Consider the following 72,089-nt stretch of genomic DNA (forward strand, 5'->3'; position numbering starts at 1 on the left):
TGGTGTTCGTACGTGGGTGTCATTCAAGTATGAAAGATTACCCATGTTCTGCCAATCCTGTGGGATATGAGGACATGATTTGAAACACTGTGCTGCACACTTTGCAGCGGTGAAGAATGGCGAAGTGGTGGATTATCAATATGGCAATTTCTTAAGAGCAGCTGGGGGTCGGCCAAGAGCTTCAATGAGTCAAAATACAGGATCAAAGTCCAATGCCGAGGAGGTTACAGGCATTAATCCAAAGCAGAAAATAGTCTAAGTGGTGCAAGGAACGATAACGGGGAATACAGTGGCGAGGGAGATCACTCTGGGAAACCCTAGCAGTCTTAATGATGGTGATCTCGTGATTCCAAGAACGGTTTCTGAAATCCAGCAAATCGATATAATGATTGCCATGCTAACGTGAAGAAGGATACTGCCATAATGGTGGAAATGGGTCTGGAAAATTAGCATAATATAAATGAAAAAATAGAAGTGAATGCAATCATTGATGAGGGTTTATCTCTTCCCAAAACAGACGAGATACAGATTACATCCAAATTAAACATCATTAAAAATAATGTAAACTCCATTGACCCTACTAGCAATACGGATAACTTTGGGCCAATAACTACAAAGCCCAAAACTACTTGGACCCAAATTAACAGGATGGACTTTGGACTAAGTGGAATCTCTAGGGCAATCACGTTACCTACTCTTGGGAAGAGGGATTTAACGTAGGAATCAGATTATTGGTAGAATGAGAAACAGGGAAGTAGGTTGGCCAAACGGGGAAATGTAGAAAATGATGAGGGAAGCAATGATGAGACATCGGCAGGGGTGGAAAGACACCCTTGCCGAGAGCAATGAGGCTTCTAAGCTAGAATTTCCAAGGGCTTGGAAACCCTTAGACAAGTCGGAGCCTTCGCAAGACTATGAGGGAACAAGCTCCCACTGTCTGTTTTCTTATGGAAACAAGATTGGATAAGGAAGGATTTGAAAAATTATAGAGCAATCTGCCTTTTCCGAATAAGGTCATTGTGAAACACCCTGATTCTAGAGGAGGGTTAGCACTACTGTGGAAGAATGATGTAAACTTGGAGGTAATCAATTTTACTACAAACCATATCTTGGCCAAGGTAATGGAGGAAGATAAGTATGAATGGTACTTAACTTGTTTTTATGATTGGCCAGAGGCACAACAAAAGGAGGAATCATGGAGGCTATTGGCACATCTGAAATCATTTGTGGTTGGACCTTGGCTGGCCATAGGTGATTTTAATGCTTTTTTAAATGCCTCAGAGAAGAAAAGCATGAGAGTACCACAAACATCACAGGTTGAAGCGTTCAGGGAGGCCTTAGAATTCTGCCAACTTTAGGACCTAGGATTTAGGGGATATCTGTTTACTTGGAGTAATAAGAGACCCGGTGACGCAAACACGAAGATACGACTTGACCGAGCTGTAGCCAACAAAGAGTGGTTAGAAAAGTTTCAGCTGAGTACAATCACCCATCTGTAATCACATGCCTTGGACCACTTACCTATTGTTCTACAAGCTCAATCTTTTCGCCAACAAAGACACAGGTACGAGAAAGGGCTGAAGTTTGAGGAGTCATGGTTGCTATGGAATGATTGTGAATCTGTGGTATTTGGGGTGATCAAATGAATGGATGAACTTTTACAAAAGTGGGAAATTTATTGGGCATAACGGTCTAGAATTCCATGACTGAAACATAGGGACAAGAATACAAAGTCTTTCCACTCCAAATCAACAAAATGGAGAAGGAGGAATCATAAAAGGGGTATCCAAAATGTACAAGGGCAATGGATGGAGGAATCGGAGGATATCATCAAAGTAGCTTTCGACTACTTTGACAATTTATTTTGTGCAGGTGCATGTGATTGAAGGAGGAGTGCTTGAATGTAGCTCCTAGCAAGGTGACCAATGACATGCAGGAGATTATGTCTAGTGAATTTAGTGCTGAAGAAATCAAGGTGGCTTTATTCCATATGGGTCTAATAAAAGCTCCTGGACCTAATGGTATGAATTCCTTTTTATATAAAAAAAATCCTGGCATATTGTGGGTGATAATGTAGTTACTACTGTGTTGGATTTTTTAAATAATGGTAACATGATACCTAACATAAATCATACAAATATTGTTCTTATCCCTAAAGTGAAAAATTCAGAGAAAGTATCTGACTTTAGACTTATAAGCTTATGTAATGTAATTTATAAAATCATCTCAAAGATTTTGGCAAATAGACTAAAATAGGTGCTTCCCCATATTATCTCACCAACTCAAAGTGCTTTTGTGCCGAGACATCTTATTACAGACAATGCATTGGTGGCTTATGAGACACTACACACTATGCACTCCAGAAAAAAGGGCAAGAAGGGGTCTTTGGCACTGAAGCTATACATCAGCAGGGCCTATGACTAACACCTTTGTGTCTGGCTATGTATATGGATGTGCATAAAGAAGGGACGGGTCCCTCGCATCTCGATCACTTTTACTTTTTTGTTATTTTGTAATCCCCAGGGTATGATACCTTATAGCTTCACAGTGACAAGTCATTTTCTCATTACTTTGGGTCTTTCATTTTCTATTTTTATTGGCATTACTATAGTGGGATTTCAAAGAAATGGGCTTCATTTTTTAAGCTTCTCATTACCCGCAGGAGTCCCACTGTCATTAGCACCTTTTTTAGTACTCCTTGAGCTAATCCCTCATTGTTTTCGCGCATTAAGCTTAGGAATACATTTATTTGCTAAAAGTGCTTAGTTTCATTGGAAAAACCAACGCAAATATCATATTGACTTTCTCTCACCCTACTTCTAAAGATAGATAGAAATGGTTGGAGAGAGTGACTTTCTGAAATTCTCTCCTTTCTAAAGCTGTTGAATGGCTATTCTTGATAGGCCAGAAATGTATTGACCCCTTTTGATGAATTAACTAATTAATTAGTCAAGTTAATTAATTAATTCAATTAGCATGCAATAAGCGTGGTAGCACAAACAAATCACCAAATAACTAAAAGTGCAGCAGAAAATAAATTAACATGGTGATTTGTTTACGAATGGGGAAAACCTACACATCAAAAACCCTTCATCAAGTGATTTTAAGGTCACCACTCCTAAGAATCCACTATTATCACAACAAGTAGTTACAAGTAAAGGAATCGCAGTACCTTATACCAACCTACAATTGACTCCTTACCCCAATACCCAATTGGACTTGTTATGTAGTGATAATATCTCCTTTCAATGCACGGCTCTCAGTACGTGACTAACCAATTTGATGTGCAAATCCTAGTACCCAGCTTACTCACCAACTTGATAAAGAGGTTGGTTGCAAAGTTCTTTAGTTCATCAACATGATGAAGATCGCGAAGCTCCTTAGTCACAAAACCTTACGGTGTACAAACACAGCAGCTTCTTGAATAGAAAGATGAACCAGGGCATATGTCTCTAGTTCACAATATGCTTGTGAAGAACTTTTGCATTGAGGTGCATTAGCTGTGACGACCCTTAAAAAAATCCTTATATATGTTTAGGGTTGTGAGAAAAGAAAACTCAAACATCTATTCATGAATTTGAGTGAAATCAGATCTGAAAAACTAATTTTCATAAACCTTTATAGATACCCTATCTGTCAAGAAGCTATCGAGCATCGGGCTTCAGCAACCTTTAAACCTCAATAGATACTAGCTGTCGAGTTTTAAAATCCAGCACTTCTTCACTTGATTCTTGGACAGACTTACATGGCTTTAACACTTGAACTTGAAACCTTGTTCCTTGAAGCATTAAACACATCCTAGATCTAGCCAATTACAAGTAAAGTGTATTTTGTTAAAGGATTAGCCAATTCTATATTGACATATGTTCCTAACATGATTCACATATGTCTTAACAGTTCCTACAGGAAATTATGGAAAAGATGGGCTTCCTAGCTTTATGGATAGAAAGGGTGATGAATTATGTTACCACACCACCCTTCTCTATTCTTGTAAATGGAAAACTATATGGTGTGATTCATCCATCTAGAGGACTTCGTCAAGGAGATCCTTTGTCACCATACATGTTTCTGTTATGTGCAGAAGGTTTTATTGCTCTTTTGGCAAAAGTAGAATTTGAAGGGAGAATCAAGGAGGTGTTAATTTGTAGAGGAGCACCCAAAGTCATTAACCTACTATTTGCAGATGATTCTTTGTTGTTTTGCTAGGAAACTCAGACTGAAGGGGAGGCCATTGCTGAGATTCTTCAAACCTATGCAAAAGTGTTAGGTTCTAAAAGTTTAGAACAATTGGAAAATCGTGAACACAAACTTGTCTAGATATAGATCCTAAGGTCTATAAGTATTATTAGACAATGCTCAAGGTGATTCAAGTCAAGATTCAAGAACAAGCAAGCTGTAGAAAGAAGAATTCAGAATCTGTCTGGTTTGACCGATCGAGAGATAGGCTCGATCGATCGAAAGTCATAGCTGCAAAATTTTAATTAAGCCAGAATAGTAGTTCAAGCCCAAAAAGGATTAGAGTTTCAGATCTATTTCTTCTAGTATATAAAGGAAACCCTAAGCACGTTTTTAATAAGGATTTTCAGAGAGAGAAGAGTATGCCTCCTTTGTATCTAGGGCTTTGTACCCAAAAAAACTCTCTCATGTCTTCTATCGGTGTTATTCCTTGAAGAATCTCAAGATCTGGTGTTGTAGAAGTTACTGCCTTCTCTAGTCATCAAATGTGCTAACGATCTAAACCTTCAAGGGTGGTCTTGGAGTCACAAATAGGAGAGTTTGTATTGATAAACCTTTGAGTGGGATCTCAAAGTTGTAAGTGTGGGTGCTTGTGTTGCAAAGATCAAAGAAAGAAGTAGTTCATGGATTCGGAGCTTGCACGTGGTCGTGTTAGTAAGTTCTACATGTGGTAGCAATAGGATGTTAGTGGTCTAAGTCTTATTGTAAACTTCAATTCTTTCTAGTGGATTTGCTTTTTACCTTGAAGATAGCTAGGTTAAATCCTCCCCAGGTTTTTTACCAGTTTGGTTTTCCTAGGTAATCATATCATTGTGTTCTTTATTTTCCATTGCATTACATGATATGAGTTTATTGTTGTTAAGGACATAATTTATGTAATTGATTAATCCTTTGACAAAACGAACTTTACTTGTATTTGGGTAGATCTAGGATGTATTTAATACTTCAAAAAATAAGAGTTCAAGTCTAGTATTGAAGCCATACAAATCTTTCCAAGAAACAAGTGCAAAATTACTGATTCATTAAAGCTCAACAGATAGCTATCTATCGAGGATCGACAGATACTATCTATCGAGGTATCTATCGAGAATTACAAAATTCAGATTTCTAGATTTAATTTTTGGCCCATGCTTATGTATTTGTGTAGGGTTACTTTTCTCATAACCCTAGACATATATAAGGGTTATTTTAAAGGCCATCACATAAGAGAATACAAGGAGAACACATGAAAAAATGACTGATACCTTATTTTCTAAAAAAAGAAGCTACTGCGTCTTTGTGCTTTAGGGTTTTGTAACCAAGTGCTTCTTGATCTTCATTGTTGATGAAGTGAAGAACTTTGTAGCCAACATTCTTCTTCCTCTAGTTGGTGAGTGAGTCACGTACTGGGATCCATGCATCAAAGGGTGACATTCATATATTAAAAAGTTTAGAGGTTCTGAAGCGGTAGAACGTTTCTACTATAAGTTTATCTACAGGGATTGTAGAGTCTAGGGAATTGCTATAGTGAAACTTCTCCTTACTAGAGTCTAGGGAATTGCTAGAACTGAAACTTCTCTTTACTAGAGTCTAGGGAATTGCTAGAACTGAAACTTCTCTTTATTATAGTGAATTGCTTTTCGGGAAGGTTTCCTCTCCCAGGTTTTTTACTGTGAAACTAGTTTGTTTCATTTGTTTTCCTAGGTCATAATATCTTGTCTTATTTAATTTTTCCGCTGTATGATATTGACATGATATTGATATTAGTTTGTGTTAAGTTTTGATTTACAACTGTTTTGTATTAGCTTTAATTCCATGCCAAATTTGATTATAATTTTGTTTAATCTTTTATACCCTGTACTTTATATGGGATTTTATTGTAAGGGTTGTGTGATAGAGAGAGAGAGAGTGTGTGTGTGTGTGTGAAGACTTAAGCATGTGAAAACAAAAGATTTCTCGCGGGTAGCTCACGACTAAGCATCCCGTGAAGTGATGCATGTGCCTTGCACATGACTGGAATGCGAAGAGTCATGACAGATGGTGATAGCTAGTTTTCTCGAGTGTCTCGCGGCTAAGGCCTTCCCGTGAGATAGCCACGAAACAGTCTATTCTGCTATTTTGTCCTAATTGCTCCACTACATTCTCATACACACTATATATACCATCATTACCCACATATTGAGTAGAGAGTTTTTCAGAAGAGAAAATCATAGCCTCAACCCTTGAGAGTGTGAGATTGTCAGACCAACAATTCTACACACCATCCATTGTGGTTTTCCTTTACTCCTACCTCTCCATTTCTATATCTTTAAGAGGTTGATAGCCCAAACACTTACCACACCCATATTGAGTGTCCAGTGAGTTTTTGGTGTTGCTGGGAAGCATTGGAAGAAGCCAAGTTTTGGCGGATGCAATTGGGTGCATTATAGGATCCGGAAAGCTAGACAAGACACAATTCTGAGAAGCCTTGTTGGAGTAGGACCTTGGAGGGCTTAGGTGCACTGGGTAGACTAGGCTTGGAGGGTCTTTTGCTATTCGTGTATCCCAACTTATTGTCTAGTGGATCAATTTACCGCTTGGAGGGCGGCGAAGAGGTTTTTTGCCGAGTTCTTCGGTTTCTTCTTCGATAACACATCGGCGTGTTATCTTATGTTTGCATCTCTCTTTCCTACTCTTTTAGCTTTCATTTTACTGCTGTGATTTGTTGAATATGGCTTAGAGTAGTTTTATTATTTGTTCGTGTTAGGACATATGTCGTTCTTTTATGTAATTGGCTAATCCTTTGACAAAACACACTTTACTTGTATTTGGGTAGACCTAGGATGTATTTAATGCTTCAAGAAACCTTGTTTCAAGATCAAGTGTTAAAGTCATGCAAGTCTGTCCAAGAAACAAGTTAAAGAAGTGTCTGTCATTAATGCTCGACAGCTGGCTCGACAACTAGCATCTATCGAGCTTAAGAAGCCGTTCTAGCCCTGAGGCTCGACAGCTGCCCCACAACATCTTGACACCTCTAGCTGTCAAGGTTTAAGAAAAATAGACTTTTAGATCTGTTTTGATTTCAATCCGTGGATATGTCTTTGTGCTTTCTTTTCTCGTAACCCTAGACATATAAAATGATTATTTTAAGGGTTGTATCTGGTTACACAGTTAAGACACAAGTTACACAAGCATTGAGTAAAGTCTATTCAAGCAATTTGTGACTGGAGACAAATCTTGCCCTAGTTCATCTCTCTGTGAAGAAGCTGCTGTGTTTGTGCACCATAGGGTTTTGTAACCAAGCATCTTCTTATTCTTCATTGTAAGGATGAACTGAAGAACTTTGCAGCCAACATCTTTCTCAAGTTGGTGATTGAAGTCGCATACTGAGATTCGCACAATTAGTTAGTCACATACTAGGAATCGTGCATCAAAAGGAGAGATTGTCACTACAGAACAAGTCCAATTAGGTATTGGGGTAATGGTTCAGCTGTAGGTTGGTATAAGGTACTGGAATTCCTTTACTTGTAATCGCTTGTTTTGATAATAGTGGATTCTCGGAAGTGGTGACCTTAAAATCACCCGGTGGGGTTTTTGCCTTGGAGGTTTTCTCCATTCGTAAACAGATCACCATGTCAATTTATTTTCCGTTGCACTTTAGTTATTTGGTGATTTGTTTGTACTATCACACGTTTGCATGTTATATTGGTTAATTAATTAAATTTGACTAATTAATTAATTAATCCATCACAAGGGGTCAATACGATTTTGGCCTATCAAGGCTCGCATTTACTCTTGTTTCCACACTTAGATAAGTTAGAGTAAAATCAACTGAGTCATAATTTTTAATTTGGGGTCTAAACAAGCTCTTGTGTTTTTAACACAAATCCAAGCTTTCAATTTGTTTTAACAAGTTTTATTTATAATAAATCTAATTAACAACTTAGGTTTAAAATTTGTTAATTCTACCAACTAGGGTTTAAATTTGCCAACAATTTTTTTTTAACCTAGATTTGAATAATAAACGAAAGTATTCACTTGGTTAATTAATTAGGTTAAACAATCTAGGGATCTAAAAACCTAACAAAAAGCTTCAGGGCAAAGCATAAATTTGGAGAAGTCTATAGTGTACTTTAGCCGCAACATAACAGGTAGCCAAAAACAAGAGATACTACAAACTTTGGGGGAAAAGGAGGTTGATAGATTTGAATCTTATCTAGGGCTACCAACCTTGATTGGGAGGGCTAAATACCACACTTTCTCTTACTTGAAGGACTGATTCAAAGCACTGATTCCTTGCTATATAATTGCTTCAAAGCAAGGTATTTTTTCCACGCTCTTCCTTTCTTGATGCTATAGAATCACTAAATTGCTTATTTGTTTAGAGAAGCTTAATGGCAGCACTACCTATCCTGAAATTTGGCCATTGTTGGAAAGTGGGGAATGGATCATCAATTAGTGTCCAATGGGATAGATGGATCCCTAACCACCCAACAAATAAAATACTCCATCCGGTCAATGAAGATATTGATGATTGGGTGGTTTTAGACCTAATCAATCTGGAACTGCATGTGTGGAGAAGTGATGTGGTGATGTCCATCTTCCATAGGGAGGATGTCGAAGTAGTATGTAGGATTCCATTGAGCCGGAGAAATGAGTCTGACTCCATAATCTAGCTCCACAACAGAAATAGAATGTTTAATGTCAAGTCGGCTTATAAGGTAGCAAGAAAAATTCAAAAGGGTGGTGATTGGGCAGAAAATTCTCATGGTTGTGTTAGGAAAGATGTGTGGGCTGTGTTATGGAAGCTTCGGATCCTAAACAAAATCAAAGTGTTCAGATGGAGAGCATGTCATGATATCTTGCCTACTCGTTTGAACCTGACAAAGAGGAGGACTCTCAATGATAATGGTTGCCTGATTTGCACCAGAGTTTTTGAATCAGCCATACATGCTTTGTGGGATTGTACCACTACTCAAGACATCCGGGCTGGGGTATTAAAAAGCTACAGGGAGGGTGTCAGGGGTAATTTGATATGCTTCATCTCATGGAGTATCTAATGAAGCAGTTAACTATGGAGGAGATGAAACTGTTCTGGATTCAAGCCTGGTTTATCTAGAATCAGTGTAATAGGGTGGTGCATGCTACGTGACCCGATCAGTCTAAACAAGAGAGCAACGTACTACCTTGATGAGTATAGACAATCACAAGCACCACTGGCAGCAACCCCGGTCTTGTAACCTAGTAGGGAGGTTTGGCAACCGCCTCCACAATTTGCCTTTAAACTTAATTTTGATGTAGCAGTTTTTTCTGAATTGAACATGTTTGGGTTTGGAGCGATAGTCTGCAACGACAAGGGAGTGATTATGGCTACAATAACTACCAATGGGCCGAAGGTAGGTAATAGTGATGAAGCCAAAATGCTTGCTTGTTGAAGAGCTTTTGAATTCACTGTAGACGCTAGTTTCTCAAGGCTAGTTATTGAAGGCGACAACATTAATGCCATACAAGCCATTTCATCACCATTGGTTAACCTTTCATTGTTAGGGAATGTGGTGGATGGTATTCGTCATTTGATCCGTGGACTACATTGGGTGAGTATTAGCTGTGTAAGGAGAGGTGGAAATAAGGTTGCACATGTACTTGCACAACATGCTAGAAGTAGCTTAGATGATTTGTATTGGATGGGGGGACTCTCCTCCACCTGCTATGGAAGTCGTGTACCAAGATACTATCTTATTAAGAATTAATGAATGTTTTGTTTTCAAAAAAAAGAAAAAGAAAAAGAAACACGTACATTAAAGCATGCTACTCTATTGAATATATAGTGATGAAATTATAAATAAATAAATGTGAGTACCACTAGCCATGTATATGATGACTCTATCCAAAAGATAATTGAGCTTAAGCTAATGAAGAAGCAAATAGCTTATATATGTTTATGTTGTTATATATATATATATATGAATTTATCTTATATCTTATATTAGCACTTTTTTATTATAATACTGTTATATAAAATAAAGTGTTGTTTCTCTTAACTTTACCTATTATTTATTATTATTATTATTATTATTATTATTATTATTATTATTATTATTATTATAGATTGGTTGAATTTGTGCATTTTTTATGTTACCGTTGGCATTGATATATTATGATTCAATATAATTACTTTTCACTATCTATTTTAAGGATAATTATAACAGCAATAAAGAAAATTCAAAACCCAAATAAACATGATCTTTATTGTACAATTTCTTCAGCCAATATGAATATGCAGCTAACATGTCTGGTTTGTTGATGTGAGAAAATCAATTTTCTTATGGACACTATTTTCATGTAAAAAGAAAACTCCCAACACATTTGTTGAGTAAAAATTCTAGTTTCATGAAAATAATATGTCCTTATATATATATATATATATTATGTTCAGTTCTAAGACTTTAAGATCTAAATGTATTAGAATTTCAATGTGTAATATTTTCAAACCATGATCAAAACTGAGAGTCTATATTTAGGTTGCTCAAAGTGTGTTTATTTGTAAAGTTGGAATTAAGTGTACTGCAGTATTTATTGGACTAAATCTGCAAGGCTCAACTGATTGAAAATTAGACTCAATCAATCAAAGCATGTGCAAATTATTTTTCTGTAGAATTTTTCAACTCAGCCCAAGCCCGTTTAACGTGTAGAGTTTTATGTTTTATGTCTCATATAAACAAAAAAACCCTAGCCATGTTTTTGAGGTTAGTGATGTCCTGTAAGTGTGAATCTCTTGTGAGATCTAGAGGTGTTTACCTTCATACATACTTCGGGTTATCAAGATTAAGATTGATGTTGAGAGCTTGGTGATCGATTCAGTTGTTGTTTCAAGAGCTTAAAGAGAAACACAAGTTGATGTACTTGTGGATGTTGTGGATCTGAGAAAAAGTAGTCTGTGGACTCGGAGCTGTCATGTGGTCCTAGTAGTAAGTTTTCTACTCGAGGTAGCAATAAGATATTAGTGATCTAAGTCGCTATTGTAAACTTCAATTCTTTCATAGTGGATCCTATTTTACCTTGAGGATAGCAAGATTAAATTCTCTCCAGGTTTTTTACCAGTTTGATTTTCTTGGGTTATCATATCATTTTGTTCTTTACTTTCCGCATTGTTTACTTGATATGATTTACTTATGTTAACCTAGATTTGAATAATTTACCTAAGTAATCACTTGGTTAAATAACTAGGTTAAACAACTGGTGTTTTAAGGGGTCTAAAAACATACAAGTGGTATCAAAACTGGTTAGCTCTAGTGTTTAGATCTTTTGATCTAAGAGTTGATCCTTAACCCCTGTTATCATGGATTCTTTGAAATTCTTATTGCTGAAACTCCAACTTGTCTACTTTTGGTTTGTGTCACTTGTTGCATGTGTTAAGTCTTTTCTTGAATATCTTGGTATAATTACATGTGATGATAATTATGTGTGTTATACTGCTTTAACAGCCTTAAAGGCATGTGATTCTTGTCTTTGGTATTTGGATAGTAGTTGTTCCAGGAATATGATAGGAAATAAAGCTTTATTCAAGACACTATTTGAAGGAAAGATTGGGAAAGTCACGTTTGGAGATGGAAGCAAATCTGTGATCAAAGGCATAAGAACTGTGGACATTTCAAGGTTGCCGATATTTGAAGATGTCTGGTATGTTGATAGGCTGAAGGCTAACTTACTCAGCATCAGTCAGATTTGTGACTATGGACTGAATTTTCTCTTTACCAAGTATGAGTGTGAGATACTTGAAGGAGGAGGTGACTATAAATGTGTTGGTACTAGGACTGCTGACAACTGTTATGGTATAACCCCAAGTATAAGCAACAAGTTTTTCAGTGCAAAGATCAACCAAGTAGACTTATGGAATCAATGGTTGGGACACGCAAGTCACTAGCAATTAGAGAAGATTTCCAAGTGTGTTGCAGTGATTGGGTTGCCCAAGTTTAAGAAGATAGAAAATTGCATATGTGGACCATGTCAGATGGGTAAACAAGTGAAGTCCAAGCATCCTTTTATAACAGAAGTTCAAACTTCAAGACCTTTAGAGTTGTTGCACATTGATCTCATGGGTCCTGCCAAAGTTTAAAGTTTAGGTGGAAAGAAATATATTCTAGTTGTTGTGGATGATTTTACTAGATATACGTGGGTTGTGCTTTTAAAAGATAAGGTTAAGGCTTCTGAAAAGATGATACACTTGTGCAAGAAATTGCAAGTTAAGAAAGGTATTGTGATAGCCAAAATTAGAAGTGATCATGGAAGAGAATTTGAAAATACAAAATTGACTACCTTCTGCAATGATCAAGGCACACATCAAGAGTTCTCTTCACCCAAGACACCACAACAGAATGGAATAGTGGAACAGAAGAATTGGGTTGCTCAAGAGATGGCTCGTGTCATGCTACATAACAAGAAGATACCCGAGTCCTTCTGGGGAGAAGCAGTTAACACTGCTTGCCATACACTCAATCGGGTGTATTTCAGACCTGATTCCAAGAAAACTCCTTATGAACTATGGGGAGAGGAAAGAAGCCTGTTGTCAAATATTTCAGGATATTTGGCAGTGACTGTTATATTCAGCATGATAGGGAGAACCTAGAAAAGTTTAATGCAAAGAGCGACAATGGATACTTTCTGGGCTACTCTTCTACTAGTAAAGCATACAGAGTATACAATATGAGAACTAAAACAGTCATGGAATCTTCAAATGTGGTGATCGATGATGAACTATGTTCAGAAACTCATTTAGAAAACACTTTTTCTGTTTAAGAAAAGACTATGGAGGTTGATGACTCTATTCCCGATGATTATGTTGGGAAGCATGGTGATGAAGAGCTACTATTGTTGAATGATGCTGTTTCAATACCATTATGTTTAGAACCAACCACACCAGTTTGAGAAACTCAACAAGAACAAAGTGAGCCTAGTTCTTCAACTGAACGAAAAGGTAACTCCACATCTTTGGTCAAAGGGCCTTCCTCTAGAGTGAAGCTAAATCACCCTGTCATAAACATATTGGGTGGTTTGAATGATAACATGAGATTGAGATCCACCCTTGAATGTAATTACTCACTCATGCTATCTATCCCTATTTTAACCGAAAAAGGTGGATGAAGCACTACAAGATGCTGATTGGGTTAATTCTATGCATGAAGAACTTCATTAATTTTTTTGGAATAATGTGTGGGAATTAGTTCCTAGACCAAAGGGAGTAAATGTGATTGGAACTAGGATGATTTTTAAGAACAAGTTGGATGAAAATGGTACAGTCATTAGAAATAAATCAAGATTTGTTGCTCAAGGTTACACACAAGTGGAAGGGATTGATTTTGATGAGACTTTTGCACCGGTAGCAAGATTGGAATCCATTAGGATACTCTTGGCCATAGCAAGTCATTTGAATTTCAAGTTGCATCAAATGGATGTCAAGAGTTCATTCTTGAATGGGATGTTGCAAGAAGAGGTATATGTTGAACAACCAAAGGGTTTTATTAATCCTCACAAACCGGATGATATCTACAAACTGAAAAGAGCCCTCTATGGTTTGAAACAAGCTCCTAGGGCATGGTATGATAGGTTAACTATATATCTCACTGAGCATGGATTCAAAAGAGGATTTGTAGATACTACTCTCTTCATATGAAAGGATAAGAATTATTTTGTAGTAGCTTAAATTTATGTTGATGATATTGTTTTTGGTGCTGCTAATGATTTTCTTGCTCAATCTTTTGTAGGTGAAATGAAGAAGATGTTTGAAATGAGTATGGTTGGTGAACTAACTTATTTCTTGGGATTGCAGGTGAAGCAAACGGATTTGGGAATTTACATCAACCAAGCAAAGTATGCCAAAAATCTTGTCAAGAGATTTGGACTTGAAAAGGCTGCACATGCTATAACACCAATGACTGCTAATGCAAAGCTAACTAATGATCCTTTAGGCGAGTCTATTGATGTTACATTATATAGAAGCATGATTGGTTGTCTTTTGTATTTAATTGCAAGTCGTCCTGATATTGCTTTTAGTGTTAGTGTATGTTATAGGTTTCAATCTAATCCTAAAGTTTCACATTTGAATGTTGTTAAAAGAATCATAAAATATGTTAGTGAAACTTGTGATTATGGATTGTTTTATAGCAAAGAGTCAAATTTGTCTCTTGCTGGATACTCAAATTTAGATTGGGCCGGCAATGCGGATGATAGAAAAAGCACCACTGATGGGTGTTTTTATGTAGGGGCCAATCTTGTTGCTTGGATGAGTAAAAAGAAAAATTATGTCTCTCTGTCTACTGCAGAAGCAAAATACATTGCTACTGGAAGTTGCTATTCACAGCTTCTTTGGATGAAAAAGCTTTTGAGTGATTATGGGATATCATAAGACACCATGGTTGTCTATTGTGATAATTCTAGTGCTATTGATATCTTTAAGAACCTTGTTCAACACTCTAAGACTAAGCACATAGAGATTAGATATCACTTTATTAGGGATCTGGTTGAAAGAAAGATTGTGGCTCTTGAATATATCCCTACTGAATGTCAGAATGCTGATATCTTCACCAAACCCCTTGATAGAAGTAAGTTTGAGACGCTTCGTCAAGTAATTGGTGTAATTTTGTGCCCCTAGTCATCCTTAGCTTACATGGTCCTTGGTGTAATTTTGTGACCATTCTTCTTTTCTTGTTTTGGTTTCTTTTTGCTTTTAGGATTTTCATTACATAACATTCATACATTTCATGTTAGGTTGTTTTTGTTTTTTTTTTTTTCAAAATAAAAAAGGGGGGAGGGGGGAAGGAAGGAAAAATGTGTTTTGCATCATTGTTCTTGGACTTCAGATCAAGGCTGGCCATATTATTGTTTACATAACATGTTTATGTCTTTGTTTAGCTTGGATTAACTTATTTTATTGCACTTTATTGGTTTTGGCTATGTTGTACATGTTGTGTGGGAGTTGTTCATAACTTTTGATCACATAATCTTAATTTTGAAGTCACATGCTTTGGATTGTTAGGACTAAAAAATTCTAAGAGAAAGGCATAAATAACCATCTCACTATTTTTTACTAGCCAATCATGAACACCTTAGTGCATATCATATGATTTTGTGCTCGAAAAAGTGTAGTACATGCACAAAAAGAACATAAGGTGTAGCCTTGGTTATAATGAATTCAAATGTAATAAAATTAGTGTGTACATTATTGGGCTATAATAAATTCAAATTGAAATAAAAAATTAGTGTGTATATTATGAGGCAAATAAAGAAACTTACATGAATGCAAGCTTATTTTCTAGGAGATGTGGTAGTTATATGATGTAACTCTTTAGGTGATAGTCACTTTCAAATTCATGTGATGGATTCTATAGAAAATGTGATTGATTTCTATTTACTTATCACTTCACATGTATCTTATACTTTTACTAGTTGCACACACTACATAATTTACTCTTTACTAAACTTAGTACATAATATTGTGTGTGATCTTGTTGTGGCCATCCTAAATTAAATGTGTCTGGATTCTAATGCAAAATAGGTTTTAATGTTCATGTTTTGAAGATAAATTGATTGAAAATATTGTTTTTGGAAGATTTGGGCTGAATTCAAGGGTTTTTGAAAAACTTTCCATCTCATACTCATACATTTCATACATAAAACAATGTGTTTTGAGGAGTTTCTGCATTCCAATGTGCTATTTTTCAAAAAAATGATTTTTCAAGATTTTCAATCGATCGGACTTGTTGCTTGACCAATCGAAAATGCGATAAAAATTTTGGTTAGAATCTGCCTGGCTCAATCGGTACTCGATTGGTCTTGGATCAATCAAGGATGTTCTTCGATCGATCGAACCTATTTTTTCAAACGATCAAAAATCAGTCAAAGAGTTTTTTAAATCAAGCTTTTCTCACATGTTCTTCACTTTATTCAAACTTTTCAAAAAGCTTTTTGCTCTCTCTCTTCAACCAATCCACTTCAAGTCAGATTTTTGTCATTTTCTTCCAAATTTTTCTCAAGGTTTTTGTCTTCTAGTGCCAGTAAGACCTTATTACCCTTTCATTTTCATTTTATTTACATTTTTCATGCATTTTAGGTGGGATTTTCGAACCTATAGGAATTTTGGGTTTTTGATTTTTGAGTTGTTTTCTTTCAAAATTAATCATTGGGTTTTTGTTCTTAGATGTTATAGACATGTTTCCCATGCATTAATTTGATAAATTTGATGGTATGAGAACAATTTGAAATTCTAGGGCTTGAAACTACATGAAATTGGGAATTTAGTTCAATTGGGCTGTAATTGGTAAAATTGACTTGTGAAATTGATTGATTAATTCATTATATGATGTTTCTTAACTAGTATGATGGTTAATTACTCAATTTGGGTTTCTTTTTGAAATTAGGTTCTTTAAAATTTGGGGTTTTTGTAATAAAATTCTAGGTTCAAGTCAATTGTTGGTTTCTAAAGTATATTTGAACTATTTTCAATGCATTAGAGCATGCATCATTTGTTCATTCAGTCCATGCGTCATATAGAATGATATTTTCTATTATTTGTTTCTCTCTAACCACATTGAATGCAGTCTGCCTTTGGTTTTCTTTGTTCTTCTTTCTTTGGTTTTTGTTTTTATTCTTTCTTTTCCTTCCCTTAGCATCATGGTTAGGAAGACTAGAGCCAATAAAAAAAACTACCTCCTCTTCTACCCCTAATTTCCAGAGTGATAGATTCCTTAGCTCGAAAAATTAGGAAACCTTTGAGAAGTTAAATGTATATAGGATGGCGTGGGCTGAGAGGAAAGTGATTTTAGATGAGGTTGATCCTTAGATTCATAGGAGTTTTGATCGTAGGGGTTGGTTACCTCTCTTAGATGTAGATCATCCTCCTCTGGCTGCTTTGATCAAAGAGTTCTATTCGAACCTCTTTGCTTACTCCACTTCATCCAACATTCAGTTTGTGAAGAGTTAGATAAAGGGAGAAAGGTATGTCATTACTCCTAAGGTAGTGGCCTCTGCTCTTGGTGTACCTTTGGTACAACAGCCTGCTTATCTTTATGATGAGTCCCCTTTTCTGGACGACATCATGTCCCTCGTCACTGGTACTACCATTCAGTGGGGTTCTCATCCTTGTATGACCTCACATAAGCTTACTGAGATTCATTACTTGTTTTTCCGGATTTCTTGTCATTCTATCTGGCCTATCTCTCACTTGCACACCATTCCTCTTGAGCGTTGTGCATTTTTGTATGCCCTTGTGACTAATGCTCCAATTTGTTTTTCGTCTCTTTTCATTCGATCCTTGGTTGAGGTTCATAGGAGTAGTTTTAGGTCTCATGCTCTTTTCTTTCTAGTTTTCATTCATAGGATTTTGTTAGATTTGGGCTTAGAGGATTTTCCTACATCCGAGCTTGTTCATATTATCGCTACCATAAGGTGCCACCTTTCTTAGGCAAAGAGCGGCTCAGATGAAAGTTAACTCTAAACGCCCTTGTGTAGAGTCTTATACACGTATTGCATCTCGGCCTCCATCTGGTGATCCATCTGCTGAGGAGTTTGTTGATCCCACCACTGCAGTTAATCCTCCACCTATTACTTCAGATAATTCATCCATTAGGAGTGTGTTATATACTATCGTGACCTATCAGGCGGCGCATGGACAGCTTTTGGTGAACGTGCTCATGGAGCTTTAGGCTTTACATGCAGATTTGGCGAGTCTTTGGCGATCTACTCCACCACCTTGATGAGCCTTGATTGTCCTTTGGAAATTCGTCACAAAAAAGGGGGAGTTCATTTTGATGGAGATTGGGGGAGATTTTGGTGTTTTGATTGTCTTGAGTTTTAGAGCCTTAGATTGTATTTAGGAGATTCATGATGTATTTTTGTTTTTGGCTCATGATATGGGATGTATATGTTAGGGGGAGACATTGTTTTGTATCTCTTTTATTGTTTCTTGTTTCACACGCACTACATTGATTATTGATTTATGTTATGAGGTTATTCATGATATATGTCTTTTATTTTCTGTTTTGTGAAATCAAGAATTTATTTTGTTTTTACTTGTATTTTCCACACATGCGTTTATGTGTTTGTTAAGTGTTACAGGAATATATAGGTTGATTCAGTCATGCTATTGTCTACATTGACAACTGATAGATAGTAGTTAGGTTGAATTGTTTTTGGGTATTTTGTAATGGGCTGTTTTGTAACTTTGAGCATTTTTGTTTTGGTATGTGTTTTGTCATAGATTGCCAAATGAGGAGTTTGTTAGGTTCTAAGACTTTAGGATCTAAATGTATTAGTACTTCAATATGTAATGTTGGCAAACCATGATCAAAACTTAGAATCTGTATTTACGTTGCTCAAAGTGTGTTTATTTGTAAAGTTGGAATTAAGTATATTGCAGGATTTATTGATCTAAATCTGTAGGGCTCGATCGACCGAAAATTAAACTCGATCGATCAAAGCTCGTGCAGATTGTTTTTTTGTAGAATTTTCCAACACAGCCCAAGCCCATTTTACGTGTAGGATTTTATGTTTTATGTCTCATATAAATAGAAAAACCCTAACCATGTTTTTGAGATTGGTGATATACTGTGTGTGTGTGTGTGTGTGTGTGTGTGAATCTCTTGTAAGATCTAGAGGTATTTACCTTCATACATACTTAGGGTTATCAAAATCAAGATTGATGTCGAGAGCTTGGTGATCGCTTCAATTGATATTTCAAGAGCTTAAAGAGAAATACAAGTTAATGTACTTGTGGATGCTATGGATCTGAGAAAGAAGTAGTCTGTGGACTCAGAGCTGTCACGTGATCGTGGTAGTGAGTTTTCTACTCGAGGTAGCAATAGGATGTTAATGGTCTAAGTCGCTATTGTAAAATTTCAATTCTTTCATAGTGGATCCTATTTTACCTTGAGGATAGCTAGGTTAAATCCTCCTTAGGTTTTTTATCGGTTTGGTTTTCCTAGGTTATCATATCGTTGTGTTCTTTATTTTCCACATTGTTTACTTGATATGATTTACTTGTGTTAACCTAGATTTGAATAATTTACCTAAGTAATTACTTGGATAAATAACTAAGTTAAACAACTGGTGTTTTAAGATATCTAAAAACGCACATATTATATTTTTGGGTAAAAGAAAGTACTATTGAGAGCTTCCTATCCTACAAGTAGTGTAGGCTTGTAAGGATAATCAGCGAGGGTAGCTAGGTTGTTGTATCCTAGGAGCAGCATACATAATGTTTTAGTCTACTACACTAGAAACCTCGTAGGCGTGTGTATCATCTCAAAACAGTGACACCACAACTCAACCCCACCCTCTAAAAACATTCATGAATTGACAATAATTTGCTTTTGATGTTATATGACTACTTTGAAGCATCATTGAGATAATATCTCTTCATTGTTCTCTAATTATATGGTATATTCTAATTTATGTGAATTTAATCATTTATATGATATGTTGAATGTAATGAAATTCAATTTATTTATCGATTATTGTTCTTAAGAACAACATAAGGATGAGAATAAGAAGAAGCAAACATAGAGGAAGATAAAGGGATAGAGAAAGAGTGATATTAAGGTAGATAGTAGTGGGGTGATGAATAGGTAAAAGGTAGGAGAAATGTTGGAAAAAGTACGTGTACCAATAATTTGGGGATTAATAAGTTGAAAAGAGTTAAAAGAGAGAGAGAGAGAGAGAGAGAGAGAGAGAGAGAGAGAGAGAGAGAGAGAGAGAGAGAGAGATGGAGAGAGGTGGATGATGTGGCTGCTGATATGGCTCAACAAGAGCGTAACAACAATATGCTACACTTCAGCTTTTAGATATATATAGATAAATTGAGTAAATTAATGCATCTAATATATATAATTAATCATACATCCTTCAACATTATTGTAAACACAAATTGCTTTGAGCTACTCTACTCCAACAAGTTTTTTAGGGGAGTAGCATAACTTACAAAATATAATTAGTGATATGAACAAAAAGGAAAAACTATAGTCAAAATTCTCAGTTGTCATTCTTCTCAACATCCTTTAGAAACTTCAATTTGATATTTTTGAGTGTTCTTACGACATCTCTCATGTTTGACCTCTCTTCAGGTGCCTCTGTTGAACAAGCCATAGCCAATTGCATAATGGACAACATACAATCCAGCTTAGCATTAAAATTCTCTTCACCTCTCTTCAGCAAATTAGAATCTATAACTTCAGTTACTGAATGGGGTAGTGATTGTCTTACCCAACCTTTTAGGTTCATTTCTCCGGCAAACATTTCATCTGTGGGATTCTTTCTTGTGAATGTTTCCATTAACAAAATGCCATAACTATACACGTCACCACGTGTGGAAATAATCCCTTGTGATCCATACTCTACAAGTTTGATTGAAATTTATTGTCAAAATGTATTAAATATCTATAATTGATGGTGAAAAGAAAAATGCTCAATGTGTTTCTAAGAAAGCTTTGTGTGTGTGTGTGTGTGTGTGTGTGTGTGTGTGTGTAAAAGTAAAATTGAATTGGAAATTAGAAACATCACCTGGTGCCATGTAACCAATAGTGGCCAATGTCATGGTTTGTGTCATAGAGTCCTCATTGCCTAAGAATTTTGAAATGCCAAAGTCACTTACAAGTGCTACTGTATCTTTGTTTAGGAGAATATTGCTTGGCTTCAAATCACAATGAACAATAGGTAAAGGACAGCCATGATGGAGATACTCCAATGATGATGCAACATCTATCATCATGCTCAATCTTTCTAGCATATCCAAGAAGTAGTTATGAGAATACAACCATTTCTGAAGGCTCCCCTTGGGCATGTACTCTAGTACCAAGGCTTTAAAATCATTGCTACTACAACTACTAATGATTTTCACAAGATTTCGGTGGCGAATACTGCACAATACATCACATTCAGCTTCAAAACTCTTAAACCCTCCTTCTATATTCAAATTAAAAACCTTTATTGCAACAGTAGTCCCATCTGAAAGTGTACCTTTATACACTAAGCCAAAACTCCCTTTCCCAACTAAGTTAGTTTCGCTGAATCCATTTGTTGCTTGTTCAAGTTCTAGCTTTGTTATTCTTCTCCATGTTGCTAGAGGTAACAAATCTCCTTGACCTTTTCGTTTTGCATCCCTCTTTTGCCCTCTCATTAAAACAAATATAAGGAATAATGCAAGTATTGCTCCTATCATTGCTGGGAGAATATACCTTACTATAACTGCAGTGGTTGTCTTTGAACTTCTTTTACATGGTGGAACTTGCAGTTGGGGTGGACCACATAATGCTTGATTTCCCATGAATGATGATGCTGAGAATTGATTAAAAACACCTCTAGAAGGAATTTCACCTTGCAATCTATTGAAAGACACATTGAAATACTTGAGGCATTTGAGTCCTATTAGAGACTTGGGAATTTCTCCTGAAAAGTAGTTATCAGATAGATCCAAGCGTTCCATGCTTATCAAATTACCAAATGATTGAGGAATAGGACCCTGGAAATTGTTATGCGCTAAAGAGAGGTTAACCAAAGAACATAGGCCTTTAATAGCAGGAATTTCACCTGATAGTTTATTCCATGATAAGTCCATTTGTGTTACATGCTCTAGTTTCCCAACATCTAATGGTAGATAACCATTTAAAGAATTGGATGACAAGTTTATTCGTAGTATGTCTCTAAGACTCCAAAACGATGAGGGTATGGAAGTCAGTTGGTTGGAATCCAAATACAGATTTTGAAGTGAAGAAAGATTTCCCCAACATGTTGGAATTGATCCAAAGAGCTCATTTTGATTTAAATGTAAATCAACCAATTTCCTCAAATGACAAATATCATTTGGGATTGACCCATGGATTCTATTGTTTTGAAGAAACAAACCTTGGAGATTTCCCAGATTTCCAACTATAGTTGGAATAGGTCCAGTCAATTCATTGGCTTCTAGGTGTAGGGCCATCAAATTGCTTAAATTACCAATTTCTATTGGAATTATGCCCTTAATGTTGCAATTAGATGCTACAAATTCTTCAAGAGAAGTAGAAAAATTGCCTTTGAGATTTGGAAGGGTTCCATTCAGTGGGTTATCTGCTACCACTATACTTTTCAAATTTACGCAATTTGTCAAAGATGAAAGAAAACTCAATTCTAGAGTTGATGATTCTCTAGTAAAAAAATTGTTGACTAAGTTGAGTCTCTCCAATTGCCTTAAATTTCCCAGGGTATTAGGAATAGAGCCATAGAAATAATTTGCACCCAACTCAAGTTCGGTGAGCATAGAAGCATTTGAGATAGAATTGGGGATTATTCCTTCTAGTCTATTACCCCATAAGTAAAGCACCCTAAGATTCGGAAGCCTGTGACCTATGCTTGATGGAAGATTTCCTGAGAGCTGGTTCATGTATAGACTAATGACTTCAATTTTTGAACTGTTGAAGGTTGCATTTGGGATGTGACCAGTTAAGCTGTTATTGGCCAAGGTTACTTCTGTTAGATTTGTAAGAGTCACAATCTCCTGTGGTATTTCACCTGCCACAATAACTCGAAACAGATTCAAAACTCATTAACCACCAAAATACCTCAAAGATTTTGGATTCTCTTCAAAAAATTCATCCTAAATACTTGAGAAAAATTTATTACAATTACCATATAAAAAGGCTGCATCTAGCATAACACTCTAAAAGTAAGTGTGTTTGACAAGTTAAAAAAAAAAGCCAGCTTTTTGCCATTCTCTCTCTCTCTCTCACGCACACACACACACACACAAAAGCCCTTTCTATATAATAAGCAAATCAACAGAGTTCATCCAAATCACTCTAAGTAGATAATGAGAGAATAATCATTTTTTAACCAGGGTGTAAAACCTGCCCTTTATACATTTCCTTTTAAGTGTATTACTTTTAGTGTTTTCTACTTGCTCTATATTAGTAATCAGTTTAGGCTTGTTAAGCCTTTATTCTATTCGTTGTGCAAGCTTAATTCTCCACTTGTATGTTTATCTATAGGAATCACCATAAACAAATACATCAGTCTGTAAGAAATATGTAGCAAGATACTAAGACTTGTAAAGTTGTAATATGTATGGTACACTGGATACACCAATAACTTCTCTAATTACTGCGGTCTTTATCAACCCACCACAACATGTGTATACAACATTCACCACCCTATTTAGATGAGAAAGTATTCCATAATTATCCGGTGTATTAAAAATTTTTCTTACATAAAAGTGAATCTCATGTACATGATCTATGGATTAGACTTTTTTTTTTTGTGAGAGAATATAAAACACCATATACACTAAATAATTTCTAGCAAAAAAAAAAAACTACACACTAAATAACTGCACTTGATAGACCTTATAAGTTTATAAAATTTTGAACAATCTTGGAGAGGAGAGGGAAGTAATATTTAAATTGAAGTGGTTACGATCTTACCTGTAAAGTCGTTATCGTCCAAGTGAATTATCTCTAGGGAAGTACAGTTTCCCAAACTTTTTGGAATCCTTCCTACAAAATTTCATAATGTATACAATAGATCAAGGGCTAGTAGGCTTAATTTAACTACTGATAGATCACGAGCTTTTATTTGGAAATTAAAATAATCAATTTTGAAGAAGGGTTAGTGACATATAGAAATGCGTCCTAATTACTCATAAGGAGCAAAACCAAAAAGAGGAAAAAAAATGAAGAAGAGAAGAAGAGAGTAAAGGAAGAAAAGAAAGTAATACTTCCTTTGATGCATTCATTCGCTTAAAGCTCATATATATCTCCGTGCTTTCTTAATGAAGATACCTGTTTTGTGTGGAAATCACGGGAACCTTTATACTTTGAATTTTCAAATAATTTGTATTAGTGTCACATTTTTGTTTTCTACATTAAGTTGGGTCCATGGGCATCACCATTGGGACAGAGGAGATGCTAAACGAACCAATAAATAATTGATTTGTAGTTATGTCACGTAGGATTGAATTTTCTTTGAACTTTTATTGTTCAAATGATTTGTACTCATGTTGTGAATTTTTTTTTTCTTGGATAATTAATAAGATAAAATACATTCCAATTTTTAAAAATTAATATTCCATACCCAAAACTTGAAATAAATATTAACTCTCCTAATGTGGCCAAGAAAAAAAAAATTACTTAACATGGTATATTATAACAATATTTCTCCTAATCTACTTGGCGAATTATATATGTCATTTAAAAAAAAAATTCTTTTACACTGCTATATAGTTTTTGAAAATTTTCTCAATTTTCTTGCTTTTTAATAATTCGAAATGAATCTAAGATATAAAAAACAAAAAATGATACTTTATAGTTAATTCAAACGAAAAACATCATACATCATCTTAAAAAAATCAAGGAGGCATACATAGAATATTTAAAATATTTTGAGTATATGATTATTAATATTTGTAAGTTAACTTATATTTTCATTTTACTTTTAATTATTCAAATGATTTTTTTAATATCTTATATTTATATTAATTTTTTAAGTTCAAATATTGATTGATTGATTTATTTTACTGTTTTGATCAATATATATATTTATATTCAAATTAAATTATGAAGTGGTTTAAATAAATAAAAATGATTATAATATACTAGGCTTAAAAAAAATGGTGAAAGCCAAACATGAAAAAAAAATAAGGAAAAAAGAAGCTTACATCATCATTATATTATATGAGAAGGAATACATTATTATTCTACCTCTATTGTATTGTATAATTACTCAAAACAATTGCTGTAAATATTATGGCCTTATCATTAAGTAGTCTCTATTGAATCTCAACAATAAAAAAGGGGGGAAAAAAAGAAGAAGGTTCGCTCCATTTTATGTGGATAAGGCCAGTGAAAAGCGGAAGCTTAAAGAACTAAAGAAGGTCAGGGATGTTGCTGATTGTGATTTATTTGTGATGTTAGTGAACACAGAAAATGATGGAACTGCTTTTTCCACCCAGAAAAGAGTGGGTACGTAGTGCGCACTAGTGATTAAATTATGAAAGGTGTAGGGTGTACCAGAAGGAGACCAATAATTTTTCGTATCTATTAAATTAAAATACACATCTTTCTTTTGAAGTGTTTGAATCTCATGACTGTAACATTTACACGCTGTGAAAAGACAGTTAAAATATATGCATGAGATATGTTCTCGAGATAAAAGTAAAAGGACAAAATGTTGGGTATGCTGGGACACACTGAAATTGACACAATTTTGTGTCGCAACTCATTAATAAAGGTGTGTTTTGATCATTCCTCCAAAATAATTTAAGACAAAACGTTGTAGATAATGGAGGGTATCCAACCTGAAAGATTGTTTTCGCTGAGATGAAGTACTTTCAGTGACGATATGTTGCCTAGAGATTCTGGAATAGTACCATTAAAACTGTTCGCATAAGCATACAACACTTCAAGTTTAGATAAGAACCCAAGCCATGATGGTAACATTCCAGAAAAGTTGTTCAATCCAAAGCTGACAACTTCCAACCGACGCAAAGAAGCTAACTCGTTGGGCAGAGAACCATGAAAATTGTTGTTTCTGAAGGATAAATGAGACAAGAATGTTAGTTTTCCCACTTGTGGTGCAATGGTTCCTGAAAGACCCATGTGAGAAAGATTCAAGGCAGTGACTCTAAGGTGTTTGGAACCACAAGTGATCCCAATCCAGTTGCAAACAGAGGTAGAGGTAGAGGTAGACCAATTGCTTGCCAAGGTTTTGTGAGGGTCATCAGTGATATGGGCTTTGAGAGCAAGGAGAGCTGATTGGTCTGTGGTGATGTTGGTCCTTACTGCCACAATTGTTATATGGTATCTTACATATATGGTAACCATTGGTAAGTAAAGTTTTTAGTGTACTGCTTCAATGATTGAGCTTTTACATATATAGAATTTTAGTTGAAAAGATATTTTTATGTTTTGAGTGTTTGTTAGATTGTAATGGATAGTATTTTAAAGTTCTAAATTAATTGATAACATATGTGATGATGTCAAAGATCACCAGTTGAGTTCCTGATCTAGACTATTTGAAAGACCAAATAAAACATGAGTTTCAGTTAGCTCAATTAGTAAAGTCTCTAATGGTTGAATAAGAGATCTGGAGTTCAATCTCCGCTTATACAAAAAACTGATTGGTGTCTTAGTTTAATGATAATAGGCTATTATTAAAAGCAGACGCTATAAATTAAAACTATTTCCAAAAAAAAGAAAAATGAAACCTTCGATAAGACAAAGAACTCTAGTGTAATGATATCGGAGTGGTACCAGCGTAGGCCTGTCTTTGGAAGGAAAAACTTCTACATGCAACAGATGCATGTAATAACTTCTCCTTTGGAAGCTGGTTTATATAGTCTTTCTACAAGTTAGCCATTTGAACCTTAATTGCTGTGCCATTATAATAGTTGTAACGCTCTTGGTAATTAATGGTCATACACGACCTTACCAACCATCGTTTGTACGTTTTCCTCCGTTGGTTACAAAAAAAGTTATTGATAGTTTGATGCTCTTAAATGTTGTGCTCATTGTCCATTACTATTGGACGCCAATTGTTATTTTATTAGAGAAATGATATGTCCACAACCTTTTCACAACATTTTTACAACAAATCCTAAGTGGCAAGTTGTTATTGGTTATTATTGTTGGGCAAAAAAGTAATCTTAGTGTTAGATTCAAATTTGAACCTATAATAACTAACCACCTATGATTTGTTGTAAAATTGTTGTAAAAATGTTGTAGACGTAGCACCTCTTATTTTATTAATCAGTATGAATAAAGTGTTTTAATTTTTTTATATTGCATTAAGTGCTCAATTTCTTCTTCTTTTTTTAAGATATTATATAATTTAAATATATGATGTTAATTTTTATCATCACACTAAAACACTAATTGGTTTTTATTGTAGGCAAGGTTTAAACCCTAAATGTTTTATTTGACCATAAAAAGTTTACCAATCAAGCTAATTGAAACCCACAAGAACTAATTTCAAATTGTTAGTATTTTAACTTTGCTGGGTTTTGCTAACAAATTCCCCTTAGAGAATTTGTTAATTAACCATTTTCAGAAATTTTTTTATACAACTTTAATAAGAAATATAAATAGCTATCAAAAAAATCAATTACATTTTTCTTTTCTCATAAAACTTTTCTTAAAAAAAAAAATCCTAAACCAATACCCTTAGGGGGGCATTCTTTAACTTTTCCTTTTAACTTTTTAATCTTTTTGAGAGAGAGAGAGAGAGAGAGAGAGAGAGAGAGAGAGAGAGAGAGAGAGAGAACAGTTGAACCTATATCATAGAAAAAAACCCCAAATTCAGTTTCATAAATTACAAGGAAAATATTTAAATTTTTATTTTATTTTAAATTTGGCCTATAAACTTGGTTGTAATCTTAGGCTACTTTCAATAATAAGAAGATCATTAGCATGTATTCTTGTCATGTGCAATGTAATATATGACTCATCAAACCACAATTAATTGATTGTATACAATCATTTTAAGTGAGTCATGTACATTGCATATGATAGAAACGCATGTCATTCTCCTATTGTTTGTAGGCTAAAGCTACAACCAAATATGTAGCTAAACTTTATTCATTTGTTTATAACAAATTAAAGCAATAAACAACTATCCCACAAGTTCTCATGTGTGTGTGTGTGTGAAAGAGAGAGAGAGAGAGGACAAAATCTACTATTTAATTTTTGTAATTTATTAATTTTGGTATTTTTAATTAATTTTTATTATTTTAGGTTTAGGGCATTTACTTCATTGTTTTTGTTTCTGGGGGCTTTTAATGTTGTTTAGTCAAATTAAAGTTTTGTGTGTTTTCCTAGAGGCCATAGGCTTTCTTTTTACTATTTAAATGTATTGTAGCTTTTAAAGGCAATTCAATATTTAGATTAAGAAAATTTAAACTTTGTCTATTTTTTTCTCTAGCATATTCCAAAAAATTATCTTGTAGATTCAATGGACTCGTCGTGGATTTGAGGTTTACTACTATAAATTAATAGTTTAGTTTCTATTTCATCTAAGAAAGCATTGTGTGTGCTTTTTTTAAGCTTTCATGATATCAATGTGTGTATTAAAAACTAAAAATTTTAAACATAATTATTTTATATATATACTTTAATTAAATTTAAATTTTATTCTATATTTAAACCATTGTACTATTAATGAATGTTAAGTCCTTATTTTTATTAGATTAGTTCTGTGACAAAGTTTTTCTTCTATATATTTTAGTGTGTATTTTTTGGCTAAAATGTATTTGAGTATAAAGTATTTGAGCATAGTCAAACTGTGGTTAAAGTTGTTCATGTGACCTTGCAACCTTCATGCCCACTAGTGACACGGGACATATTAGCATGAGGGCTACCAAAGAAAGGTTGTTGCGACCTCCTCACAACCTACCAGGTCGCGACTAGCATACAAACATAATGATTTTTTTTTTTTTTTCTGAACATCTTTTTCAACCTTTACACATAATCCATGACTCACACCTTGTGCATGCTGGACGTGGTTAGAGATTAGTAATCTCATCCAAAGCACGGACTAAAAATTCTATGAAAAAGAAAAATATATTTTAAAAAAACTATAATACAGTTTGTTGTTTGTAGATTTCATTATCAAAATGCAAATTATATTAATTTTCAATTAAATTTAAATTTCTCAAAACTTAGCTAATTGAAGTTCGCCCCACCTAAACTATAGTTGAAGTAGAATTTCAATTTTCTTTAAACTTAACTATTAGATTTTTATCTAAAGTAAACATCCTAATTAATAATAATTTGACCAATTGTCACAAAGAGAAAATAGCTGTTTGATGCAACCACAACTTTTAATTTTTAAACCCAACTTTTGTTGTGTATTATATGTTTTCGTGAAATTCTAAGACCACTTGTCTAGATTCATAGAGCGATATATGTTGGCTATAACTAAACTTTTTAAAATTTTCTTTTTCCTTGGTGGAAAATAACCACATATTACTTTCCAGTTTAGATAGTCTCCGACAAGTCATGCTTTTCTTTTTCTTTTAATCAAACGTCCATGTGCATGGGTTTACTTCGTCAAAAGAAAGAATATGATAAAGCTAACTTGTGTTTATATGATAGAACTTTATCGTAGTCTCCTACCAATTGAACAATCTAAAATAGAGTACTATAGCCCCCAGATGGCAAACGGACGTGATTTTCCAATTCAAGAGGAAAAGTTGGATGCTTTTCCTCTCCTTGACTTCTTCTACATGCAAAGTTTCGGTTCAATAAAGCTAGTTCCATGCGATTCACGAAGCCTTGGACCAAAAAATACCGACCTCAAATCTAGAATTCTCTGGAAAATCAAGTGGAAAAGTGCCCCAAATGGAAACAATTGCTCACTAGAAAAAGGAAAATAATTAATTTACATTGCATTATCAATGTAAAATTTACATTATAGACTAAATAAATGTGTACAAAGTTGTACACTTTAATGTAAGTGTGTACAATATTATACACTTTCTGCAATATTGTAGACATTTGTTTTGTTTACCATGTAAATCTTATTTTAATGTCTACAATGTAAATCTTTGACAGTATAATGTGAATAAATAATTGTCCCTACAAAAATTTAACAATCAATGTTATTGTTATCAATCAACGCAACAATCAATGGTGCCAATCAATGCAATAATCATGGTTGTTGACAATGCATATTGACATGTGTTGACACGGCCTCAGGTGATGACAAGTCATATTGATGTGGTATAGCATTATCATGGTAGCATGATGGAAATTTATTGGATGCTATGGGAGTATACTTTTTCTTTTTCACATAAAAGTAGGTCTCATAGTGTCAATCAATGCAATAATCATTGTTGTTGACAATGCATATTGACATGTGTTGACACAACCTAAGATGACGACAAGTCACTATTGATGTGGCATAGTGTTATCATGGTAGCATGACGGAAATTTATTGGACGCTACGGGATATACTCCCTCTCTCTCACATAAGGTTGAGCCCCATGGTGGATGGGATCCATTTCTTTGTGAGAGAGAGGGAGTATACTCCTAGAGTACTCAATAACAACCTTTGGGTGGAATCCATTTATATGTGATAGAGCTTGGTTGTGACATGTGGCATGGAATGCATTTAATTGCTGGCTAGTATGTATGTAGGAATTTATCCCAAAAAAAAAAAAAATGTATGTATGTAGGCAACCCGTGAGCACATAATGCCAAACATCAACATGTGTTTAAGAGATTATGAAACTAACAATCTTTAAAAAAAAATTTGTTGTTACTGATGATTTTCACAAAGCCATAAAACGTCTAGAATATTACTTATGCAACAACCATAGTTAGTGAACCATCTAAATCAGTTCTTTTCATAACGTACATATTAGGTAAATAATTGAATCCGAATTCTTAATCATAAAGTATAGTGTGCTTTTTATAAAGTACCTATTTTGTTTCTTTGCTTTATTTTCTTTTTTAGATGAATATCTTATTCTTTTTATAAAGTATATATCGGATAAATAATTGAACCAAATTATTTTAAATTTTATGTATTGAATTTGAGAGAGAAACATAATCACGGATTAAAATATCATTAAAACATAAAAAGGCTGTAAATCAACTATCAACTTATCACATATTGTGTTTCAAATGGAGACATATAAGATTTTATTATATCCTTATTTCATGTAATAATAATAATAATAATAATAATAATAATAATAATAATCGTTTAAACACCAGTAGCAATAATCAAGTTATTCTATCTTGGTTTTGTTAATTAAAAACAAATCTAATATCATAAAATATGGTTCAGAATTGAGACACATATTGGGAATATATTGTATTTAAAGTAAAATATGAAAAAAAAAATACCTGAAATTTATCAAAAAGAATGTGCAAATAAAAAAAATTAAAACTTAAAATGTATCAAAAATTTGAAAATCGAGTTTTTTTTTTAAATTAAAAAAACTAAAAACTTTTTTTTTTTTTTTTTTTATCATCCTAATTACTTGTGTTCTTGTTGTTGTCCCTTGTTTGACGTTCCAAAGTAGAAAAGTTTCATGGTCAAGTCGTATTATATATGAACACATTCTAATTCTCAATTCAAAATAATTCAAGATGCCAGAGGCACAAAGATTATTGTCGAGTTTTAGATTTAGCAGAAGGAGACCCGGTCTACCCACGTGTTGCTTGCCTCTAGTTGTCTTTTCATTTGGAAAGCAAAAGAAAAAAAAAAAAAAAATTTACCCAAAAGACACGTAAACATGTTCACACATGTGAGCCCAAGAGGCCAAACACCAACTCGTGGCATTTTAATCCTTGTGATTCTATCACTTTTCCAAGGTTAATTCCTTTCGAATTTTCTATCCAATAAGATTTCATCATTTAAGTTTCTTTATTTATTTATTATTATTATTATTATTAGAAACAAACACACGAGACAAAAAAAAGGATTTTCATCATTTAAGTCGATGACTTGAACACATTATTAATAACAATTTTTTTTTTTTTGGAGACACCATATGTATGCTGTTATAGAAAGATAGTACATTGCAATTCAAAAAGTGCTTGGAGTTTTAAGGTAGTGAAGTTCAAGTTGTATGGTATATACACACACACTAGCTTCATCACACGCGCTTTCCACGTACAATAAAACCTTTTTTTTTTTAATAGGTTTGTTTTAAAGACATAGATTAGTAGGAAAATGTTCTATTGTGTAGACATTTTAAGTGGAGTTAGAAATATATTTTTACTACGTTATCCTCAAGTTTTTTCCCTTTATTTTTAGGATAAGCAGTAGAAGTTTTTTCCTTGCAATTAAACCTAAAGTTTAGAAGTATTTTTAAACCACATAAAAGTCTAGTTTAAAAAGGAGAATCCTCTTATAAATATTATATATATATATATATATATATATATATATATATATATATATCTAAAAATACATTAATACTAATGATTTTTACAAAACTAGAATCTTACTTTTGCAACAACCATAGTTAGTTCTAAATTTGTTCTTTTCATTATGTACATAGTGGGTAAATATTAAATAAGAACGAGAATTCTTAATCATAAAATTCATTTTTTTAATGAAGTTTTTATCTTTTTGAGAACCATAAAGTGCCTATTTTGTTCCTCTACTTTATTTTCTTTTTTAGATCATTATTTTAATTCTTAAATAAAGTACATATTGGGTAAATAATTGTACCAATCTTTACGTATTAAATGTTTAGTATGTACTCATATTCAAGGGGAGAGAGAGAGACCCAATAATGGCTGAAAATATCATTAAAAGTATTAGTGTTTTCATCGGAGTTGTTCATGATTCAAAATCACCAACTCTATGTTATAAGTTGTATATTGTAACTATAAAATTTATCACACAAACAATTGTCAAAACATACCACAATCAAGATATCAGTCTTGTTATTGTTAATTAAAAACAAATACAATATCTTAGAATATAGTTCAAACTTTAAAGTTAAAAAACATATTTGCAATATATTATTTTTGAAGTAAAATATGATAAAATATTGAAATACCAGAAATATAGCAAAATGTATGTTTAAATTAAAAAAAAAAAAAAGAAAAAAAAAAGAAGAAGATGAGGAGCTGAAAATGGATAGGAAAATATAGGAGTCTTTTGGCTAATAATTGCAAAAAACGAAGTTTATTATTGTTATAGGTACTGTTCAAAGTTATTTGGCAAAATGAAGAGAGAGACTGAATTTTGGAAACTGTATTGCCGAAATTGCAAGAAAAAGTAGAATGTGTCAGGGGAGAGAGAAAATTGAGTTTCGGTAATGACATTACCGAAATTCTTGTCCTGCCCTGCCTGCCCGTGAAGTGCCCAAAATACTGAAATGGAAAACCAATTGTAGCAATGGCATTGCCGAAAATGGGAGGAAAAAAAAAAATTGTGGCAACTAAGTTGCCGAAAATGGAGGGAAAAAAAAAAAAAAATGCTACGTCCACAATATTTTTCATAATAAATTATAGGTAGTTAGTTGTTATTGGTTCAAATTTGAACCTAACACTAAGATAACTTTTTTGCCCCAATAATAACAATAAGTAACAACTTGCTATTTATGATTTGTTGTAAAAATATTATGAAAATGTTGTGGATGTATTATTTCAAAAAAAATCGTGGAGCCGAAATAGAAGGAAAAGAAAAAAAAAAAAAAAAAGTGGCAATGTGGCAATGCCATTGCCGAAATAGAGGGGGAAAAAAATTCCCTCTATTTCGGCAATGGCATTGCCACATTGCCACTTTTTTTTTTTTTTCTTTTCCTTCTATTTCAGCTCCACAATTTTTTTTAGAAATGATACGTTCACAATATTTTTACAAAAAATCATAAATGATAAGTTGTTACTTATTGTTATTATTGGAGCAAAAAGTTATCTTAGTGTTAGGTTTAAATTTGAACCAATAACAACTAACCACCTGTAATTTGTTGTGAAAAATGTTGTGGATGTAGAATTGTATTTCCCCCCTCCATTTTTTGCAACTTGGTTGCCACAATTCTTTTTTTTTTTTTTCCTCCCATTTTCGGCAATGCCATTGCCACAATTGGTTTTTCATTTCAGCATTTTGGGCACTTCACGGGCAGGCTCGCAAGTAAGGGCAGGACAAGAATTTCGGTAATCTCATTACTGAAATTCAATTTTCCTCTCTCCCCTTACACATTCTACTTTTTCTTGTAATTTCGGCAATATCATTGCCGAAATTCAATCTTTCTCCTTATTTTGCTAAATAACTTTGAACAGTACTTATAACAATAATAAACTCCGTTTTTTACAATTTTTAGCCAAAATACTCAAAATATAGGGTACTTGTCAGAAAATATTGTATTTTTTTATTGCAAAGATATTGGATTATTAAAACACAATTAAATATGCATCACTAAAAAGCTTTAGAACAAAGTACTAAAGTTTCCTGGTCAAGTCAAGCCGTATTATATATAAACAGTGATGTAGGCCCATATTCTAAATCTCACTTTAAAATGCCAGATGCCAAAGATCTTTGTCGAATTTTAGTTTAGCAAAAGGGGACCCGTCTATTCTAATTTCTTCAAGGAGACCCTGTCTATTCACACGTTGCTTTGCTCTGGTTGTTATACTCCTAAAGTCCTATCCTTTCGAAAAAAAAAGAAAGAAAAATCAACACACGTTTTGCTTTATTGAACAACTTCGTGTCTCCAACAACAAAAAAAGAAATAATGAATAGTATCGTTCAATAAACTAAGGACAAATATGAAAAAAGAAAATATAATTTAACGGTAAATTTGGGTAAGGGTTGAAATTTACCTCAAATACTTTGAGATTTTTCTATTTTTTAAATACAGGTTAATTTAGAACATTTATTATAATTTGAGATTACCATATTTTTTAAAATTAAAGATTAATTAGTATTTTTATCGGAGTTATTCATGATTCAAAATCATCACCTCTCTGTTATAAATTGTAAATTGTAACTATCAAATTTATCACACAAAAAATTGTCAAAACATACCACAATCAAGATATCAGTCTTGTTATTGTTAATTAAAAACAAATACAATATCTTAGAATATAGTTCAAACTTTAAAGTTAAAAAAACATATTTTCAATATATTATTTTTGAAGTAAAATATGATAAAATATTGAAATACCTGAAATATAGCAAAAAGTATGTTTAAATTTTTTAAAAAAAATTAAAAAAAAAAGATGAGAAGCTGAAAAAGGATAGGAAAATATAGGGTACTTGTCAGAAAATATTGGATTTTTTTATTGAAAAAATATTGGGTTATTAAAACACAATTAAATATGGATCACTAAAAAGCTTTGGAACAAAGTACTAAAGTTTCCCGGTCAAGTCAAGCCGTATTATAAACAGTGATGTAGGCCCATATTCTAAATCTCACTTTATAATGCCTGATGCCGAAGATCTTTGTCGAATTTTAGTTTAGCAAAAGGAGACCCCGTCTATTCTAATTTCTTCAAGGAGACCCCGTCTATTCACACGTTGCTTTGCTCTGGTTGCTATACTCCTAAGAGCATTCACACCAGTTCCTTCATTTTACACATTCACTTTTACACTAAAAACTCATTTTTTTCTATTTTACACATCTAATTTTACAAAACTTTCACATCAGTTCATCTATCCTACCACATTTTTTAATTAAATAATTAATTTTCTTTAATATTTTATTATTTTCCCCCAACTACCTCTTAAATTACCGCTCTCTCTCTCTCCCAACTTATTTCTCACTTTTGCTCTCTCTCTCTAAACCCATCCCTCAGACTCTCCCTCTCCCTCTCTCTCTCCATCAACTCCCTCTCCGATCACCAGCTCAAATCACCATTCGCGAGTCCGATCGGCGAGCTCAGATCGCCATCCGTGAGCTCCAATCGGCGATCTGCGAGCTCCGATCGCCATTCGCAAGCTGCGATCGGCGATCTGCGAGCTGCGATCGCGATCCGCGAGCTGCGATCGCCGATCTGCGAGCTCCGATCTCCGATTCGCGAGCTCCGATCGCCGATCTGCCAGCTCCGATCGCCGATCCGCCAGCTTCGATCCAGCGTCCGCGAGCTCCGATCCAGCATCCGCGAGCTCCGATCCACGGCAAGACCCACGAGCTTCGACCAGTCAAGCATCGATCCGTGTTTGTTTATGTATGTCTGTGTTTTTTTTTTTTTTTAGCAAAGTATATCTCTGTATATTTTGTGTTGAGAAAAAGATGAGAGAATGAGTCTGTTGAAAACGGATCAGAGAGAGAAAAAAAGGAGCGAATGAGAAATGATAAAATATTGTATAAACGAGCTACAGTAACCGTGTAAATATACACGGTACTGTAGCTCGGGGATGGTTTTACACTATTTTACCCAGTTTTAGCTCCACTGATGTAACTCAAAATGTGTAAAATTGAAAAAATTTTGTATTATACATGATTATCCACCAACTGATGTGGATGCTCTAAGTCCTATCCTTTAGGGAAAAAAAAAAAAAAAAAACGTAAACATCTCCACATGTTTTGCTTTATTGAACAACTTCGTGTCTCCAACAAAAAAGAAATAATGAATAGTATCGTTCAATAAGCTAAGGACAAAGTATGAAAAAAGAAAATATAAACCAATGGTAAATTTTGGGTAAGGGTTAAAATTCACCTTTAAGTGTTCAGAGACTTTTCTATTTTTTGAGTAAAAGTTAATTTAGAACATTTATTATAATTTGAGATTACTATATTTTTCAATCACAAAAAAAAAAAAAAAAAAAAAAAAAAAAAAACTTAGGGGTGTAATGAGTATTATGTGTAGTAAAATAATTTTTCATAACACCCAAAGTTTTTTTTTTTTTTTTTATTGAAAAATGTAGTAATCTCAAATTATAATAAATGCTCTAAATTAACCCTTAGAAAAAAAAAAATAGAAGAGCCTCACACGTGTACTCAGAGGCTAGTTTATTAATATTGCCAAGGGGAGGACTCGAATCACAGTAGGATAGCTGAAGCCCAGTAGGATGACGCCGTTTCATGTGCTTGGGCTTGGTCTTGGGCTTGGGCTTAGAAAGAATGTGATATGGTTTTATTGCAAATAGATATAAGATCAGGATAATTTTAGACGGTTGGGTTCAAGTCGAGTCAACAAAGGGTTTAGGTAAAAACGGGATCATTTTGAATAGATTGTGAGTGAATTAGATCAATTGCATTTTGAATCAAGTTAATTTGTATATTGTCACTATGTTATTTTTTAGCTTATATAATCGTAGCATGTTTGGTTTAAGATGTTGCCTTACTATTGTATATCATCCAATATAATCTTAGCATCTTTGGTTTAGAAAATGTTTATTTTATTTCCCAAACTCGTTTTTAGTTAAATTAGATTAACATTCACATTAGAAGCAAAACAAAATTTGGATGATATTTATAGAATAGGAGCGCATGTGATGATACTCTTTTTTATTTTTTTATTTTAATGTTATAATTTTCTTTTTATCCCTAGTTGAAGTTAAATTTACATGTTTGTCCACTAATACTACACATTTGCAAGCGACTAATATAACTAGAAATGTCACAAGGGTAGCTACAAAAAATCAACACCAAAATTGCATTGAAATTTTGAAATTATATGTTTGTGTGTGAATGTGTTCATTTTTTGTGGCTAGAGTCATGACATTTTTGGTTGTATCGGTCATTCACAAATGTGTAATATTAATGGACAAACATGTAAACTTCAACTGGGGATAAATAGAAAATTATAACATTAAAACCAAAAAATAAAAAAGAGTCTCTTCACACGCGTTCCTATTCTACAATTATCATCCAAATTTTGTGTTGCTTCTAATGTGAATGTTAATATCTAAATTTTGGAAACCTTAATATAATTAGAATTAGAAAGTGTAGAAGATTGTTCAAACTAGGTTTGTGATTGAAAAATATAAAGCAACAGTTCAATATTGTCATCTACTTCATTTTTAGATCTCTCTATTAATGTGGCCCAACTTCCTAACAAAAATTACCCTGTAACATATAGAGAATCCTGAAGAATGAGGGGTCCTAGTTAACTTGTTAAAGAACATCAGTAGCATAAAACCTTTTTTTTATAATTAAAAAAAAAATCACCCACCATACATATGCAAAAGTCAAAATTTCCAAAATAAACATGCAAAGGTAAACAGAAGCATAGATATAAGATTAAGAATTGACAAATAAATAATTTCCCTCTTTGTTTCAAAAATAAAATAAAAGGGATAATTATATTTTACCCACCTGTGGTTTGCCTCTAATTTGATGTGCCTACCCATGGTTTAAATTTTAACACTTTGCTCACTTGTGATTACCACCGTTAGTCTTCTGTTATCCACTTCTGTTAAAAAGAAGGGTAAATTTGTATATTTGCACTATTTTTATGTCTCTCTCCTCCCAAAACATTAAAAATATATATATATATAAAAATTCAAGAGAAACAAGATTAAAATGTGCTATTGGTAAAAAAAAATTACGCAATTTCTTAGAACTTCAACTTTTATTTGAACCTATCATCTCAACCACAAGCAAATAACTAATTATAAGTCTGGAAGCATGATAAAACCGTATGAGAAAAGAAAAATAACAACTTAATATAAATCCAAATTTAGATCCAATTTTTACAGAGCAATGAACTATTCAGATAAAATTGCTCTAGCGAAAATATGAAAAAAAAGAAAAAAAAAAAAAGTCAGTGATAGTTATGGACTCCCCAAGAGTGTATTAATTCCAGGAGAGACCCACAAAAAAGATTCAATGATACTCTTTTTTGTTCCTTTCTAGTACACTCTTGGAGTTTTAAAACTCCTAATCTAACTCAACAACATTCAAATAAATCAAATCAAATCTCCTACTCCTCGTGTCCCTGCCAACAAAAGTTAAAAACCCAAAAAAGTTCAAAAACTAAAAACTCAGAAAAGTTCAAAAAATCCGAGAAAAATTAACAAACCCCAGTCTTGCCGTAAAAATTAAAAAAAAAAAAAAAAACTAATCTTGTTTTGGAGTCCATTGCAATCAAAAAACCCAAATAAAACCAACACAATTTTCAAACCCACTCACTTTCTTCCACCTCAAACCAAAACCAATAAAAGAAAAAAATCAACAACAATCACAACACCCATTCTTCTTCATATTCCTTTGTCACACCATCGCCCATACCCACCACCATCTGACCGCAACTTAGCCAACCCAACAATGGAATCGACCACAATCAACATTTACCAAACCAAATCATATCAAAATCCAATCAAAACTCCCAAAATCTAAAATAAATCTCAAAACGCCAAAGAAAAAATATACAAAAATTGCTTGCCTTTGATCCAAGTCATTGTTGAGCTTGGAGAAGAGCCTCACTATCAAGACATCTTAGCTGTTCTCGTGGGTCTCTCTATTGCTCCGACATGCATAATATGGGCTGGTTTCAAACTTGAACTCTCAAGACCCACAAAACTATGCCTCAGGTTATCAGCAATTTTCAATCTAATGGCTTTTTGATCCAAGAAAGGGTGGCTTGTTGCTTAGGTGTTGCAACAAGTGTAGAGAGAAAGAGAGATAGAGAAATTTGTTTGAGTAGAGTTGTAAATATAAGTCATTTTTAATCTTGTGTTAGTTTTCTCATTGAAACTCTTAAAGCCTTCAAATATTTTTACAAAAATCACTTTTTGATCTTTTTTTTTTTCCTAATTTTGTTATATTTTTGTATTTGTAACGGTTTAAGTGATGGGGTAGGTAACGACAGACTAACGATAGTAATCACAGGTGGGCAAAGTGTTAAGTTTTAAACCACGGGTAAGCACATCAAATTAGAGGCAAACCACAGGTGGGTAATTTGTAATTTCCCTAAAATAAAGTAAAAATGATAAGGAAGGGAACACCATAAGTACAGTGTAATTACACATTCAAAAAATAATTTAATTATTTAATTGTTGCTTTCCATGATTCAAATGTAATTACAAATTCAAAATTAAGTGGCTCAAATGTGAAACATGAGTAAGAAAAGGAAATGTAAAAGTGTGGTAACTTCTTCATAAAATCTAGGGGTTCATGCAATCTTAACACTTTCGTTTGGCTAAAATCCTAAATTGGCATCAATCATCGATCTATCAAGGTCGCTTTATAGTGCTTTCGACTGAAACACATATCTGCAAACCACAATGTGAATGGAATAAGGATGTTACTGCCTTTCTCAAGAGTTTTTGATCCAAACAAAGTAAGAGAAAAATTTTGACAGAAAATTTGAATAGATTAAACAGGGCAAACATACCTTTTAGTACATGTTTCCCAATAGTGCTAATGCCCATTCATCCTCATCCACCAATTTGAAACCAAAATCCTTTCATTCAAAATGGCATGCAAAACGTATTAGATCAAATTAGACTCCATAAAACTATTTCATATAAGTAGAAGGAACAAAAGAAAATATCATAGGAAATAGGAATGAGATCAAACTTGCCAACACTCTCGAAAGCATAAGAGATTTCTTAAATTGGCAGAGGAAATGATGATCATAAGGGTTACAAAATCACAGCTTAAACTCTTGAAATCAACATCATAAACAATTTAAACGATGCAATTAGAATGGAGATGCTAATGAAAGTAAAAAAAATGAAAAATGAAAAAAAAAAAAGAACGTGGAAATGTGAAACATGGGAAATAGAGGAAGTTTAAATAATAGACTCTTTTTTTTTAAAGGTAATTGATTTTTTTTTTTGCAATAATGGCAAATGTGTGTGTGTGTGTGTGTTTTATTTTTTATTTTTATCAATTATCATGGCAGATATATTCACAAACAAACATGTGTTTGTTTTATTTATTTATTTATTTTATAAATGAATAAAGCAATTTGAAAACCATCAAGAGAGTGGTCCTATTTTGTAGGCAATGTTTTAATGCAAGTTAGACATGTATTTTTACCTGAGTATCCTTTACTTTTGTCTCTACTTAAACCTAACAGTGTAGGGAAATTTTGAAACAAAAAAAATTCGGTCCAAACAGGGGAAGCCCCTTAAATAGTAGTATAGATTAAGTAAGATTGTTGCTTAAGGTCACAACTTTACTCAATATCATTCACATTACTATATATTTTGAAAATCTAACCGTTGAATTGCATGTTCCTTATGTTCTTAATACACATCAAATTTTGTGCTAATTGGATATTATTTACTATATGATCTATAAGTTTACATTTTATGCATAATTTTAAACTACAAAAACTTACAATTTAAACAATTTATTGATGACATATTTACTGATCTCTAATTTTATAGAAATTTTGCAAGTATGGAGGATACAATAAGAAAATGTAATCTAACGGTGGATTTGTTAAAATTTACCTCCAATAAAAAGATATTAAGGTTGTAGCCTTAAATTACAACTAATTTTGTAGCTAAACTTTGTCCATAAATTAAAGAAATTTCTTATAAAAAAATTAACAAAATAATTTTTTTCAAATAACTACTTACAACATAGATTAATTTTATAAAATTGCAATTAAAATTGTGAATTTTTTTTAAGGCATTTTAATTTGATATTATCATTTATTTTTCTTTGATGTTGGTTGCTAAAACTCCAAGATAGCTATTTTAGGAAACTAAGCATCAAAAAAGCTTCTACATCTTATGTGCTTATAAAAAATTGGTTATGTGCTAAATTAAACTGCTACTAGCAGTAGTAATTCACTACAGCACACTCCTACTTTCATTTTATTATTTTCAATTCTCTCCTCTTTCTCCTTGATTCGCATTCTCTATCTCTTGTTTTCCAGTACTGCTCTCTTTTATCCCTCTCATGCTGTTCAGAAGCTAGCTGGATCAGGTCGGCATCAAATTGTATAGCTGAGTTGTAGTGTTGTAGTGTATAGGTACACTGGTGTAGATCATGACACATGCTGAGATTGTATTTAGACATGTGATTAATTGTAAGCATGCTTGTTGTAATAAGCATGTGTTAAATGCAGAAAGCATGTGCTGATGAGTTGGCAGTAGGTAGTTAGGCAGTTAGTCTGTTATTTGGGCAGTTAGAGATTGGTATGAGAGTATAAAAGAAGGTTGTAAGGTGAGGCAGAGGGACATGTGAAATATGATACTTCTTTGCTCTTAATCATTCCTAATCTTTACCTTTCTTCTTGTAGAGGTCCGGTTGTCCTTGAAATCAACCAGAAACATATATTCAATTGCCTAAGATCACTTGATATGTTGAAGAGTTTTAAAACATGCATTGGTCTCTCTTGTAATCTCTCTCAAACCTTGCCATTGATGCCTCTAAGGTGCAGATCAATGTAAGAAGTGGCTATGGGTTGTGGAGATTGGCAAGGCCTTCAACCACGTCGTTTTCATCTCCTATATTGCGCTACCACTGGACATTAACCAAGAAGTTGAGATCTCACCGATATATATATATATATATATATATAAACCCAAATCCACTGAGAACCCAAACCAAAATATGAAAGTTCATTGTTTTCATTGTGGGTATGTGGCTAGGTTTGTTTGGGTTGTGATTGTGTGGTGGTTGTGCGTCATGGGTCTTGGTTGAGTTAGTGGGTTATCGAGTTTGGATTTTTTTTTTTCCAGTGGTTATAAGTTTTAAAAAAAAAATTTATTTTACGGTAGTTGTTGTGGTTGGTGGTGGTGGTGGCTGGTAACTATGGTTTTTTTGGTGGTTGCGTTATATTATTTTACTAGGTTGCTTTATATTATTTTATGTGTTGTAGCTATAATAGAAGATGAGATTTAGGGCCTTAAGTGAAATGTTAAAGTAGATAAATACTCAAAATAGCTTTTTGAAGTGTTAAATACTAAATTTTTTAGCTCATAGGACGTGATTGCTTGAAAGCACTTAAACACAAGAAAAGGTAAAACAACATCGTTAAGTGCTTAGAGCATTCCCATCCGATGCTCTATTTTGTGTTTTTAGCTATTTTGAATTTACCTATAGCATTTAATGCTTAAGAAAATAAATGAAAAAGGCACATCTATTGTGGCAACACTATCATTGGTTATTTTTGTCATTAGCTACAGTCTACAAAGTACAATGGTGTTCACCAATAATTTTTTGAGTTACAAGGAAGGTGGAAATTTCAGTTTCATTTCATGGAAATAAGTGGCCTAGATGGCATCTTAATGCTTTGTTTGGTTGGAGAATAGAAAAGTGGGGGACAAAAAATGGTTGGGGATGAAAAAGTGGGTGATAGAAGAGATTTACGCTCCGGTTGTTTTGAATGAAAATATTTTCAAATATAAAATATTTTACAATTAGAACATTTTCAAGTGTTTGGTATGATGAGCAAATTTTTTTAAGCAAATCACAAAAATCAATGGCTCAACACAAAAGCCATTGGTGCCGAAAGTCTAGTAATTGGACCGCTAGAATCAGCAATCAGAGTAGTGGCTTCAGCAACTGGACTGCCAACATTTACTGTTAGAGTGGTATCTCTAGTGACCAGACCACCAACATCGGTCGACAAAAGGATGTCTTTAGTTACCGAACCTCCGGCATCGGTTATGGCATGGCGTCTCTAGCCACCAGACCGTTGACACCAATTGTTGGTGCAATGTCTCCAACCATCGAATTGCTGGCATTGATCATCACCAGACCACCAACATAAGTTGCCAAAGCTAAGTCTCCAAACACCTGGTCACCGAAGCGATGTCTTCGGCCACAGGACCAATGGCCGAAGACAATTTATATAGTATTTTACAGTCAACAAAAAATATTTTACAAGTTTGATTATATTTTACTTGCAAACAAACACCTGAAAATGAGAACATTTCCCTGAAAAATATTTTACATAAAAAAAAATGGATTGTTACTTTCTTTTTAAGAGTGTTTTGTTGTAGGATGGAAAAGTGAATGTGGTAAATATTTTTGATTGATTCAGAAGAAATATGAGAAAAAAGTAAGGGCACATTTGGTAGACGGTAACGGTAACGGTAATTACATAGAAATAGGAAAATGTATTATAAGGCATATAATATGCTGTAATGTAATACTTATTACTATTCATTTGCTTGGTAACAACATAATAATAGAACCTTGAAGACAATGGAATGAAAACATTTTAACTTAAACTTTAGATTTATTTTAGGAAATATTTTAGTCATACAATTATATCTCTTTAAAATTTGTTATTTTTTAAGATTAAGAGGTATGTGTTATTTTTTATGGTTTTTTATTTTTATAATTGTTAGATGTAAATGAAAAGTTTATTTATTTGGAAATATATTAAAATTTGAAATTATTGCACTTATTAAGGAATAGCTAATACAACCCTGTTAAAGAAAAATAGTTATTCCTTATTTTGAAGAATAACTATTCATAAAAGATGATTATTCCTTGTAATAAAATCATAACCAAACTAAAAAAATAGCTAAACCATAAGAATAATTATTACATTACATATCCAAAAAAAATAAGTATTACATTACAGTATCTATTACAAACATACCCTAAATGTAAATTATATAAAATTACTCTCATGCCCCTATTACATTAAAAAAATTAATACTTTATAAAAAAAAAAACTAAAATTCTAAGGAAAAAAGAAACTAGATATTTAACATTTGAAAAAGAAAAAAAAATGAGAAAAAAAGAAGAAGAAGAAAGAAGCATTAGGAGAGAGGGCAGGGCACATGGGTAAATTCCCATCAAACCTCTATTCCTCCCCACCATTTTTCTAATTCTAGAAGAACATTTGAATCCAAATGATGGGCCTTGAGAGAAAACACTTGACTTCACCAAAATACTCCCTCCTCCCCTCTCCAACCAAACGCACAAATCCCTATATTTTCTCCTCCCCACAAATTACACCAACCAAACACTACTTAATTAAAATTGCTTGTTGCATGGGAGCAAAGATGCTATTTTTTTGTCTAAGATGTATAAATTTCACAACACTATTCAGACTAAGTAGCAATAAAATGACAAGAAGTACAAGATACAGTTTGGCTGGAAGAACCCCAGCTACTCTTTCAAAAAATTTTCCTTCTAGTTAAGTTTTTGCTTTAAAAATAAAAAAATAAGGCTTGTCCTTCAAGGACCAGGATTAGGAAAGACCCAAATTGGTGGTGGCCAAACCAAGTTTGTGTCACTTGCATATCCACGTTATCTCCTATGTTCTTTACCTCCTTCCATTTCAAGTCTCTTTGATCGAATTTATACACCTCAATGGCAACCGTTTTGTAGAATGAAGACAACACGGGGTGAGTAAATTTATCCCATTGGTGAATCTTTCCAACCATAAAAAATTCACCAGATATCATCCTCACCAAGTTGAATCGTAGGGGGAAATTCCTTGGAAGAGATGGTGCAAACCGTGCCATCTTTGGCGGGGAAGTATGGTCACCAGCCCAAATTTCTCCATCAGTATATGAAACGTAGAATTTTCCCTCATGGGAAATAATATCTTGTTCGACGTTCCGTATCAATAAGAGTCCATTTCTTGTCTCCATATTTATAGAAAGCTAGTTCTGAAAACTCACCAAAGATGGCCGTGGCCATGCATTGGAAGTAGGGCTCGACGACAACACAACCTTCCGTATGAAAATATATCGTACATATTCAGTGCTTGTGGCCTCTATTTTCGGAGGTTCACGTTGGTGTGATCTTACACGAAAAATCAAATATTCTTCACCATTCACATTTGGACGATATTTTAATACACCAGGAAAGGTGTCAATTGGTGGTAACTGAATTTGAGCCCTAGTGAGTGGATTAATTTGATTCAATTCTTGAGATCCATCAACCATGAGTACCCAACCATATGAGGATCCTCGTAACAACTTTCCTCTCAATTCTGGAATTTCCAAGTTTTACATGGAACTTGGAATCATTAACCATGGAACTTGGCTAAGTTGGTGGCTAGGCAGCTTTGGCAGCATGGATTGCAAAGACTTACAAGTTGAGCGGAATCAGACATAATCAGCATTATGAGCCGCTGCCCAATTTCACATATCAGATCGTCTGGAAGCCTTGTCAACAAACATCCAATTTCATTTTCATCTGAAGCATAGGAGGAATTTTTTTTTTTTAATATCATGACCTTTGTAATCTATACTAAACCACAATGATGGTGCAGATCATTCAACTATCAAAATCTAAATAGCTTACATAAATATAAAGGAATCTGCAGGAAAGAATTCTGACATTTAAGACATCAATAGATTGAAATGGGTATATATAGTAGAAAGAGTCGACAATGGAATGATATAACAGAGCCATTGGAAAAAAAAAATTGATAAGTACTTTTGGACAAATTAAAGTAACCTCTTGTACGGAATATATCATATGGATCTATATACACATTAGAAGCACCTAAGGGGGCATACAAAGGGAAGCATATATAAATTCACTTCAAAAAATTTGAATTCCTTTTATTATGCATTTAAAATTTTCATGCCAAAATAAAGAATCCTAGAAACAAAATGAAATTGTGATGTCCTTAGCATTTAGCCATTTAACTAATTTAATGCTTCCGTTTCACCTCAACAACTTCTGTTTTCTCTGAAATTTATTAATTACCAGCAAGTCATGCAACCTTATACATAGAAAGAAAAAGAACTAAAACCCTCAAAACATTACGCGAAAGAAGATCACAAATTGAAGAAATTAACGAAGAACTATACGCCTCCACCAAAATTGGTAGAGTACCAAGGCCACCTAAAGAATCCCTTTTGGTATGGTTGAGAACACAAAAGAAATATGTGAGAAATTATAGGAAAGTAATTCTTTATAATCAAACTAATATCATCATATACCACGGGTGAGAGCTATCATGAATGGCTGTGTATGTACATATAAATTGCACTACAAACTATGTTCTTTATTTAAAGCAAATTTTACTGACTGTACAAGGAAATTCTACCTAATAAGGGTGTTTTCAAAGGGAAATAAACTCATTGCTACAAAGAAGCTGACAAGTCCATTGAGCCTGTTAGCTTCATATACGTTTGAAATGGTATGAATTTGACAACGCCATAAACCGACGACATCACCTCAATACTCGACGGCATCTACAAGAGATGATGGGAACCCTAGGTTGACGAGAAGAGAGGCCGACGGGAGTAAAAAAGGCTGACAAGGGTAAAGAAACCAATTGGATGAAGAGCATGACGAATCTAGTGTGGCCTTGCTTAACCTCCACGAATATCTATACAAGAAAATATCTTGTACCCCACGATTAAACCTAATAAAGGGAATCCTTATAAGCAAAGGATCCCACAATATATGCGTATTAATGAGGATCTTCCCTACAAAGAAAGAACCTCCTCGCCAAGAAACGAATGTCAGCTTTACGCTACTATAAAAACCCTCAAACCCTCACAAACCAAGGTACGCATAATTCACCTTAACTCTTGCACTCTAGAGTTATGAAAGTTCTCTAACTTGACCTTTGGAAGGTATTAGGTCAGTATCACATCGATACTCTCTGTAAGGTCTTCCTCTTTTTGTGTTGCACAAGTTTTTGTCTAGAGTACGTGAGCGCTGTGCAACTTATTGTCGATTTTCGGCATCATTAGTTGGCTTCATCTATGGGAAACTTGTAATTCATACTACCACTTCTCAGACAAAGAGTTGCATGCTACTTACTCACTCAATGGCAACCACTAATAATAATCAAAGAGAAGAACCACATACCACCACCCTCGAGAGACAAGTTCAGACTCTCGTCGCGGCCATAGAATGCCTCACCAAGCAAAACCATGATCTAGAGGAGCAGTTGTGCCAAAAGAACACAGAGCTTAACATTTAGGAGGAGGACCAAGAAGGCACCAGTGTTGAGAGAAAGGACCAAGAAGGGCCAGAGGACAGCAACGCCCCAACCAGACAAGAGCGACGGGATACAAGCCGTCCATCCGCTGCAGATGTGGCTCCACCATACATGGTCGCGGAGATGCAGATGGTCAAGGAATGGATGGACTTCATGATGAACACCCTCAAAGGACAGTTGTCTAGCGACCTTGATGAGTTGGTCCATTGAACTAATTTACCATTCACTGCATCCGTCACTTCGTTTCCCCTTCCACCGAAGTTTCGCATGCCACAGGTAGAGGCCTATGACGGATCTAAGGATCCCTTAGATTACTTGGAGTCTTTCAAAACCTTGATGCACCTGCAAGGCGTGGTGAATGAGATCATGTGATGGGCCTTTCCTACTACACTGAAGGGCCTCGCAAGGGTTTGGTTCAACAGGTTGACACCAAACTCCATTAGTACCTTTAAGGAGTTGAACACCTAGTTTGCTTCGCACTTTATCAGAGGGCATAGGTATAAGAAGTCCACTACATGCCTGTTAAACATCAAGTGACGGGAGGACGAAATGCTGAGGTCTTATATTACTCGCTTTAACAAAGAGGCCCTCTCAATTGATGAAGCTGACAACAAGATATTTGTGGCTGCATTCACGAATGGGTTACAAAAGGGAAAGTTTTTGTTTTCCTAATACAAAAATGACTCGAAGACTATGTCGGATGTGCTTTACAAGGCCACTAAGTACATGAACGCGGAAGACATGCTACTTACCCGAGAAGAGAAGCCCAAGAAGAAGGAAAGATAAGAAGAGGCATGGTAGGATAAGGGATGGAAGACAACTAGGACTGGAGACAGATGGGAGGATAGGCACTCCAAACCCCCCACTGGGATGTTCGCAAGCTTCACCTCACTCAATGCCCCGATCGATCAAGTCTTAATGCAAATTAAGGACGAAGGAGCTTGGACATTTCCTAGCAAGATAAAGGGAGACCCCAGTAAGAGGTCTAGAGACAAGTACTGTTGTTTCCACTGTGATCACAGTCATGATATATCCAACTGCTACAACTTGAAGCAGCAAATAGAAGCTCTTATCAGGCAAGGGAAGTTATAGAGGTTCGTCAGCAAGGAAAGGACAGAGGTGCCACAAGAACAGGTTGCCCGAATGGAGAACGAGCGTCCTAAGCAACCTCTAGGAGACATAATAATGATTATGGGGGAATTACAGCTTCTGGCTCATCTAAAAAGGCACGTTAGACTTACCTAAGGATGGTTCAGAACGTTCAGCTTACGAGCTTCGTCCTAAAGATGGCACGGGTAGACAACCCCATCATTGGATTCTTAGAGGAAGATGCTCGACGTCTCCACCACGCGTAAGATGATGCGCTTGTTGTTAGCATATGGGTAGGGGACTACAACACACACCGGGTCCTAGTTGACAACGGAAGCTCTGCTGACATCCTCTACTACCCAACGTTCCAGCAGATGAGGATCGAAAAAGAACGGCTGGTTCCAACCAATGCCCCGCTTGTTGGGTTTGGAGGAATAAAAGTATATCCCTTCGGTGCAGTCACATTGCCCGTAATGGTTAGTGATTACCCTCAGTAGATCACTAAGGATGTAAAATTCCTTGTGGTCGACTGCTCATTTGCCTACACCGCCATACTAGGACGACCTACCCTTAGCTCATGGAAGGCCGTGACTTTAACTTATCACCTGATGATTAAGTTCTCCACCGAGTATGGAGTTGGAGAAGTGCGTAGGGATCAAGTGGCGGCACACGAGTGGTACATAGCAATGTTGGAGATGGACGAACATCTATAGACCATGAGCATAAAAAAGCAGTGGACGGTTGCAGAACCCGTCGCGGGATTGGAAGAGATACCCCTCAACAACTCCAAGCCTGAGCGGACGACCAGGATCGACACCTTCTCCAGTCCATCGATCTAACAAGCACTCACGACGTTCCTAAAAGAAAATCAGGATGTCTTTGCTTGGAGCCATGAAGACATGTTTGAGATCGACCCTTCAATCATGGTGCATAAGTTGAATGCGTCACCCTCTTTTCCCCCCTATTTGACAAAAGAAGCGAGTGTTTGCCCAAGAATGAGACCAAGTTATAGCGGAAGAATTCCGCAAGTTGCAAGATGCAGACTTCATTAGAGAAGTATACTACCCCGACTGGCTGGCCAACGTGGTGATGGTTAAGAAAGTCAACGGAAAGTGGAGGATACGTGTAGACTTTACGAACTTGAACAAGGCGTGCCCCAAGGATAGCTACCCCCTCCCGCGGGTTGACGTCCTAGTAGACTCTATAGCCCGACACCATTTATTGAGCTTCATGGATGCTTTTTCCGACTACAACCAGATTAAACTAGATGAAGCTAATCAGGAGAAGACTTCATTTGTCACCAGTCAAGGCCTCTTCTACTACAAAGTAATATCATTCCGCCTCAAGAACGTGGGCGCATCTAAGTCTACGTTGACAACATATTGGTAAAAAGTTGAAAGGAGGACAGCCATTTGGGCGATCTCAAGGAGACCTTCGACACCCTCCTCTCTTACAATATGAAGCTCAATCCGAGCAAGTGTGCATTCGGGGTAATGGCTGGAAAGTTCTTGGGGTTCATGGTATCTCAGAGAGGTATTGAAGTCAACCTAGACAAGATCTGGGCTATAATGGAGATGTCACCACCAAGGAAAGTGAAAGAAGTACAAAGCCTCAAGGGCAATGGACAAGTGCCTACCTTTCTTCTGTATGCTAAAGAAGTATTTTGAGTGGACGGCCAAATGTCAACAAGCATTTGAGGATCTGAAGGCCTACCTCTCTTCACCGTCATAGCTAAGTCCCTCTAAACCAGGGGAAAAACTATTCCTCTACTTGGTTGTATCCCCAACTGCCGACAACGCAACCTTAGTCAAGGAAGAAGACAGGGTACAAAAGCCCGTATTCTACACTAGCCGAACACTCCGAGGCACAAAGGAAAGATACCCACCAATGGAAAATCTCGCCTTCGCTTTAGTTACTGCGACCCATAAGCTTAAGCCATACTTTTAGGCCCACATTGTGGTCGTCCTGACTGACAAGCCCCTACAACGAGCAATGAGTAATCCTGAAGCCGCCGAACGGATGGCACTATGGGTGATAGAATGAGTGAATTTGACGTACAATACCACTCACGTACTGCCATAAAGGGACAAGTAGTCACCAACTTCATTGCAAAATTCACCAATATGGAAGGTTAGGGGGCAGAAGAACATCATCAGTGGAGCGTCCACACGAATTGATCGTCTAACAAGCAGACTGGTGAAGCCGGTGTAGTGCTCCATTCACTAGAAGGGGACAAGGTCAAATGTATGGTTTGTCTCGACTTCCCAACAACCAACAACGAAGCAGAGTACGAGGCCTTAGTGGCGAGGCTAGATCTCGCGAAAGCCACAGGGGCTACAAGGGTGATTGTATATTATGACTCTCTGGTGGTCACCAGTTAGGTGAACGATGACTACGAATGCAAAGGGGAAAAGATGAAGGAGTATCTAGAGTAGGTGCAGAGACAAGTAGGCAAGTTGAAAGCCAAGTTCGTCCAAGTCCCCAAAGAAGAGAACGAACAAGCAGATCGCCTTGTCAAAGCTACCTCAGCGGAACACATGTTTATCCCCAATAAGGTATTCTCTTTTGTTTAGCTCTCACCTTTGATAGATGACGTCGGTGTGCAAGAAATAGACTCTGGAAGCAATTGGACTACACAGATAGTTTCTTATTTGAAAGTTGGCACACTACCTAACGGTAAGGAGGACGCGAGAAAGCTGAAGGTCCAAGCAGCACAATTCGTTCTGATAAAGGACATCTTGTATAAGAGAGGCTTCTCTCGCCTGTACCTAAGATGATTAAGCCCTGAAGAAGCGGACTATGTCATGAGAGAAGTCCATGAAGAGGTTTACGGGAACCACTCAGGGTCACGGTCTTTGGTGCATAAACTGATTCAGGCTAGATGCTACTGACTTACTATGTAAAAAGATGCCCAGGCTTATGTCAAAGCTTACGAAAAATGTCAAAGGTTAAGCAACGTCATTCGACAGCCAACAGAAAAGCTCACCCCAATGACGGGCCTATAGCATTTTGCTCAATGGGGATTAGACATCACGGGCCCATTCCCAATAACAATGAGACAGTTGAGGTTCCTAGTGGTCGGCATAGACTATTTCACCAAATGAGTAGAAGCCGAAGCTTTGGCCACCATCACAGAGAAAAACGTACAAAGCTTCGTCTAGAGAAACATCATCTGTAGGTATGAGATCCCTATAGTTTTAGTCTCAGATAACGGGAAGCAGTTTGACAATGACTCCTTCAGGGACTTTTGCTTACAATTAGGGATCAAGAACTGCTACTCCTCCCTCGCCCACCCTTAGGCCAATGGATCAGCTGAGGTCATAAACTGATCCTTGTTCAAAATCATCAAAACTCGACTCGAGGGGGTAAAGGGCATATGGCCAGAAAAGTTGCCAAGTGTACTATGGGTATATAGGACAATAGCCAAAACGCTTATAGGAGAGACGCTATTTTGGCTAGCGTACGGAAGCGAGGAAGTTGTACCAGCTGAGGTCGGACTCATAAGCTATAGGGTGGACAACCATGATGAGAGAAGGAATGACGAGGCCATGCATCTACAGCTTAACCTAGTGGACGAAGTCAGGGTGATAGCTGAACAAAGACTAGCATGATACCAAGACCTCATGGTCAAGCACTACATCTCTAGAGTCAGACACAAAGACTTCTAAGTTAGGGATCTTGTCTTGAGGAAGGTAACGAGTGCCACAAGAGATCCCTCCCAGAGAAAGCTCGAACCTAATTGGGAAAGACCCTATAAAGTCACGTCATGGCAGAGGAAAGACACCTACCACTTGGAGACATTAGACGGGTAGAAGTTGCACTACCCATGGAATGCCGAGCATCTCAGGAAATACTACCAGTAGATGACAGCATGAAGGGCACCACTCTTCATTTCCAATTTATTTCTTAGTTAATTTTTATCTACAAGACTTTCTAAGCCCAAAGGGCAAGTTTTTATTAAGAAAAATTGCTTACTTATGCATGTATTTATCACAATAAGAGGAGTTATTCAGATATAACATGTGTATCTATACGTTTCTACAAAACTACGTCCAAAAGTGGACAGATCATCCCAAGGGATGCTTAAAAATCTTCAAGTCCACAAGTGGACGGATTCATTATTACGACCAAAAGTGGACATATCATCCCAAGGGATGCTTAGAAAACATTAAGTCCACAAATGGATGAATTTGCTATCCATATATGGAACAAGATCATTACTATAAATGGATGAATTCATTAAGTCCACAAGTGGACGAGTTCATTACTACGTCCACAAATGGATGGACCATCCCAAGGGATGCTTAGAAATCATTAAGTCCAAGGGGATGAGTTCACCACTGCACCCAAAAGTGGACGAAGATGCTAAGTCTACAAATAGACGAGCTCAATAAGTCCATAAGTGGACGGAGATATTAAGTCTACAAGCTCATTACTAAATCCATAAGTGGATAAAGACCTAAGTCTACAAATAGACAAGTTCATTAAGTCCATAAGTGGACGCAGATATTAAGTCTACCTGCTGACGAATCCTATGCTAGATCCTAAGGGTACCCAAAATACACTAAGGCCCTGAAAGACGAGCACACCCAAATAGACGAGCATAACCTAACATGTGGACGGGCATACGCAAATCTCAAAATAAGAAATTAACAAAAGGATACTCAAAGTGACGGATGTAAAATATTAAACAGACACCGTAAAATAAAAAAAAAGTGTTTACAACAAAAGCCTAAAAACAAAAGGGCACTTAACATCGTCTGAAAATAACATACAAGAAAGTTGAATTTTTAAAAGAAAACTAGGATGAAGGATTCTGGACGTCCTGAGCAGGGGGGTCCTCGTCATCTTTGGCAAGAGAATTCTGGGCGTCCTAGGCAAAAAGGTTCTCGGTATCTTTTAAAGGAGGATCTTCAGCAAACGGGATCACGGGATTGACGTTCTCTCCAAAGCAGGTTGAGCAACCACCACCCCGTTGTCCTTCAAACCCTGCTCAGCATGAGTAGAGTTGTTAGTCTCCTCATTGATGGTATCGCCGCCAGCTGGGGTTGTCAGTAGTGGATCATCTATGGTGACCTTGGATAGGTCAAGATTTAGGTAGACGGACCCGACCTGCTTCAAGCAGTCGTCAAACCCATCACCTTAATAGACCACACAAATGTCAATGAAGGGTTGGAAAGCCTTGAACTCCGCTATGTCATCAACCTTGGTCATCTCTACTTGCTTAACCAGAGCTGTCAGCTCCTTCTCCACGTTCACCTTTTTCTCTTGCGCATTTTCTCAAAGATTGGCTTCCTCTTTCAACTTTTCCTTCAAAGTCATCACCTCCTTGTTAAGAGTACAGAAGGCCTCCTTATATTGCACCTGTTCATTGTTTAGGGTTTCATTTTGCTTCCTAAGCCGACTAATCACCCCTTCCTCGACGATGCACCTATCTTGAAGTGCCTTCATACGCACCAACGCTTGAAAAAAAAAAAAAACCATCAGCTAATAAATAAACAACGGAATGGTAGAAAGTCTAAGAAAAGGACATACCCTAGAAAGGTCAAAAAGACCTGACACCCTCAAGCCTTTGTCTCCTGCTCAACACAAGGGTCCAAGTCCGTCTCCTTGATGATTGACTCAACCATCTCAACGGCATATCCCTTATGTGTGAGAAGATGATGAGAGGTTTCCTAGGTGACGGGGCCCATTGCCATCATTAAGCCTTTACCAGCTCCATGACTTCGTATTGGAGGCGACGGCCTCTTTGACTGTTTGTCACCTACAAAAGTGACCGGTCCTTTCTTGAGTGGATGGTCGTCCTTCCCTTCACTTTTTCGTTTGGACACCCGCTTGCCAACGACCTTGGGAGTCAACGATGATGCCCCTTCCTCCTTCGCCTTCTCCTTCTCCTTCTCCTTCTGCTTACATGCCGTGGCTGACACCCTTACCAAGGCTCTTTGCCTCATTGCCTCCATTTCTGCAAAGGGTAAAAGACCATCGTTAGATAAAGCAAACAAAAGGAAGATGACTAAGAGAAAAAAGCAAAAAAGTAAAGGCCTACAATGACGGGAGTATCTATTTAGTCTACGGGCTTCAGACATCAGCACAAGACCACCACAACAAGCATGCAGTGTATCAAGGGTGATCAGGTCCCTACACTTCCACTCGTCAAACGGGATATCATGAACCCGACGGATGAAAGCTTCCTGCTCGTCAGTTATACGTGGACGAACACTAGCTGAAAAAGAGAAAAAGCAAACGACGTTAAACACTTGAACAAATAAATAGAGAACAAGTAAAAATGTAGATGGTGCCAAACCTAAATCTTTGACAATACCCCAAGTATTGTCAAAGCCATGAGGCATTGTAACCCACTCCTCCCGTCGGCATACCCAATTCGTCCCTTGAACAAAAAATATTTACCCTTCAAATTTCTATTGGAGTTAGGCATGTCCGACACTAGCCTAAGTGCTTTCTTTCTCGCCGCAAAGTGATACATCCCTTAGGACGAGACGATATGTTAGGGTAGGTAGCACCAAAAGAACCTTTCAAGAGTAAGCTGACAGTTCCCACCACTAAGACAACCCCAAAGGATTTCAGCCCCTATGAATATCCTCCAAGCATTGGGAGCAATTTGGTTGACAAATAATCCAAGAAAATTAGCCAACTGACGGTGTAGTGCCATCAGTAGCAATCTCAACCCTGTTGCAAACATGGCAACATACATGCCAACGTCTGCGGTCTTCCCCGAGTAACACCTTTCAAACTTCCCTAACATACGAATTGGGATATTGTTAGGGATTTGATAATAATCTCGAAGTTCCTTGAATATTTTGGTCGCATCTTTAGGTAAAAGTCATTTACCATCCACATTGCAGGAAGAATGAAGGGACAGGTTCTGTAGTCCTCTTAACTTCCTGAACCTCCCTCGGAGGATGTCCCCCCCTCATCCTCACTCTCGTCCTCATCACCCTCCTCTATGCCCTCCTCTTCCACTCCATCCCCTTCGTCCTCCACATCTCCTTCTACTTCCTCTTCATCATAATTTTCCCCTTTGTCATCAGGGGAATGGGCAGACGTTTCCCTCTCTGACGACCAGGATAAGCCCTTCTCGAGCCCATGACCTGACGAGTAGATTTCGTCGTAGCCCACTCCCTCACAGACTGACGATGACTACTCACTCGTCGCTTCTCTATCACCTGACATCTATTCACCTACAAGCGACGAAGGTATTCTAAGAAACTATTTGTCGAGTCTCTCTATAGAAGTAACGACTAACTAGAAAACGGAGTAAAAAGAAAAAAGAAATGAAAGAAGAAAGCTTATAGGATTAGTTGACGACTCTGTAAAGGTGATGGGATCTGCAAGTTGACGACAGTAAAGATGACGGAACGACAACCCTCCCTCTTAAAGACTTGCAAAGATGAAATAAAGAAAAATAAGATGAGGAAAAGAGCTATTTATAAGACGAAAGAGTGCGGGAAATGAAGCGAAACCTTTGTTCAAAAACGAGGCCAACCAGCCTATGCCACGTGTCCTAGCATTTAATAACAGTTGCTCAAAGAAGTCATTAATGAGCACTCTTATTTTTCAAAGGATAAATAATAAATGAACGAAAAGCTACACTCCACAACCCATCATCAAGAGCTAATAGAGCCATGGAGTTGGGGGTAGTTGATAAGGGTGTTTTCAAAGAGAAATAAACTCGTTGCATATAAAGAAGCCGACGAGTCCATTAAGCCTGTCAGCTTCATATACATGTGAAGTGGTACGAATTTGACAACGCCATAAGCCGACGACATCACCTCAATACCCAACGGCATCTACATGAGATAATGGGAATCCCAAGCCGACGAGAAGAGAGAGGTTGACAAGAGTAAAAAAGACTGACGAGGGAAAATAAGCCAACGGGATGAAAAGCATGACAAATCCAGCGTAGCCTTGCTTAACCTCCACGAATATCTATACAATGAAATATCTTGTACCCCACGACTAACTCTAATCAAGGGAATCCCTATAAGGAAAGGATCCTACAATATACACATATTAATGAGGATCTTCCCTACAAGGAAAGACCCTCCCCGCCAAGAAACGAATGTCAACTCCACACTACTATAAAAACCCCCAAACCCTCACAAACCAAGATATACATAATTAACCCTAACTCTGACACTCTAGAGTTGTGAAAGTTCTCTAACTTGACCTTCGGAGGGTATTTGGCCCATACCATACTGGTACCCTCTGTAGGGTCTTCTTCTTTTTGTGTTGCGCGGGTTTTTGTCTAGAACACGTGAGCACTGTGCAACTTACTGACAATTTTCGACATCTTAACTATCTTAGATTAGGATCCACAAATAACTTCTTAGAATCAACTCTAAGAGGAATGGAGAAAAATTCATTGACACAAATCTAAAGATTCTCCTCATGTAATTCATATCATCCTACTGTACGTATAGTGTGAACAAGCTCGATAGGAGGTTTTTTTTTTTTAATGCATCTAATAATTTATAAAATTGTCATAGGCGAAACATGACATAGAGACTTCATAAACAAAAACACAACAAAACCCATCGAAATGAAAAACCCCATACAAAAGAGTTTTTATTTTTATTTTTATTTTTTAAAAAAGTTATTATTCAAAACACCATCATACAAAAGTATATCGCATCGGAATTACAATGGCATACTGACAATTCGAACTAGTAACCTTCTGATCAAAATTCGTACCTTTGGTTTCAAGCGACATCTTGATCTTGTGAAGTTGAGATACAGCAGCAAGTATATCTTATCTTAGTTTAAGAAGAGCGACAAAGAGAGAAAGGAGTAAAGTAGAAGGTTTTTATTTTATTTTTTATTTTAATGGGAGAAGATTTTTAATTTAATTTAGATTTTCTTGGTATTAAATAGGTTTTTATTAATGAGGATTCTTCAAGAGTTCCACCTCGTATACACAACCCTATCTAAACACTAAATAATTCCAAAATTGCCTCAAATTCCTATTACGAACTAGGAAAGCTATTAGGGTTTTGTTATTAAAGAAGAAAATTTTAATTTAATTATTTTTGAGTTTCAAATAAAAAAGTATGTTCTTTTTCTTTGGAGGTAAAGAAAACTTATTCTAATACAACTCAAATACTGCCGGTAGTGGGAATACTCCCATTCCCTAGTCAAAAACTTGGTTGGATGCAGGAACTAGATAATATTATCACGACCTCTCTTAACGTCCAACTAGGGATGCTTAATGCCACTTCGCCAACTTATGAGTGTGTTGTGTTAAAAAAAAAAAAAAAAAGTGTATTCCTTAGGAGAAAAGGAAAACCTATTCTAATACGAATCCAAATCTTCTGTCTCACTTTTCCTGCTCCACTCTGTACTCTACTAATAAAAACTTGTCACGTGTTCACCTAAGTAATTAAATACTATCATTATTGACTTATTAATGCTACCGTTATTAATTAATAGTAGTATTTAATTAATTAGGTGAACACGTAATAAGTTTTTATTGGTGGAGTATAAAGTGGAGCAAGAAAAGTGGGATAGAAGATTTGGACCCTTCTAATACAACTTAAATACTGACTGAAATCCAATTTGGCAGAATTGAGATTGTGTAGGATTTTTGTTTCTTAAAAATTCTTCCCACAAAACGCACCGTTTGATCATATAATTAACGTTTTATTTTAAAAAAATATTTCGGACCATATCAGGTTGTATCGGGCCACGTCAGGAAAAAAAAAATTCATTAGAGATGCGCATGCAGCCATGTCCGGCCCTCACGGTGTGTCCCAACGAGTCCAATGCAAGTGCGCAGACCAAAATGGCACACATGTACTTCCCAGTATTGGAGAGGAAGGAGAATGTAAAACTTTAAACTGGAAAGAGAGAAAAAAAGATAACAAGATAAAATTGTGGTTAACGTGTCTTTTTTAAGCTTTTAGATGATATATTTGCCACATGTCATTCATATATGAGAAAATTGGGAGAGAAAAGTGGAGGTGAGCCGGACCCTATATATTTATAACAAGTAAGAACTACAATTAATACATAAGATGACAAGGACTACCAAATGTAGATTTCCAAAGCAAAATAAACTTTGCAAAAACAAACCACGTTCCATGTCAACAATACAAAGCCACATTAACCATGCAACTTACATATATAGCCTTATAAAATTAATTTTCATTTCCTAGTAACCCTCATTTTTTTCATTATCCTTCAAAAAATAAACTTTCGGTTTAGTCTGTTTTCTCCCCCTATTTTGGGGTAAGTTGGATTGGATTTTTACAATTTTTTCTACGAGGAAAACTACTCTATTACACGTCCTAATACTTCTATAAGTCAAATAAAATGAACAAGATATGAATTCATTCATGAGCTTAACTAGATAAGAGACTAGGATCAACAACTATATTTCCCTTTAAAATTTTAATGGAACATAAAAAGAAAGGAGAAATTTAATGGTGAACCTTAAGGTGATAGTTTGTTGATTTCCTCCCCATAAACTAATCACTGATGCTTCTCTCGTTTTAAATTATAGCAAATAGTATTATATAAAATGCATTAATCTTATGTAGTATGCAGTTATCTTATCTATAAGCACATCAATTCATTATAATGATCTAGAGGAATTGTCTGATGGTAGCGTTTTTGTCCCTTTTCATAGCATATATAATCAACCATTTGCTCATTGACTTTGGGATAATAATGCTCATGGTCATGCACAACTGTAATTCTTGGTTTGATCCGGATTTAAGTTTCATTGTTTTTAGTTCAAACCAGGGATGCATGGGTGCGGCATTTTGATCGCTGCACCCATGTTGGATACGTTGGGATGCAGCGTGTAACCTGGACATAGTTGTACGAGCGTTTGAAACGATTTTTTTTTTGACACTGCCCAATACGTCGGGATGCTTCCCGATACGGTCAAATATGGAACAATATGGCCCAATACGGCTCAATACCCCTAAAACCTCATAGCTCTCTCTCGATCTCTCCTTCTCTCTAAGTCTCTGACCCACAACTTCTTAAAGCTCTCTCTCCATCTCTCCTTCGCCTCACTGACCCAAGGCATCAAGCCCTCGATCCTTCCTTCTCTCGATCTCTCCTTCTTATCTACGTTTCATCCCCGCCAGGGCTTCCTTCTTCTTTTTTTTCTTTTTTTTTTCTTTTTTGGTTGTCCACTTGTCTGTCCATTTGGCTTCTACTATTATTATCTATACTACTATTTAAGAGTTTTCTCTATTTCGAATCCTCAATTTTTATGCCAAAAATACCCTTAAATTTATTAGTTTGTAGAACTTAAATAGCAAGATTAGTCATGTAAAATTATTAATTAAAAAGTATATTGCCTACAAAATGAAAACACTCCCACTAACTCACTTATTCTAAACAAACATATCTTTTTTTTTTGTTCTTTAAAAGAAAATTAGAAAAACAAGTTAAATAAAAACACGTTTCTAATATTTTATTTAAAAATAAAAATAAAAACACCCTCAGGTATAAAAAAAAACTCAACTAAATAAGTTAAACAACCCACATTGATTATCAAAAAAATAAAAACAACCCCACGTTGCTATTGGTTTTTTTTGGGCTAAAAAAAACGCATTTGATTACAATTTGCTTCAATAGTTTATATCATTTTATATTTACATAAAACTGCTCTAAACTTATAACTACACGGTTACCTCTCTCATTTGAATTCAAATATCAGATGCCACTCATCCTTATCTAATTCCATCACATGGATGCAGCTAAAAAGATAATCACCAAGTCATTACACCTTCTCTCCCTACCTTTTTTTATAAAAATGAAGGTTTGAGATGAGAGAGACTTATAATTACATAGCGATTAAAGAAGTGGTGGAGAAAGATTAGGAAAAGCAGCTCTCTCTGGATCCGGATCCTCTCCATTTCTCTTTGAAATGGAGAGTGTCCAGTTAAGGGCTGAGATTGATTTAAAATAAATCCATGGTTTGAAATCTGCCACGTCATTTAAAAGACACTAACCTAAAATTTCAAGGAGACTTAACGGAGCCAAGGAAAACAAACGCCAGTTTCAAAGTGTTTTTTCATTTGACTATCTGGGGCTCTCTCCTCTCATCTCAGTTTCTTTCTCTCTCAACAAAGCCCAGCCATGGCTAACTTCTCCTTGCACACACATCTCTGCGACTGACAGTTCTTATGACCGGAATCGCCTCGAAGATTTGGTATCAGCTTTCTAAACCCCACCCAAAAAAAAAATGTTAGTTCAAATTTTGATATCTGATATATGGTTTTGTTCTTTCTTATCTTGTTTTCTTTGTCAAAGAGCATCCTTTTCTTTCATTTATAGCACTAAAGATTATACCTTTCTTTGATTGAAATTTTTTTTCCTTGCTTTAGATCTATGGTAACTGTAGTAGGTGTATGAGTCTCTCCCATCTCAGTGTCTCTCTTTTTATCCTTGGGTCTCATTTGCTTTCAGTTTTGATCAGTTTGATAACTGTGTTTTCTTGTTGAGTGTAAAGCTTGATGATTGATTTGAAGTTTTTTATAATCAACTATAAGCGTAGGTTTGCTTGGAATCAGCAACATCAAGCACCGCAAGGAAAATCAGATATCCCCATCCAAAATCTTTGTTAATCTCTATTAAGCCTTCTACAATAGTTGATTTGGGTGTAGCCGTGTAGGTTGTACTTGTGCAAGAATGTAAAGAATAAAGATTACTGTACAAAATCTAATTTTTTGCGGTTTCAGGAGAGTTTTTGTTTCTGTTTTTGATACAGATTAGTTCTGTTAGTTTAGGTGTTAGTTTGCTCTGTTTTTTCTTTTAGCAAATTTGGGGTTTATGGGTATGACCCAAATGCCTGTGGTTGAAGCTGAAAACTAAAAAAAAATCCTCCATTTCCCACATATAATTAGGTTCAGAATAGAAGAAAAAACATCTCTAATTTGAAGAAGTAGATAACACAAGAAATGAATTGAAAGAAGAACAAAGTGAGTAACCAAAAGTCAACCCCCCCCCCCCCCCAAAAAAAAAAACTCACATTAATTGGAGCACCAGAGAGATATGAAATGCTCATATCTCCAAGAAAAATGTCCTTATCCTCAGCAACCACAGTTCTAGCACAAGCGATTGACACCATCTCACAAATAGCTGCAAGAGACCCACAGATAGTGAATGGCTTGCATTCAAGCAGTTGTAGTATCAATATAAGATCTCCTATAGAAGACGATGGCAACAAAAATCCTATAAGATCTTCTATATTGATACTACAACTGCTTGAATGCAAGCCATTCACTATCTGTGGGTCTCTTGCAGCTATTTGTGAGATGGTGTCAATCGCTTGTGCTAGAACTGTGGCTGCTGAGGATAAGGACATTTTTCTTGGAGATATGAGCATTTCATATCTCTCTGGTGCTCCAATTAATGTGAGTTTTTTTTTTTGGGGGGGGGGGGGGGGTTGACTTTTGGTTACTCACTTTGTTCTTCTTTCAATTCATTTCTTGTGTTATCTACTTCTTCAAATTAGAGATGTTTTTTCTTCTATTCTGAACCTAATTATATGTGGGAAATGGAGGATTTTTTTTTAGTTTTCAGCTTCAACCACAGGCATTTGGGTCATACCCATAAACCCCAAATTTGCTAAAAGAAAAAACAGAGCAAACTAACACCTAAACTAACAGAACTAATCTGTATCAAAAACAGAAACAAAAACTCTCCTGAAACCGCAAAAAATTAGATTTTGTACAGTAATCTTTATTCTTTACATTCTTGCACAAGTACAACCTACACGGCTACACCCAAATCAACTATTGTAGAAGGCTTAATAGAGATTAACAAAGATTTTGGATGGGGATATCTGATTTTCCTTGCGGTGCTTGATGTTGCTGATTCCAAGCAAACCTACGCTTATAGTTGATTATAAAAAACTTCAAATCAATCATCAAGCTTTACACTCAACAAGAAAACACAGTTATCAAACTGATCAAAACTGAAAGCAAATGAGACCCAAGGATAAAAAGAGAGACACTGAGATGGGAGAGACTCATACACCTACTACAGTTACCATAGATCTAAAGCAAGGAAAAAAAATTTCAATCAAAGAAAGGTATAATCTTTAGTGCTATAAATGAAAGAAAAGGATGCTCTTTGACAAAGAAAACAAGATAAGAAAGAACAAAACCATATATCAGATATCAAAATTTGAACTAACATTTTTTTTTGGGTGGGGTTTAGAAAGCTGATACCAAATCTTCGAGGTGATTCCGGTCATAAGAACTGTCAGTCGCGGAGATGTGTGTGCAAGGAGAAGTCAGCCATGGCTGGGCTTTGTTGAGAGAGAAAGAAACTGAGATGAGAGGAGAGAGCCCCAGATAGTCAAATGAAAAAACACTTTGAAACTGGCGTTTGTTTTCCTTGGCTCCGTTAAGTCTCCTTGAAATTTTAGGTTAGTGTCTTTTAAATGACGTGGCAGATTTCAAACCATGGATTTATTTTAAATCAATCTCAGCCCTTAACCGGACACTCTCCATTTCAAAGAGAAATGGAGAGGATCCAAATCCGCTCTCTCTCACTGACAATAACAAAGCTAAGAGCTTTGTACTGTAGGTTGAGGCTTCTTCTTGAAGATTTAGGTTTGGTGCGCACTTTGCTAACTAATTAATTGCCAAGAGGCCTTTTTATAGGTGGCTCGCTCGGCCCAAAAATATTTATAGGCCTTTTTTATATATAAAAAGAATGTTGTGATGATTACAATTTACAAATGTCAATAAAAAAATTGGCAAAAAAATTGTGTTTTCATTTTATATATATAATTTTTATTTTGAGCATTTAATTTATAAAAGAATAAAACAATTTAAAAATAAATTTGATGGGAATTGTATTTTTACCTGATTATCCTTTAGTTTTGTCTCTACTTAAATATAAGGGTGTAGGGGCTTTTTTGAACCAAAAAAAATTAGGATCCCAAATGTGGATGTACAGTTTTTTTTTTTTTTTTTTTACAATAACGGTAGGTTTTTGTTTTTGGGTAAACTACATATTTAGGTCCTAGCCTTTACACCATATTTCAATTTAGTCCTTAACCTTTCAATTGTGTCAATTTGGTCCTTAACCTTTTAATGTCGTGTCAATTTAGTCTTTGTCATTATATATTAGATGAAAATTGTTTACATAACAAATAGCCAAAATAAAATTTTAGTTTATTATCACATCAATAGAAGTTAATTTTTTATTTTGGACATTAGACATGTCATTAATTTTCATCCAAAAGATAACTGTAAGGATTAAATTGACACGGTAAAGAAAGGTTAGGGACCAAATTGACACAATTAAAAAGTTAGGGATTAAATTGAAATATGGTGTATATGATAGGGACCAAATACGTAATTTACCCTTTTTTTTATCAGTATAGGAAAGGTATGTTTGTTTTAATTTAATTTTTTATCTTTATAAATGAATAAAGTAATTTCAAAATCATTAAGAGTGTGGTCCTCTTTGTAGACAATGTTTTAATGGGAATTAAAGAAGCATTTTTACCAAATTCTGTCTCTATTTAAACGTAGGTTGTACTGGTACTTTAGAACAAAAGAAAATCTGATCCAAATAAGGAGAAACCCCTTAAATAGTAGTATAGATAATAAATCTATTTGATTTCATAAACTGAGTTTTAGCTCTCAACATCTACAGTTTTTTTACCTTTCAATTTTTGTTGAGGTAGATAAAATTCTTCTCTAACTTAATCTAAGTATATATATGTGTGTGTGTGTGTGTGTGTGTGTGTGTGTGTGTGTGTGTGAAACTTCCTCCTACAGGCTTCACTTTGGCCCTTACCCTCTACATCCTACAAGCACTTATACTTGTGGAATAAGTACCCTTGGCACGGTGATAGTTTTTCTACTTTTGAGTTCCATTCATTGTTGTCCAATTTTTTAATGCCCCGGTTTGCAAGCATTGTCCTATAGAATCTAAGGTGAGTAGGCTCGCTTTTTTATTTATTAGTAATAAATTAATTTCATAATTTTAAAAAAAATTGAGATTAAATCCATTTAAATTTTTTTGAACAAAATTTTAAATGGATTTAATCTCAATTACAAGCCAAGCAAGACAATGTGTGGTGCTATTAGCAGACCATGGAACCCAATATGCAGAGCATTCCTCATTCTCCAATAGTGACTCATCAAAGACAACTCCTCAAAATCCTGTTTATTCTTTGATTTTATTAGAAAATCAATGGAACTCAATGGATGGTTGTGCCACTCGATCATTCCTTTGCTTGCACAATTTATTTGGTTTAGATTTTAGATTGAACATTTGCATCTTTGGCCCCTACTCTATAACACCATTTTGTGCTTTGTGTAGAACCCATTGGTCTTACCATTTTCTTGCAGATGTTATGTACAAGTGCAAAGAACATAAGGATATTATCAGGATGGGAGAACAATTGGCTGCCCTGGCTTTTGATCTAAGAGAGATGTAATTTTTTAAAGAAATTAAATATTATGTATTGTAAGTAACTGACTTTTTTTCTCACCATTTATCGGTTTTATGGAGAAATTACCTTTTCATTGTGGACTTAGTAAAGGGTACAAACAAATTTATGAAATAATTTCGTTTACATTTTACCAACTGAATGATAAATATTGTTTTGTTTGATTATTTTTTTCATGAATTTTAGAATTCTTTTCATTTTTTCATGTTGCATTGAATTCTTGATTTTTTTTTTTTTTTTTGTCATTTGATAGAGCAAGTTAGCTACAAGTGACATAGATAATTCTGAGCATATTTTAGTAACATTAAATTTGATTATCCAGACATTTTTGTAGGGTGATCATGAAAAAGAAAAATATAAGGCAGGTCAAAATTTTAGTAACAAATAAATTTTATGAAGCTTTTTTTAAAAAAATTCCAAAGAAAATGACTACAAACATATCAAAAGGCAAAACATTTTAGGTGGGTTTGTGGGAGATATGTAAGGACAGAATAGGAAAGTAAACTCACACATATTGTAGGAGAGAGGTTTCATGAGAACCTCTCATAAGATAATTTTCCGCTATTCTCATTTATTTTATTGCATATAAACTTCAAAAATTTATAATCACAAAATAAATAAATAATTAACAAAAATAAGCCTCTTAACATAACAGGTTAATTGCAAATGTTGTTGTAAAACAGTTGGAAGGCTCAATAAAAGGCGTTGAATCATAATCTTCATATATATATGGGTCCGGTTAATGTATGCCTTTGGGGCATATATTAACAAATCCGTTTTTGGAAAAATTTTATCAGGAATTGAAAAAATTGTCAAAACTTTTTTGATTCTTGATAAAACTTCTTCCAAAAATGGTATACTATTGTGTGCCCTTATGGCACACGTTAGTAAAATCCTATATATATATATATATATATATATATATATATATATATATATATATATGGTTCATGGATGGAATTTTTAAAATACATTTTTATTATCCAAATATTGTTTACTTTAAGAGATCATTATATATTATGGTCATGACATTGAAAAAAAAAAAAAAAACATAAGTTTCGAATGTGACTAAACAGTAACTAGAAAATTTATCTAGTAAAAATAGAAGATCAAGCACACCCATAATGTAGAACCATTCAGTTTGACTTATGTTTTACAAATTATAATTATAATTATATTAATGCTTCAAAAATTAATCAATTAACAAATTTTGTGTTCATTTTTTAGAGCTAGTCTCATGACATTCATGGTTTTATCAATAGTTTGCAAATATGTAATGCTACTAGATAAATGCAAAAACCTCAAATTGGAATGAATATAAAATTATAGCACTAAACCCAAAAAAAGAAAAAAAGCCTCATCGCACAAGCGTAAAAATTTAGAGGCTCTTTTTATTTCACACAATATTTTTCCATTAAGTTTGAAGAATTTGTATTTTACTTTCATTATGGTCACACATAGGAATTTTCAAATAAAGTGGTTGGCTATTAGACAGTTTTAGCATAATTAATTTTGACTAATTTCATTAATTCATGTTTAGTTATTTGTGATATTTGGTGTTGTAATATTTTGTTAAAAAAAATAACTAGCTTCTGAGCATATGCGTGAAGAGGCTCTTCTATTTTTATTTTTATTTTTGTAAAGGTTAATGATTTGCATTCAATATAATTTGGGATTACTATATTTTTCAATAACAAAAATATCTAGGGGTATGATGAGTGCTATACGTTTGCAGGTGAAATAATTTTTCATCACACCCCTACGTATTCTTATGATTGAAAAACATAGTAATCCAAAATTATAATGAATTTAAATCATTAACCCTTTACCTAAAAAAATAGAAGAGTCTCTTGCGTGTGTTCAAGGGCTAGTTATTATCATTTAATAGTTATATATTCACCTTATTATACATTGTTACTCTTAAATTAATACATATTTAACATTATATGAAAAAAAATGCTTAACAATATATAGCAAAAAAAAAGTATTTAATTATTAATTAATAAATATATTCTGCCGTATCCATGTCCAACTTTTTCAAAATCTATCGTGTTACCACAATGCACCTACACCTAAACCCGAATCTGTACTGTACCTTCCACGATCAAATTCATAGCTATATCCAATAATACCGTATATCTTCTATGGAAGTACTATTCAAAATCAATCATCACCAATTTGTGGCTGCTCATTGCACTAAGTATTAGAACATACAGATTACTGTTGTAATTTTACCATCATTATCGTCTATGGAAGCTATAAGAGCTTTTAGAACAAAGCTCTTGGAATATATTTTCGGTCAATTTCATTTTTCAGTAACTGGGTTTTGGGGGGAGTTGGGTCCGCTTCAGGTCTAACACATTTTATATCTCAATAAGGTGTTGGAATTTATACTTGTCAATTACTACTGTATCACTTTCGCTTGGAGAAATATGTATACAACTTTACGTTTTCGTACACAATTGTTAACTACACTATTACCGCCCTCAGAGGAGTGTGATCACCTATGACTATACTAATTCTCCCCCTATGACTATACTAACTCTCCCATTATGACTATGACTACTCTCATATCAAAACTACTCCCCACTACTCTCATATCAAAACTACTCCCCACTACAAAGGGTAAATACATCAAGTAAACATCTCATCATCACTAGGCGAGCTAACTGTTGGATAAATACATGTTTGTATTGCATACAAAACATACGCAACAGAAAAATAAAGGATCTACTTCATTCATAAATATTAACATGTACTATGTAAGTTTCAGAATTTAAGAACAAGAGAGTGTACTTTGGTGCGGTGAATTTTAAAAAAAAAAAAAACGAAGATCAAAAACACTTGGGAACACTTTTAATCTTCACTCCAATTCCACTAACGCCCAAGAAATGTGGTCTCTCAATCAGTTTTTCAAAGGAGAATGTCAAAGTGTCTAACACTTCTTACACACCATTTCACAATAGTGTTATTATTTTTCACACCCAAAAAATTATGTATGTTTCTCCCTTTGTATCTAACTGATTATCTAATTGGACAGGCCTTTTGAACCTTTCCAATTGGGCTTAAGTGTGTGGCTTGGAGTGGGACCAATAAGACACTAGCTCCAATGGGCCTTGGACTTTTCTGTCAACTCTTGACAAGTCCAAAGTTACCATTAACTATATTTAATACCACTATATATATATAGTTGCACTCTAGGCCTTATTTATATATTATATCCCAAGACTTTATTGTACATGCAACCCCTTCATAACATATTCGTAGTAATTCAAAGTTATGAATATAGACTGCCACTTTGAAGATTACTACATCTAATTCCTTGAGTAGGCAGTTTAATCCTTTAAGTTATTCATCTTATATTTATGAAATCCAATTTCATAAATATGTACTTTAATAACTCCTTACTAAAGTGGTTAGGCCTAACTCTCTGAATAACTGAACCCATTAAACTTATCTCAAAGGAATATTTTGTATCTCCATTAGGAGACTATGAATTCCATTTTGAGAATATATGTTCCATCAACACTAAAAGTGATTGCCCAATATACTGAGGTTTTGATTGTTTCTTTAAACCTCACTCCTGATATATCAAAGTAACCTACATGATAGGCCAAAACGTATTGACCCCTTGTGATGGATTAAGTTGATTAATTAGCAAAGTTATTAATTAATCAAGTTAACATGCAAATGCGTGGTAACACAAACAAATCACCAATTAAACTAAGTATACAGTGGAAAATAAATGACACGGTGATTTGTTTATGAATGGGGAAAACTTACATGGCAAAACCCCCACCGGGTGAATTTAAGGTCACCACTCTCGAAATTCCACTATTATCACAACAAGCGGTTACAAGTAAAGGAATCTCAAGTACCTTACCAACCTACAGTTGAACCCTTACCCCAATACCCAATTAGACTTGTTCTGTAGTGACAATTTCTCCTTTCAATGCACAGCTCCCAAGTACGTGACTAACCAATTGCGCGAATCCTAGTACGCGACTTCAATCACCAACTAGAGAAGATTGTTGGTTGCAAAGTTCTTCAATTCATCCACACGATGAAGATCAAGAAGATCCTTGGTTACAAAACCCTAGTGCAAAGACACAGCAACTTCTTCACAAGAGAGATGAACTAGGGCAAGAACTTTGTCTCAAGTCACAATTTGCATGAACAAGGATTTCTCAATGCTTGTGCAACTTGCATACTATTGACGGCCCTTAAAACAATCCTTTTATATGTCTAGGGTTAGGAAAAAAGAAGGCTCAAAGACACATCCACGGATTGGAATCAAAGCAGAACTTAGAATTTGTTTTTTCTTAAACCTCGACAAATAGAAGTATCGAGAAGCTGTCAAGCAATGGAGCTGGAACAGCTCTTTAAACTTTGACACATGCTAGCTGTTGAGCTTTAATGACTATGCACTTTTCAGCTTGTTTCTTGGACAGACTTGATGACTTCAACACTTGATCTTGAAACACATTTTCTTGAAGTATAAAAAGCATCCTAATTCTACCCAATTACAAGTAAAGTGCGTTTTGTCAAAAGATTAGCCAATTACATAAAATTATGACATATGTTCTAAACAGATGAAACACATATGTCCTAACAATCTCCCAATTTGGCAATCCATGACAAAACCACAACCAACCAATGAACATATGAGAGAAGTCATAAATCACTCAACTTATATTTACTTGTTGAATACAATAAAATATATCTTAACACAAACTCTTGAAAAACTTTGCAAGAAAAGAATTTATGACAAGTAAACTTTGACAACCTGTACTTCTGAAATACTTTAAACAAAACTCATCAAAGCATCTTAGTGTGAAACAGAAATAATAGACTGCATACAAATAGAGAATCATGTGTATAAAGAGAGAAAAGAAACAACACATGTAGAGATAGGTGAAAGAAACATACATCATCACATATATAACAAAAATAAGCACAATGTATGTAATAATGGTCACAAGACCTAGGTACAAGAAGAGAATGTATCTAAAGTAATAGAAAAGAAAAAAATATACAAGTAATCCTCGCTACATCCCTCAGCACTCAACACTCCCCTATCAAAAATGTCCCTATACAAGCTCTCCCCCTAAGTATGACTACTCTCATAACCCAAAACTACTCCCCATTTTTGTCACGTGTGACAAAGGGTAGAGTATCAAGTAGACATCTCATCAGTAGAGCTAGCATCTCCATCAGCATCAGCCGAAGCATCATCGTCATCACCATCATCATCCCCAGACTCAGAAGCCACAGGAGGTGGTGGAGGAGAAACCTCGGGAGCAAAACCACCCATGGTCGCCTGTCGCCGAGCAATGCGACTAACATGAACATTCACCTGATACAACTCAGTAGAGAGTGTATCTAGGCGAGCATCCATGCGCTAAAGCTGTGCCATGATGTCTCCTAGTGACACATCGCTCGAAGAAGAGGAGGGAGCGGATGAGACACAAGCAAATTAAGATGGAGCGGAACGATAGGAAGGAGCTGTTGAACCTGTTTGTCGCGACCTAAGCTGCGCCTCACTACGTTTTATGGTAGTGGCGTCTATGGCAACCATGACATAAAAAGGGTCGAAAACAGGAAAAGGGATAGAAAAATGGCGTAAAATCCTCGTGATAGCAAAAGGAAAGATGAGCTTATCACAGGTAGTCGTATCCTTATACACGTCTATGATAGAAAAGATGAAATGTGAAGGAAAGTCAATGGTAAGATCCTCAAGAAGAGACAATAGAAAACGAGCACGAGGCTTTGTGATAGAGCTGTAGTGAGAGAGAGGATGCAAGATGAAAGTCATTACCATGTTTAGGAAATGAGGACCTTTAGCAAAAGGTTGACATGATGTAAACTGGTGCTCACCCCAATCAGAAGGGCGCTCATAAAAAGCAGAGATCATCTCGTCTTTGGACACAGTCTGTAGACGCTCACAACCGGGGTAGTCAAGATGCACAGCCCCCAAAACATGGAGCACATCGGATACCAACTCCGGTGTGACAACAATGCGCGTACCTTGAATGCGAGTGAGAAAGAAAGGTACTGATTAATCGAATCTATGCATGTTGGAGTAAAACTCCTGGATCAACACGGAAGGACAAGTGACTAGGACGTCACACAGTGACTCCCATTCTCATTTGTGAAAGACATCGGGAAGGTCAGTGTTGTCGAAGTCCTCCAGAACAACTTGGCGTTCCGAATGAACACCTCGTTTAGAGAAGTTCTCAGAGAAGTTCTGATGGGCTTTCTCATCGCAGAACCGAACAGAAAGGGGAATGGTATCAGAAGATGGAGAAACCCTAGAACGAAGAGGGTTCTGGGTCGGAATAGACTTACGTTTTGGTGCCATAGACACTACTAACGCAAACAGAAAGAGAAGGGCGGGAGAAAGAAACACACATAAAAGTTCCAAAACAATTCAAATATAGAAAATATATTGAAAAGAGAGAACGTGTGCATGGGGAATGCATGAACATGTGACATGCAATATGAAAAACATCATGGGCTCAGCCCAAACTAATCCTACCAGCACACAAACATTTTGCACACATCTAAATGCATGAGAAGACAATTAGAATGCTAATGTGATGCAATGTATGGATTTTTAAAGATCAAATCTACAAAACTCATACCAAAATTTTGAACAAAAACTCATCAATTTTAAGAAAACCAAAAATTTTTCAAACACCCCAAAACCTAGGTTTCAAAACATGAAATGCATGAGAATGAGGGAAAAGAAGCTTACCAAGTGAAGAAAAACTTGAAGAAGCTTGAAGAAACCTTGAGAAAAAAGATTTGGATTGAGAAAGAGAGGTTTGGAAGGTGAAAAGACAAATCTATTGAGAGAGAGATCGAGATAAATGAGAAACGGATCGCACAGAACCTTTAAATAGATCCTCAGTAAATCTCGACAGATACAGGTGTCGAGACATCTGTCGAGGTAGGTGTCGAGAAAAACAACGTCAATAGATACAGCTATCAAGAAGGTGTCGAGGAACAAGACAAGACACGAGATCAGATGCTCGATCGATCCACCGGGTGTCGAGAAGCTATCGAGAGGACATGAGGTTTCTCAATCG

General features: G+C 35.2%; 1 protein-coding gene across 1 annotated transcript; it reads right to left on the reverse strand.

Moving 5' to 3' along the window:
- Nucleotides 1–20,214: 20,214 nt before the first annotated feature.
- Nucleotides 20,215–26,033, reverse strand: LOC142644479 (uncharacterized). The gene is made up of 4 exons (XM_075819082.1): nucleotides 25,508–26,033; nucleotides 23,637–23,708; nucleotides 20,743–22,728; nucleotides 20,215–20,576 (listed from the first exon to the last, which is right to left on the reverse strand). The coding sequence occupies exons 1-4, from the start codon at nucleotides 26,031–26,033 to the stop codon at nucleotides 20,215–20,217; spliced, it is 2,946 nt and encodes a 981-aa protein (XP_075675197.1).
- Nucleotides 26,034–72,089: the final 46,056 nt, after the last annotated feature.

Source organism: Castanea sativa, chromosome 7 (genome assembly GCF_040712315.1).
Source record: "Castanea sativa cultivar Marrone di Chiusa Pesio chromosome 7, ASM4071231v1".
Taxonomy (NCBI): Eukaryota; Viridiplantae; Streptophyta; class Magnoliopsida; order Fagales; family Fagaceae; genus Castanea; species Castanea sativa.

What these genes read in the sequence shown, in the direction of transcription:
- LOC142644479 (XM_075819082.1), bottom strand. Translation starts at nt 26,033, where the DNA reads ATGGTTACCATATATGTAAGATACCATATAACAATTGTGGCAGTAAGG. An exon ending in CAGCGAAAACAATCTTTCAG is followed by an intron (nt 23,709 to 25,507) that starts GTTGGATACCCT and finishes GAAATTTTGTAG; the next exon opens with GAAGGATTCCAAAAAGTTTG. An exon ending in GGACGATAACGACTTTACAG is followed by an intron (nt 22,729 to 23,636) that starts GTAAGATCGTAA and finishes TTATTGTGGCAG; the next exon opens with GTGAAATACCACAGGAGATT.